The 63007-nt window shown below is 32.9% G+C and overlaps 7 protein-coding genes, 1 non-coding gene and 1 pseudogene across 9 annotated transcripts in view; 3 read left to right on the plus strand and 6 right to left on the minus strand.

Annotated features, from left to right (window-relative positions):
* Positions 1 to 4234: 4234 nt before the first annotated feature.
* Positions 4235 to 7959, minus strand: LOC18052492 (GTP-binding protein BRASSINAZOLE INSENSITIVE PALE GREEN 2, chloroplastic). The gene is made up of 3 exons (XM_006445828.2): positions 6592 to 7959; positions 5915 to 6082; positions 4235 to 5138 (listed from the first exon to the last, which is right to left on the minus strand). Exons 1-3 carry the CDS (start codon positions 7819 to 7821, stop codon positions 4731 to 4733), a joined length of 1806 nt encoding a protein of 601 aa, XP_006445891.1. The 5' UTR covers positions 7822 to 7959; the 3' UTR covers positions 4235 to 4730.
* A 986-nt stretch (positions 7960 to 8945) lies between these two features.
* LOC18052493 (E3 ubiquitin-protein ligase SINAT2) lies at positions 8946 to 12156 on the minus strand. Of its 2 annotated transcripts, none has more exons than XM_006445830.2 (4): positions 11936 to 12156; positions 10866 to 11199; positions 9953 to 10339; positions 8946 to 9445 (listed from the first exon to the last, which is right to left on the minus strand). In XM_006445830.2, the coding sequence occupies exons 2-4, from the start codon at positions 11082 to 11084 to the stop codon at positions 9128 to 9130; spliced, it is 924 nt and encodes a 307-aa protein (XP_006445893.1). In that variant the 5' UTR covers positions 11085 to 11199; positions 11936 to 12156; the 3' UTR covers positions 8946 to 9127. The 2 variants fall into 2 exon arrangements, with proteins under 2 accessions (XP_006445893.1, XP_006445892.1); XM_006445829.2 differs by lacking the exon at positions 11936 to 12156 and adding an exon at positions 11777 to 11913.
* Positions 12157 to 17660: 5504 nt separating this feature from the next.
* Positions 17661 to 17733, plus strand: TRNAA-AGC. The gene has a single exon. It is a non-coding gene; the product is annotated as a tRNA-Ala (tRNA).
* Positions 17734 to 18442: 709 nt separating this feature from the next.
* Positions 18443 to 23696, plus strand: LOC18052495 (formate--tetrahydrofolate ligase). Its single transcript, XM_006445832.2, has 5 exons — positions 18443 to 18898; positions 19156 to 19305; positions 20807 to 21982; positions 22468 to 22614; positions 23084 to 23696. Exons 1-5 carry the CDS (start codon positions 18737 to 18739, stop codon positions 23357 to 23359), a joined length of 1911 nt encoding a protein of 636 aa, XP_006445895.1. The 5' UTR covers positions 18443 to 18736; the 3' UTR covers positions 23360 to 23696.
* An 8561-nt stretch (positions 23697 to 32257) lies between these two features.
* Positions 32258 to 37154, plus strand: LOC18052496 (annotated as a pseudogene).
* Positions 37155 to 41911: 4757 nt separating this feature from the next.
* Positions 41912 to 44839, minus strand: LOC112100791 (peroxidase 15-like). Its single transcript, XM_024190601.1, has 4 exons — positions 44556 to 44839; positions 43414 to 43614; positions 42792 to 42960; positions 41912 to 42523 (listed from the first exon to the last, which is right to left on the minus strand). The coding sequence occupies exons 1-4, from the start codon at positions 44769 to 44771 to the stop codon at positions 42057 to 42059; spliced, it is 1053 nt and encodes a 350-aa protein (XP_024046369.1). The 5' UTR covers positions 44772 to 44839; the 3' UTR covers positions 41912 to 42056.
* Positions 44840 to 49673: 4834 nt separating this feature from the next.
* LOC18052497 (peroxidase 15) lies at positions 49674 to 52699 on the minus strand. Its single transcript, XM_006445834.2, has 4 exons — positions 52409 to 52699; positions 51509 to 51700; positions 50481 to 50649; positions 49674 to 50272 (listed from the first exon to the last, which is right to left on the minus strand). Exons 1-4 carry the CDS (start codon positions 52625 to 52627, stop codon positions 49800 to 49802), a joined length of 1053 nt encoding a protein of 350 aa, XP_006445897.2. The 5' UTR covers positions 52628 to 52699; the 3' UTR covers positions 49674 to 49799.
* Positions 52700 to 53890: 1191 nt separating this feature from the next.
* LOC18052498 (peroxidase E5) lies at positions 53891 to 56965 on the minus strand. The gene is made up of 4 exons (XM_006445835.2): positions 56710 to 56965; positions 55742 to 55933; positions 54812 to 54980; positions 53891 to 54557 (listed from the first exon to the last, which is right to left on the minus strand). Exons 1-4 carry the CDS (start codon positions 56923 to 56925, stop codon positions 54085 to 54087), a joined length of 1050 nt encoding a protein of 349 aa, XP_006445898.2. The 5' UTR covers positions 56926 to 56965; the 3' UTR covers positions 53891 to 54084.
* A 4619-nt stretch (positions 56966 to 61584) lies between these two features.
* LOC112100821 (peroxidase 15-like) overlaps positions 61585 to 63007 on the minus strand; it is a 3614-nt gene continuing 2191 nt past the window's right edge. The window contains exons 3-4 of the mRNA XM_024190660.1: positions 62779 to 62947; positions 61585 to 62265 (exon numbers count right to left, since the gene is read on the minus strand). Of these exons, the coding sequence (XP_024046428.1) occupies positions 61796 to 62265; positions 62779 to 62947 (639 nt within the window). The 3' untranslated portion in view covers positions 61585 to 61795. The remainder of the gene's footprint in view (positions 62266 to 62778; positions 62948 to 63007) is intronic.

The following is a 63007-nucleotide window of genomic DNA, read 5'->3' on the forward strand; positions in this document are numbered from 1 at the left end:
GAGAATATGTCTCAAACCGATCCAAATCGACTTTGCCCACCCCTACAACTTAGCGGGATCCTTATATATGTTATTGCAACATTGGTGTGAAAGTCAAACATTGAGGCTGATTATTTATAAAGAACAGTGTTCAGTGGTTGTTGGGCACTCTCGAAGTTTGGTATAATAACGATTTGGTCTCTTTTTTAAAAAATTATTCTATTTTCAGTCATTACATTATCTATATCTTGTTTGCAATTATTAGAATTACATGCTTATGTTGCAACTAAAGTTTGTTATAATTTTTTTTATTCGTACATTTTTCTTTTCTTTTTTTACAACTTACGTGTTAATTTAAGACATATGCTACATAGGGGTGTTCAGAATCCAATCCGATCCGTTCAATCCGTCTGATCCATGAAAATTCGATCCGTATAAATCCGATCCGTTGATCCGTAGATTGAAAATTTAAAAATCCGCAGTCGATAGATTAGATATGGATTTACTTCTGTAAATTCGTAAAAATCCGTGAATCCGCAAAAAAAAAAAAAAAAAATATATATATATAGTTAAAAAATTATTATAAATTTAATTAAAAAATATTATAAATGTGACATTACATAGTTACATAAGCACTATAACATATCTTAGCCATTACCCAATAATAATATTAAATAATCAAATATAACTTGTAAAAATGATAAAACAAAATAAAAGCAAAGTCACACGCACTAGCAAAAGCAAAGTAACATAACGCCAAGTTACCAACAATTTGCAAAGTCACCCAAAAGTAAAATAACATAACGTCAAGTCACCAACAATTTGCAAACAAAAAACCCTAAGCTTCCCTGCCGTCACACGCACTAGCAACACCCAATACTAGTTCGATACACACTCGATACCGATTTGAAGGACGTCGGCCGCATGATTCCAGCGAGAGCAAGCCATCTTCTTCCTCGAGTCCATCGAGCCACTTCACAATCACCGGTTCCAACCAAACAATTGCACTATCACAAGGCACCCATACTTCTCTTGGTTCCCATCGTTGACGGCTCCATGATCACCACTTTTCGACAAATGCAATAGCCCTGGTGAAGGATCAGACTGTGTTTAGTTTCAGAAACTTCGTCATTTCAATTAATTGTGGCTTTATTTGAACAATTAATTTCAGTGTTATATTAACGTATTATTGTAACTTTATTTGAACAATTAATCTTAGTGTGTTATATTTTGAAACTTTAAACGTATTATTGTAGGTTTATTTGAACAATTAATCTTGATGTGCTATATTTTGAAACTTTAAATGTATTATTTTAGTTTTATTGAAATAATTAATTTGTATAAATTTTATTCAATTTTAAATTTAATTGGTAGTAAAATTATTTTTATATTAGATTTTTTTTTTAATTTCATTAGTTCATGGATTGGGGAGAACTAAAAATTTGTAATTCGGAAACTAATGCGCAAAATGGTGGATTGGATATGGATTAAGTTAAATCCGTATCTGATCTGCAGACGTATGGATTGGATATGAATTGAGTCAAATCTGCATCCGATCCGCAGATGTATGGATTGGATTTTGATTGAGTTTAATCAATCCGTGGATTGGATTGGATTAAAAAAATTATAATCTATAAAATTGTGGATCGAATATGGATTGATATCTAATCCGTAAAATTCGATCCGCGAACACCCTTAATGCTACATAATATTTGAGAAGTGTAATGATAAAAGTCGATGAATTATTTTAGACTTAAACCCATGATTTTATATATCCATTCAAACACATGTTTAAGAGAGAAAGATAAGATTGAGATCAATACTTTAGTTTGCCATGACTGATCCTTATCTGCTGAGCTCTTCTAAAACTACTGCCTTGTGTAGATTCACTGCAAATCACAACTTCAAGCAATAATTTGCACACATACAAGCTACGGAGACAGAGAGAGAAGAAGTTTTGTTTTTAATACTCTTGGCCAAGTATAAAAAATGAGTGAACAGTAACTTTCAATTAGTCGAGGTTCCTTAAATATTGTACTTGAGTATGGGGAACTTTCATGGATAAGTACAAATTTTTTTATTCTATTATGAGTTAGAATAACACAATTTAAAGTTATATTTGTCGATACTATACTTCCTTTTAGGGTGTAATAAAATTAGACTTATTAACATAATATTTGATTACATAATAAAAGAATATGTGAGAATTATTCTTTAGTATTTGCTATTAGTTATGCATTAATATGATAAAAAAATAATTAAAATGATTTATGCTAGCCTATAATATAATATATAAGTAATAAATTTTAACTGTGTAATGATAGCAGTTGATTAAACACAAGAAAGTACTGATCGTTAAAATATGGTTGTTGCCTGCTTGAAATCCTAGATAAATCATAAATGTCCCTCTCGCGGCAATTCTCATTTGTCTCTTTACCCACGTTTGCTTCATCACTCATTTTCTCGGACCATGAGGATTGAAAGTGATATACTGATACTTCAGGGGACTATATTGTTATTATCTTAAATTTAAGGGTAATCAACCGACATTTTCTTCCTCTTCTAAGTTGTAATATACAAATTTCAATTATACTGCTGTCAGCCGTCGGAACCCTAACACGTTATTGAGGTATTTTTAAACAGTTTTATTTAATTAATTTCATTTGTAGTCAAATTAATTCCTCAACATATGTAGTCAAATTAATTAATTAATAACATAGCACAACTAGCTACATGCCTAAAACTTTGGTCAATTTCACTTGTAGATTTTGTACAATATACAAAGTCCTCACACTTCTTTTATTTTTTTCTCCCTCCCCCCTCTTTTCTTTGCTATATATATTTTTATCATTTTCTTTGGAAAAGATACATGACTTAGATAACAATTGCATTGGATGTTCATTGCCTCACATCTGACCCGGAAATGAGTTTCCAAATAATATTATTTTAACTAAACCAATGGGTTTATTTTATTGAAATGGTCATGTTCCAACACATCGAAGTTTTAATGATTCGTTTATTATTTGGTCAACCATAGGAAAGTCCAACTGACCAAAGCAATGAGAAAAATCTGGTAACCAAGCCAAATTTTTATATAATAAGTTAGAACTTAAGATTTATATATTTATTCATCAACATCAAGCCTTAATAATCAAATATTATTGTGTGTAATGATAATAGGAAAAACCAAGTTAGAATATGACATCTCAATTTTTTTTTTCCTTTTGTTTTGGTCTATTTTTTTTTTAATGAATTATTACCGTACACGATGCATTGTACAGTATATCATTAGCCTCCTCCGAGCATAATTTGAAACAAACAAAAATTAAAAGAATTCTTTGAATTGATTTCGTAACGTTTTATTTGTACTATTAAGAGGCCAAACCAATTGAAACTATATATGTATGCTTTAGTAAAATCATCTAATGGTACCATCACAATTACAAAATCACTAAATGAATGATAATTTATCTAAATAAATATATGTGTGAGATGTTGTTGTCTAGGGAAAATGGTGTAACCAATGCAATCTTTCTCCACCAAATGGCAATGTTAATGCATTTGTTGAGACCGACTTCTTATCAGCTATAGCTGTCCATATATATCATATATCCAAATCAATGACGTATTTCATGATGTTACATTTTCTATGAAGCTAACTTTTCTTAATTACCATAAATTGAAAATTGGAGTTTTTTTTTTTTTTGACTTCTTTTTATCAACTACTGGAATCAAGTTGGTGAGAAAGGCAACACATTCCATGCAAAAAAAGCGGAATCTTCACCAACTTATAGGCATTGTTGGCAATTTTTTTGCCCTCTTACTTTTGGAGATTTGAATAAAAGAATCCACCTAGGAACCAGATTTTCATCCAACACAATGTGATTATGATCATTTAATTTGCAGCAAATGGCATGAAGCAGAGATTCCGAGTAAAATAGTTTTTGAATTGTCCTGGTATAAGTTGATGAATACCCAGTAGCAGATAGAATGGAGTCTAATAAGTTTACTTGGGTGGATTAAGGGTAGTAGCTGCTGTGTTTTTTGTTTACTTTTGGAAGCGCAATCGTTGAAATTTCGGTAAACGTGATTCTATCCCAAGACCGCCGATCCGCTATAGCTTATTAAAGTTTGTGATTCTCTCCTACGACAGCTCCAGCTTAAAAATTTGTGATTTTATTCCTTAAAACTCACAGCATCTCAATCCAAAACATATCTAAATGATTTTACCCTTTTTTCTTTTTGTTCTCTTGACCAAATCACGCCTCGTGTGATTACTGGAAAGAAGATTTCAGGGGGTAACAAATTGCAACACAAGAACAGTCCATCACTCTTAAGGAAACCAGAGCAAATAGAATAACTTACCGTGTAGTTTTCTAATAAATGTGGCTACAAAACTGTGAAACTTTTAACTATGAACAGAATAATTTTTAAACTTGTACGCTCAATTGTTTAGTTTATGTTTCTGGGACGGACATAAATACTGCATCTTCTTCAAGCCAAAGCAGTGAACTGATGCATTTTGTTTTCTCAGTGCACAAGAGTCTTTCTTCCAAATATACAACCAGATACTTCTTTGAAGCCGCTTCTTGGGGAAACTGGTAAGAGTCTGGCTGTCTTCAAGCTATCAACCCAGATCTATTGCATTTTCGTTTTCTCAAGGAGCTACTTGCGGCATCAGATACTATCAAAGATCATAATTGTTATTTTGTATCCCTAACCGGATGTCATTCTTACTTATCTTTCTTCTATTACAAAGGCTGAAGGTGTTGGCAAGAACTTGAAACAGAATCAATCGTTGATAATGAAGATTTCGGATGTATTGTTCCTTCTGGTTCCCTTGGTTTCCTCTTGGCTTCATTTAGCCGCTTTGACTTATTAAGAGACTGATCTGCTTTGGAGATGATTTTTGAGACTGTAAATCCTGCAACTTCAAACACCTGAGATCTATAGGGAAGTAAAGCATTGCGAAGGACAATGTCAACTCCTTCGTAGGTCCAAACACCTAATGCTGCCTCTCCTTTAAGTCCGACAGAAAACCAGCCAAGTCCGGCAGCAGCAATATCTACAGAACTTGAATCCCAACTGCTACCAGAGACATGAAATTCCTTTCTCACCCATTTTCCTAGCTCTTCAACTCGTTTCTCTCCAATTGGTGGCTGGATCAACAACCAATGCAGATAGCATCAAATTTATATAAGTTAAAACCATAATGCAACGTGCTTCTCCCAAGATAATAATAATAACAGAAACTATATTTCATTTGAATGCCAAGGATTACAAGCACCAAAACCAGACAGCACAGTATGCAAAAAATAGTTTGTTACCAATTCGCAAAAGTACCTACAGAGCCTTTGGAATTCAATATCCTTTTCTAATCTGTTTATTTCCTTTACATGGCCTCCGAAGTTTGATAACAAGGGTTCCTTTTGGCTTCAAATTAACAGCCCAAATTTCCCAAAGCATATGCTAAGGTCATATACATGTTAATATAGAAGTAAACATTACCAATTGAGGGTGTTTCTTGCATCTTAATTTCTTGATGGATATTAAACCTTCTTATATGGATCAAGCTTCCTTCTTATATGGATCAAGCTTATAATATGAGATCTATTTTTGAAGTTTCTCCAAATGTCATTACTTATCAAAATTTCCTATATGACACCCTTCCTTTTTGCTGTCTCACAACTAAAATAGCATGTTGTTGAAAGAACTTGAATAGGAATAACTAAATCCTATCAGTTTATTCAGAAAAAAAAATGGTAATAAGTTTTTCGGTTGAATTTTGTAGAAAGACTAATTCAACCACATTGCTTCTCAACTGCTCATCAAAATCAAAGCAATGGAGCACTCACTATAATTGCTCCAAATTTTAGACTTTTAGAAAGTGAAAGAAACTGCAGAAATATCATTTGCTAACTAGGGAAAGGCTTACCTGTAGCTGACGACCAAAATGCTTCTCTACCATTGTGCACGCATTTTCGGTTTTCCCCATGTGTAATGGAAGATATGGTGATGCCCACACTGTCACATAGATAGACTCTACAGATGATTCCTCAACATCCATCCTCATGAGCCCGGCAATGTGAATGGAATGACCTGCCTGCAGCAATCGAAGAAGCCCAACTTGAGCTAAACACATAACAAAGCTGCCATAATAATATTAAAAGAACTCTTACATTGCTAAAAGATCAAACACTCAATCTGACTTCAATATGGACGCATAATATCATTGAAGCAATGCTCTTAACACATATTTTTCAGCTACCCTTGTTGATAAAAATCACAACTATTTCAAGCCAGTCCATTACTAAACTAATAAACCGACAATTTTTCAGCTTGATCCTAATATTGCCAACAAAAGTCGAATCTTAAACAAACCTTGATCCTAAAATCCCTGAAGCAATACTCACATTGCTAAAAGATCAAGCACTCAATCTGAATTCCTATGAAGTCATAGTATCCCTGAAGCAATGGGCTTGTTACATATTTTTCAGAAAATCCTTACCGATAGAAATAACAGCATTTTCATGCAAGTCCATTACAACCAAGAAACTCACAATTACTCGGTTTATCCTAATGCTGCCAACAAATATCAAATCATAAACTAACCTTGATCCTATAAGTTCTCGGCTTCAACTCCTTGTTAATATTGACAAGTTTTTGTTCCTCTCTTGTCAACCTAGTGGTAATCTGATTGGGATGTAGCAATCCCGGTGTGTCAAACAACTTAGCCTGAGCAGGCAAAACTCCTTCCACTCTCACGATCCCAAGCGTTGTTCCAGGCACGGGTGCCTCTGTCAAATGACTAACAATATTCTTCTCTTCTCCATCTCCTCCTCTACCAGCATCCACACTCTTAGCAATGGCATTCAATAATGTACTTTTCCCCGCATTTTGTGCTCCTATGGCCCACACATTCCCCCTCTTTCCCGCCAAATCAACAACATCATCTATAAGACTCTTTAAACCCCAGTTCTTAACAGCACTAACGAAATGCAACTTCGTAATCTTACTATTGCCGTCTTCTCTAGCTCGTTGCCTAACCCAATGTTCAAATCTAGTAGGCGACAAAGAACTCGGCAACAAATCAATCTTAGTCACAACTAATACAACTCTAGGAACATTACCCGACTTACCTTCTTTCCACGCCCTCTCATTCTCCTCAGCTGTATCTGATACCATTTTCGCTACTTTCCTAGGAAACGACCCATCAAAATCAGCTGCATCAACCACCATCAAAACAACCGATCTAGCCCCGCTGGCCGACATCAACTTCCTCCCAACCGTATGATCAAAATCAAAATCCGGCAACAAATTCTCCACGGTCACATCCTTCACCTTCCCATAATGCCTTAAAGCATGACACCTGGCACAAACCACCGGCTTTTCGTGTTTTTTAACTTCTGATGTTTCATTTTCAGCTTCAAAAACAACAAGCCCGCCCTTTTTAAGGGAATTTGAAAATTCAGACTCATTAGCTACGTGTACAAGATGGGATTTTCTCACTTTGTTCAAATTCTGCGAAGGTCTGATGAAGTAACCGGGGTGTTTCGGGTTCGTGTCTTGCATGAGGACGCCGCAGCCGGGGCAGACGGTGAGCTTGGGAGTGGCTTCATCGTAATTTCCATCTCTTGTCAGGGCCAAAGATGAAGAAAGTGGTGGTGGTGCTGTGTTAGTGGGTTGTGAAGAGAAGAAGGAGGAGGAGGAGGAGGAGGTGGGTGCTTTTAGTGCTTTTGTGGGGTGTAATTGGAGATAGGGGCTTGTGATTTTGGTTAAAAATGATTCATGAAAGATGGGTTTCAGTTTTGATTGAGAGATATTTCTTGCTCTTGAAAGCATTTCTTCTCTTTGTTTTGACCGAAATTTCGTTTTCTTTTCAGGGTTTAGGGTTCTAGAGAAGCTTTGAAGATCAACAGGCGTATATGGTTGATGCACTGAAACGACGACGTGTAATAGGTAGAGTTGCAATTTGCATTCAAATCCTCACAATGCTGTGACAAAATTTCAAATGAACTATCTCACACTTTTTGGTAGCCAAGTTACTTGCAAATTGTCTATAACTATATCATGATTTCACTTTACATTTTCAGTATTATTTTTTTTTTAAATTTTCTATATCACTCTCATTTTTTTTTTACTTTGAAAACATAATCGTTATACCCTCTTAATTTTATTTATTTTAACAGATATTGATTTTGAAATATGGGAGGAAATTAAAATTTTATTTTTAAGTTGTGTGCAAGTTTTGTATACATTGACCACAAAGATGAAATTAATGCTGATTTTTTTTTTAATTAGATTTTTCAATGTTTTGGCATTGACTCTGAAGAATTACTTCAATTGAACTTTCCTAAATCTTTTTTTCCTTCTCCAGTTACATTAATTTGGTGTATCTATCACCTTGATTATAATAAGAGTCTATGCTTATAAATGTCTCTAAAGCTAAATAAAATTTAATGAATCAATCACCAATTTGCAATAAGAGTATATCTTACAAATGTCTGAGAAGCTGTAATAAAAAGCGTAATAATATAGGCTCAGGCTTCACCTACAAGCCCTGGTCCATCACAAAAGCCCAATAAATAACTAAATAATATATTTTATTTTAATTAAAATACACATTTTAATATTTATTTAACCTATCCATAACATATAATTAAAAATTTAAATCTTTTTAGCTTAATTTTAAATCCTAATCTAATAAAAACTACATTTATATATTAAAAATTTGTAAAATTTAATAAAAAGTTTCTAAAATATATAACACAAAAATTTGGACTTCTCGGCCCAACCGACCTGAAAAGAGACATGCTTGGGCCAGGCCTGGCTAATTTCATCTTCCAAAACACTGGAGTGAAAATTGCTCCAAACAAGACAAAAATTCTACCTTTTTCCAAAAATCAAGTGCTGAATTCTCAACCATGTTAATAAAAATAATGTGGAAAAGACTAAAAAATTTATCAGAACATGAAACTTATTGCAGAAGTTAGATTTACCTGTAAGCAAATAGATAAAAGAAGAAAAAAAGAGATTGCAAGCAATCTATATCTACACATTTACACAGAAGTATTTCGACTACCGCATTCGTATGATGCAGATTCGAAGTAAAATATCTTTGACGGGGTTTCTAGTTATATGTATCTCACTATTCTTTCCATATTCGGCCGGCTACTTTGAGCTTCAACTCCTGTCTATCTCCACCAGAAAAGAAAAGAGCTAAATTCCTTTGAATGATTAATCCATCTTGGCTATCTCTAACCCTTTTATGGCTATCGCGGATGCTTCTAGGTATTCCTTGCCACGTAAGCTTTCTACCATTTCCGCCAACTTCCAGACTGTAACTGAATTGTCTGGCCTCTTCTTCATCACCCATGAATCGGAGGAAGGCCATGTAAACGGGCGCCATTCCGAGGTGAAAAGCCTCAAAATGCAGGCAAAAGTGCCGGCCAAAGCAATTGAAAACCTGCACCAAATAACGAACATTTAAGATGGTTAGGTTGGGGCTGGCGGAAAAATAGAATGCAATTCGAGGAAACAGTACCCTGTCACACAACTATCTGCACTTCGGAAAATGCATAAGCATTCTTGAAATAAATGAGTGTGTTAGTATTTTGATTCCATATCAGGGAATTTTTTAGCTTAGAACCATCATCCAAAACTCAATATTCGTAAGCAAGCATTTAACGTTTTAGTTCACCATTTAGCAACTAGCAAAGCATGCCTTTATCTTTGCCCATAAACCCATAAACGTTAATAGTTAGTCTTATTGGCGAAAAAGATCTAACTAATCCGAAGCTTGCATTCATATGGACCTAAAAAGTTCAGTTCCTTAAAGGGCAAAATGGAAATGGAATTTCTGGAAGAAGTATCTTCTAATACAACTAAGCTGGCATCTGCAAAGTGATGCCAGTCACGATTTACAATTGAGAGAGGTGAGAATCAGTGGAGAAGAAGAGATGAGAGGTCTTACTGTTAACATCCATGTAGCATTTTCAATTTCTAGTGCATTGGCTTTGACATATCTGTGGTTGAAAGTACTCCCATCGTGCATGTCAACTTTGTGATCATTTTTTAGATGCCTAACAAGAAGTGGGATATCACCAGTGACAGAACATTCAGCGCCGGCATAGGGGCAATTGTACGGACGATAGTTACAGTTTTTTTCATGCTTTAGCTTGCTGTAATAGGGGAATATATCTTGACAACCCCAAATCTGGTATCTGCAAGGGAGTTCCAGCGACTCAGCTACTTTCTCCAATGCCAGGCACCTTATATTTCCAAGTTCATGGCGGCAGGTTGGACAACCGGTGCGTACTCTAGCCTTGCAACTTGAGCACAAGGTGTGACCATTTGGACACTGTTCATAGAAAATGAGAGAATTTATCAATACAAGAAGATCAATTTAAATAGTATTGTGTTACAATTATGATGAATGTTCTTAATTCGTTAACTTTGGAAATTGGGCAAGATTGGGAAATGGAACCAATTCGTTCACTATAACACACAATAACAGTAAAAGGAGTATCATCTTTTCAGGAAATGCATCTATATCTACAAGGCTAAATGATGAATCATATTATAAGATGAACAAACATTTCCATAAAATGACTAATGCACTCAAGAATCTCTACAGTCTGATTCACTAACTTCTGACAATTAACTGAAATCAATTTCTTGAATAATTAACATATTTGAATTGTTTCACTTCATATGGCATTGCTTCCTATGTCAATTTAATGCTAAAATCCCTCAAGTCCCAATTTAAGAAGCTTTATTTATTTATCTATTTTGACAAAGAAAAAAGGAAGTAAAAGATGCTTAAACACAAGGAAAACTTCTACTGTTCTTCTCGTTTTGTGTTTCGATACACAGAAAGAAAATACCTGGTAAATTGGAGGGTACATTAAATTCAAGCAAACGGGACACTCAAGTAGCTCGTGCACATCATTATTTGATGTTGTTCCAAGATTTCCACTGAAACCAGTTGTAGCTTTCCTACAAGGGGAACCCCTCAACTCCACACTAGAAGTTGCCATTTCATAATCTGAAAACTCAATGCTAGACTCAATCACCTCCTTGCATATTCCTCCTCCAGGAGCCATGCTGCCTTCCCTTAGAAACTGCTACTACTATATGTCTCTCCGTTCCCAAATCGAAATCAGCATCATAATCTTCACTGCAAATGATACCACTTTCTTTCTTTTTAGCTGGTTTTGCCTGAGAAAAGTTGGAAAAGGACATTATCAAATGACGGAGATACTATGAATGGTGACAATTTTTCATGGTCCAGAAATTTGTCAAACTTGCGTATGGTCCTCTATACAAGTATAGTCACAATCCATACGGCCTCCATGATTTATTGCATAACCGTAAGATATATTATACAATCGACTTGATCAGAAGACAAGCAATTGAATTTGACAAGAAGTGTGGATAGTAAGTACTACGGCATATATTGCCTTTTCACTACAAATATTTGAATCAAAATTCATCTCATACAAAATCTCTATTCAATGAACACCAATTGATATGAAACAAAAATAGTATCAAACATCAGACGAAGCAATAAAGCTTTGACTTATTTATACTCTCACAAGCATCAGTGAAGTGTAGATGCAGCCAAGTCAATAAACAAAAAAAAAAAAAAAAATTACCGAGATGAAAGTTAGAGCCAGTATTCATATTAAGAGCAAAAAATAGTCAAAAAAGAACAAAATTCGGCAAAAGATTCAATACCCAGATGAGAAATCAAGAAAAGAATCAAAGAAAAAGTGGAACAAAGCTTTAAACCCACCTTAAGAAACAAACCCAGATGAGAAATGCAGCTAAGAAACGATTGAAGATTCAATCATTTCAATTAATGAAAACTTTGGGACTCAATTATTTCTCCATTTAGGACCCAAAAATGAAAAAACAAAAAACAAAGACAACAACAAAAAGGAAAGCTACTAACGTGGAGAAATTTCCTGAAAAGCTGGCTCCGCAAATTGCGTGTCCAAGATTGATTGGTAGATGACACAATAACAAAACTACATCACATAACATGAGCAGGAGTCAAAGATTTTGGATATAAAAATTTTAATTTTAATTTAATTTAATTTGTATCACAACTAGTGACAAGTGCTATGTGTTATCTTCTTGTAGCAGCTTGCATGTTTGAGGACTAGTTTTAAGATTCTTTTATTCAATTGTGGGGTTATGTTTGGTTTGGTATTTAATGGTGACTCAGTCATCTTCTGATTTGATTTATTTATTGTCAATTACGCTTTGGGATTTACAATGTGTGAAGGTGACATTTCCAGCACGCAACGTTTTGAAGCGATTCGATTTGATTTGGTTTGATTTCTGGGCTTTGCTGCTAATGGCCAATGTGACCGTTAAAAGTGTTTCAAATTAGAAAAACGAGTCGCTGTCATTAGATGTGGTTGGTGTTCATTGGGAGTTTGAAGAGGAATGAAATCAAACCAAGTTTTGGATTAGCTTTTGGTCCATTTGGGATTGTGGTCACGTGAAAAAAAAAATATAATTATTAAATAAAAATTAATAATATGTAATAAATACAAATTTTAAATAATAATTTTATTAAAATTATTAAATATATAATAAATTTTTTTATTATACAAGTAACAAATTATATCAATATAACTTATAAGCTAAAGTACATATTGTTTACGAAATACTTTAGTGCTGTAACTTTTAAAATACAGCTACTGAACCTCAATTCTAAACACAACATTTATCATCTCATATGTGTTTTGAGATTAAAGGGTTGTAACTTTTGGTTCGTATATACTTTAAATGAAACCATTATTCATAGAGTAATTAAGGATAAGCACAAAATTGAATATAATTAAAGCGTGGTGATGTCCATGTCAATTTGAGGAGGTGCCGAACTTCGCTTCGTTGATGAATCAAATCAAATAAAGTTTTAGCCCAATTCTTGTTGTGTTTGACTATGATTGAAGTGTTGTAAATTTTTTTTGTTTAATTCTCATATGTTTTAAAATGAAATCGCTAACTGTAGAATATAAAAAGAAAAATATAAAATTCAATATTATCAAATGTCTTTGCTATACACTTTGCTTGTTGCACTTTTAAAATTAAGTTGAAATTCAAGGGTCATAAACCAATTCTTAGTGATAGAAATATGATTATTAAGATGTTTTACAAGAACAAATGGTGAAAAATCTTTTCTTCATGTTTCGTGTTAAAAAACAAAAGTAGTTTTTAGCATTTTACACACTCTTTTTACTTCTCTCTCTTTTTTTTTTTTTTTTTTGTCTTTCCTCTCTACAATTATTTTTTTCAGTTTTTAAATTATATATTTAAATACATCTCAGAAGTCAAAACACCAAAATCAAAACACTATTTTTATTTCAAAAAATTGAAATGATAAGTTAAGGTCTGGGCCTTGATGTTGGGCCGGGTTGTAGAGTGTGCGCCTCCGGGCCTGAAGTATCTTCGTGCGAGGTTTTGTTTTTTTGGGGCGCTTTCACTGAACCGGACCGATTGGTGGCTGTGGTTGGTTCACTTCTATTATAAGTTTAAAGAACCGATTGATTTGGTTTGGATTTTCAATTCAATATAAAATCGAGCTGAAAATAAAAATACGTACATTAAGATCGATATTTAAAAAAAAAAAGTCGAGAATTGAATTAGATGGGTTAGTTTTCTAAATTGAATAGATTGGATTCAAAATTTTACAAATAATTAAGTTTAGTTTTTTTTTAAAAATTAAAACTTATTTGTCAAAGTTTTAGTTGAGTTAATTCTAATCATGATAAGCCATATACATAATGCTAAGAGAATTTTAGATGAAATAATATTAAATGAAACTATTTAATAAAATTATACCACATGTTTTGAAAAATTTTTTCTCATTATTATTAATTATTATCACTGTCATAAATTATGATTGATTAATTTCATAATGAATATGTATACGATATTATCTTTATTGGATGTAATTTATTTTTTACAAGTATGACCTCGAAATTGGCTATTGGCAATCCATTAAAGGCTAGTGTATAAAGCAATATTGCTTGAAGATCGATATTACTTCTTCAACTTGTTGAATTTAAAGCTTAAACGCCATGCTAAAGCATGACGAACTGAAGAAGGCGGCAAGAAGCAATCCATTACATTGTCATGGCCAGCTCAGCCTCCCCCAAGCTTTATATCTTGAATTATGTGTCGCAATATTTTACACCTCCCAATAGGATCGAGACACGTTATTTTCACGTGACTAATATACCTAGTCATGCATGGATAAGGCCAATAGGAGCATCGTTGTGATAAATTTTGCCAACTTTGTTGACTGCTAATTAATGACAAGTCAAAATTTTGAACTGATTGGGGTTATGATTTAACTAATGACATAATTTAAGAACCTTCATATAACCCTTTGATTTTTTTTTTTTTCAAAAAAAGGAAGAAATATATCTTCTGCTTATAAATTTGAAAATCGATAAAATAATGTTCAATTAATTTTTTTTTTGGGTTAAATTAACATGACCTAAAACAACTATTAATCAATTATATTTTTTGTTACTGAATAATCCACAACATTTACTCATTTGCTGGCTGCTTTTGACTGGTTTATCAGCTAACTATTTCTATAATCCATTCATCATCCCCATTTGACAATTAATTTATTCTAGAATTTTAAAAACAATAAGCCATGGGAATGTCAAGTGTAACTTCCCAATTTGTTGTTTCTTCCAAGAAACCATCATCAAAGACCTCATTTCTCTTGTCCTATTTGGTCAACAAGTTATGCATGAATAATAAATTAATTATTAAATAGTTTGTTCTAAAAGCTGCTTTTCTCAAAAAAAAAGCTTGTGCATGAAGTCAAAAAACAACTTCTTCAAGTCTGATCCTACAAGTCAAATTCATAAGAAGCTGCTTCTTGAACAACAAGCTCTCTCTCTTTCTCTCTCTATATATATATATTAAGCCCATCTCCCAAGCCTTAGCTTATCATACACATCACACAGATCATTTAATTCCCCTCCGGTTACATACAACTTTCCTATACATTTTCTCAAGAAAACTAATGGAGCCAGAAATGTCACTAGCCGATGCCTTGATTAAGGTTGCAATGTTTGTGCTTGTTCAAGTGCTGGTTTACTTAATTCTTTCGAATTCTTCGGATATTTTTTCGGAGAATAAGAAGAAGAAGATGATGAAATCTTCCAGCTTCAAAACGGCACGTTCTGTTAGCATTCGCCGTATGCTTGCTGCCATCTCCGATTTGCCGTCTGAGGCAGAGGTCTCGTCGCCGTCTCTAAGAGGTTCAAGACTATCAGACGAATTTCCAATTTCTGATGATAAAGAATCTTAAATTATTCGCTTCTATAAATATAGCTAGTTCCTTAATTAATTCTTTTGTTCTTTGAATCTTTGTACCGATATCATTACTGTATTTATTCAATGAAGATTATTATATACAAGTAAGATTTATTGTGCCCCTTGTATAAGTATCTACAAGAATTATATTAATTTCATTTTTGGGGCCTTTTAGGCTTCAAGCTTCTTTGATCACCCAGGGATGCTCATATGCAACATCTAAAGCATCTTTTATTGCATTGTATCTGCATATAGAAGAATCAGTGAAAATATCAGTTGGCTTTCGGTTACAATTCTTAAGTTTTTTTGTTACGTTGAGCTGTGAGTTACATTTCTTGAAGTTAGTAGCAAAATTTGACAAATGTAATAGAAATGGTGATTGTTATTATTAGGCCCTTTTGGGTTTTGTTTGTAATGCATAGGCAACACTAGTTACCTTTTACAGAGAAGAGAAGGCCTTGAAGCAAATCATTTTAGCTTTGGATTAATAGATCAAATGCAGGATATTCACCTTGTCATAGTTTTCTGGCATGCTATCAATAAGAAAAGGAAAACACGTGATATAATTATGTGACTCGTTAAAAATAATGATGTAATTATGGATCAATTAAAAAACAACACGTGATTTCCAAATTACAAAAATTTACTAGAAACTTATTCTTAATTACCAGTGATATTATTTTAAATATTTAGATTCAGTACTGATGTGAGCTTCATGAGGGATCATCTTATTATAAAGTTGTGATCGGATAAAAATAAAAATATAAATAAATCTTAACAGCAATTTTGTACATTGTGTTCACTTTTATAAATGTTCAGGCTTACACGGCTCTCCTTGCCTGTAGTTGCCTAATTACGTCTTCGTCAGGCAGCAGCAGCAATCCTGATGGCTGATGCTGACATATTTCCTAAGAATCCCAATGCGGGAAAGTGTTAATAATCCTGACACTTGGATTAAATCCCCTGGCTGGTCAGCACATGGACCAAAGTGATAATGGTAGAGTTCAAAGTTCAAAGTTCAAACCCCCTCATCCATTTAATTTGTTTTGTATTAATATAAAATATGTGATTTTCAAGTTACAAAAATTATGTTTTCACTGTTATATTTAACGAAAAAAAAAAAGTTGGCTCTTCATATTTTTTTTTTTAAAAAAAGGAACGAAAAAGTTGGCTATTCATATTTTAATGGGTCTAGCTACCGTGCAATTGTTGCACGATATCCCCTATTTTGTCTTCTTGTGTTTTCACTATTATATTTAACGTCAGAGTAAATTCAACGGTGGGAACGGGATGGGATGCTATACTTTAGTAATTAACGCTACATTCCCTGTTGTATACTGAAATTCTAAAAAAATTAAATATTTTAAAGTTATGACACATAAATCCAGATTGTATTAAATTTGTAAATAATTTTAACAATTAAAAATATAGGCAGGTTGTCTCGAGTTAAAAAATTTGACATAAAAATCAAAATCTAACTCTTTTTTTTTTAATTTAAGGAGTGAGATAAGTAATGATTTCACATTAAAATTCAATTAATAAATTAGCTTAAAAAGGAAAACTAACATGGCATTAGGAAAATAAAAATATTAAATAAATAATTATAAAAACTTTATATTTTATCTTCTTTCCTTACACTTTAATTGCCACTTTAAGATATATGCATACTATATTTTAAATAAAAATAACTACAATACAATTTCATTTTAAAGCCATTAGTTATTCACAAATAACAAAACTTAAACTTTATCTATAGATTTAAACCAATATGACATCAATGACTTTATAGTTGATAGATTTGATTTGTTATTTTAATTTATTCAATTGCCATGTCCTCACAATTGTCATCCAAATATTTAAATCAAATTGCTGCATTTTGCCTTAGTTGTGATGTGAAAAATAATTGAGATAATTGATCAATTAATGATATTTTAATTTAAAAAGAGTTGCTGACTAATGATTTATTAATTATCTAAGTGGAGAAAAAAAGGAATAGAATATCTGGATATAGAGAAGAAGAAAAGAAAAAAAATAAATTTATGATAAATTTATAAATAAACTATAAATAAAAAAAAGTAGGAAATCAAAAGATAAAAGACAAAAGTGTGGTACCGTGCAATAGTTGCACCATAGTTTTGTCCCATATTTTAAGGCAATAAATTTAAATGTTGGGAATCTTTCCAAATTCATAATTGTTACATTTATTCTACAAAATACCACCAAATTTCATTTTTACGCTACATTTAGCTCGAATATAGAGGGTTTCATGAGAGTTGCCACTTCATAATTGTTTTGTGATTTTGACTTGATGAATTTGCCATACAAGTGGGGATGTAGCTCAGATGGTAGAGCGCTCGCTTAGCATGCGAGAGGCACGGGGATCGATACCCCGCATCTCCAAATCTATCAAATATTTTATAACTTTTAATGTTTTATTTTACTGCCCGTGCCACATCATGGTCAGGACGGCCGTTGCAGCCGGAGGTGCCCGGCCGCCACATGACTGGTGGCATCATCTACTCGCCGTTGAAGTCAACATCAGAAATTTTTATTTTTTTTTTAAATTAAAAATCACAGCCGACACATACAGGTGGTATTATCGCCTCTCTTGTTGGATAAGGGAAAAAAAAGGACGCGCAGTTCTATGCCACCAACTCTTTCCTCTTTGGAGCTAATAACATCCAAGTCATTCAGTTTTTAAATAATTTCGAATAAGGGAAGAGAGTTTGTTCATTTATATCATATAGGTCCACAACCCCACTCTCTCCTTCACGAGAATCGCATAACTAAAATTTAGATCACTCCATCCATGTGATTGGAATTAAATCCGATATTCATTATATAATCATCTCAAATAATTTGATCAACTAAATTAGTGGATACTTATATACATATTAAAATATAACTCGTAATAAAACAATCAAATAATTTTAATATCACAATTTTTCACTAATATAATGTAATGTTAAAAATTAAGAGTATGTAACTTAGAATTTATTCGATAGTTTTGAAATTAGAACTTTTATAAGTAGCGTTTTAGTAATAAAAATCTATGTCAATTTTTAATTTTTAAAAAGAAGTTTATAAATAACTTAATAGCAAAGTAAAGTAAAATGTTAGAGTAACGAAAATGTACTTTAGAGAAATCATAATAAACGAGCACTTGATAACAAAGGGTACTCCATTGTGGATCGAAATTAGGGTTTTATTTGATACAAATAGAACAACTATGTAATCATGTGAGAAACCATAAAAGATACGGACCTAAGTGCTATTACCCCTTTCCTAGCCGTCAGACTCTGATTCAGATGCAGAGTTATGCCAATCAAGGCTTCAACGTAGTACACACATTCTACAGACTCAACCAAAACTAAAATTGATTTATAAAAAAAAAAAATAATTAATGGCTTCATCAAAAACAGTGAGAAAATTACAGGTGGTATCACCAGTACCAGCAGATATAGACATTGCAAACTCAGTGGAGCCACTTCATATTTCTGAGATTGCCCAAGAACTCAACCTCAAGCCAAACCATTATGATCTCTATGGCAAATACAAAGCCAAGGTGATTGCTTTTTAGCTTTTTATTCATAAATTTATTTATTTTTTTCTTATTGAGTAACTTATATCAGTTGGTCGATTCAGCTTAATGGTTAAAGACATGGTTTTTATGTTTTGATTGGTTTGTTGTGATGAGGGTGTGATTCAAAAACTGCCATGTTCATTTTTATTTTCATTTTTTTTAAAACTTAAGGTGCTTAGTTTTGTTAACATAACAAGTTTGGGTGCGTAAAGTTGAATGCATGTTGTGGATGTTTGTAGGTGTTGCTATCTGTTCTTGACGAGCTTGAAGGATCTGCAGATGGGTATTATGTGGTGGTTGGAGGGATTACTCCAACTCCTCTTGGAGAGGGCAAGTCTACTACAACTGTTGGGCTGTGTCAAGCATTGGGTGCTTTTCTTGATAAAAAGGTAGAGCTTTCAATAGTTACAATTTTAAGGCATTGAAATTGTTTCTCTATTTGCCAATCCATTTAGTCTAGTGTAATATTGAAGTTCCAGTTCTCACACTTAGCTGTACTCCTATATCTGTTCCAAACAATGTACTTTGCAGTTGGGAAGGTTTTGTTATATAACTGTTATTCTGTGTTAAATAAAAACTAAATCTGTATGCTCAAGGAGCATCTACGTATTCATTCCATAAGAAACTGTTTTCTCTAATGATGTTTGAAGATTCCTAATCTCTTCCATTGTATTCTAATCACAGCATCCCTCTACTAGATGTTTTCAATTTCTAGTTTAATAAGTACTTGGTAATGCTGTAAGACCGTAAATTTCTTCTGCAGAAAGGTGAAAAATTGGGTAAATTGTGATTTCAATTGGCCTGGAAATTCTGTGTGTTATGTCTGATGACGACCAATATCAGAGTAGTTAAGAAAGTTGTGTTGAGAAAAACAAGTTTTTGATTTGGAAAACTCAAAAAGTAAAAGATGAAACTCTTTCTGAAGCTAGCTCTCTTTATCTCTCTCTTGCCCAAAGCACCTTGCATTCCTGATGTTCTGCTGGCAACTTTTTTTAATGAACAAATTTTTGTGGGTTGTTCACTATTTCACTCAAATTGTGAGATCACTTCGTATGCATGTGTTCTGCCAATTCAATCTTTGTTATCAGCTGTCCCTTTTATGAGGGGAATTGAACGGACAAATTCACGTGCTTCAATGAGCATGCTCATGGGTCCTTTTATTGTTGTAACAGCACGACTGTCGGCGTTCATTATGCCCTGCTGTTGATAGTAGAGTAAACTACCTGAACAAATTATGTTCTTCTTTCCTAAGTACAAATCTGAATAACCATTTTGTAAATTTCAGACACTAACATACTTGATCATCTGTCTGGATTTCATGCAAAATAAACCAGATTTGGTGGAAGAAACTGTTCACTTTTATTACTATAAGACTTTCCATAAAAAGACACAAGACCCTAACTGTTAGACTAGATAGTGCTCAACAAGTTTAGCACGCGATTCAGCTTTAAAGGAGTTACATGAATGAGCTGCTTGTCAAGTTCCTTAAAATAGGGTATTAATGATTATTAATCTTCAACAGTTAAGACAGAGACTGCCTGTTAGTAATGACCATAGCTTTTTTGTCCATCTAAATCTAATTAATTCAAACAAGTATATTTACTTTGAACTTGCTTTTTCTATCTCAAAAATTATCTTTGTCTGTTTTGTCTGAAAACTAGCTTTTCAGCTCAAAAATAAAAGGAAAAAAGGGAATAAGTTACTATCATGGTTCTGGGTAATTTTAATAGCAGATGAAGCTGTTTTTGTGGTTGTTTCCTCCTTCAACACAGAAGATTGGAATATTTACAGTGATTATCACAGCGCAGAAATTGGAATGTGACTAGTTGCTTTGAATTACTTTGACTGAGTATTTGTTTAGGTGTTATCCTTACCATCTTTATTTGTCAGGTTGTTACATGTCTTCGTCAACCCTCACAAGGACCAACCTTTGGAATCAAAGGAGGTGCAGCCGGTGGTGGTTACAGTCAAGTGATCCCAATGGATGAGTTCAATCTTCATTTAACAGGAGATATTCATGCAATTACAGCTGCAAACAATCTTCTTGCTGCTGCCATTGACACCAGGATATTCCATGAGGCGAGCCAATCCGATAAGGCTTTATTTAACAGGTTATGCCCACCGAACAAAGAAGGAGAACGGAGCTTTAGTAACATCATGTTTAGGCGTCTGAAGAAACTTGGTATCTCCAAAACCAAGCCCGAGGATCTTACGCCAGAAGAAATTAACAGATTTGCTAGGCTTGATATCGACCCAGCTTCTATTACATGGAGGAGAGTTATGGATGTGAATGACCGATTCTTGAGGAAAATTACTATTGGTCAAGGCCCCGAAGAAAAGGGAATGGTGAGAGAAACAGGCTTTGACATTTCAGTTGCTAGTGAGATAATGGCAGTTTTGGCCCTGACAACTTCTCTAGCTGATATGAGAGAGAGGCTTGGGAAAATGGTGATTGGAAATAGCAAGGCAGGTGATCCTATAACTGCCGATGATCTTGGTGTTGGAGGTGCTTTGACTGTGCTAATGAAGGATGCAATCAACCCCACTTTGATGCAGACACTGGAAGGAACCCCTGTTCTTGTTCATGCTGGTCCTTTTGCAAATATTGCTCACGGTAATTCTTCTATTGTGGCTGATAAGATTGCACTGAAATTGGTTGGACCAGGTGGATTTGTCGTCACTGAAGCAGGTTTTGGTGCTGATATTGGAGCTGAGAAGTTCATGAATATTAAATGCCGATATAGTGGTTTAACTCCTCAGTGTGCTGTTATTGTGGCAACAATAAGGGCCTTGAAAATGCATGGTGGTGGGCCACAAGTTGTTGCTGGGAAGCCTCTTGACCATGCCTACTTGAATGAGAACGTGGCTCTGGTTGAAGCTGGCTGTGTGAATCTGGCCAGGCATATTGCAAACACAAAGGCATATGGTGCGAATGTTGTAGTTGCTGTGAACATGTTCGCAACTGATAGCAAAGCAGAACTGAATGCAGTTAGAAATGCAGCTATGGCTGCTGGGGCCTTTGATGCAGTTGTTTGTTCTCACCATGCCCATGGTGGAAAAGGAGCAGTAAGTGACTTACCACCATTAGACCTAACAAACTAAAAGGAAATATTTCTCAATTTTCACCTCTGCAAACTACATAACTGTAAATAAATTATCATTAATCTGCATTGCCCATATTTGGTCTCTACACAGAATTTCTCTGAGGCAATTTGAGCAGGATGAGTTGTTTAACAACATTTACACACCGCCTTTCTGATTCTTGAAATTATTGGCACATCCCACCTATGTCTGAGAATTTCTCATGTTCTGCAGTCTACCTTTGCTTCGACCACTAAGGACTTGTATTATGATTTTTTCTCAGCAAACTAGGAATAGATATTTTCAATCCAAGTGTAATCACATATTTTGAATCTGAAAGACTTCTGTCTATTGTATGACTCCGAGATAGGCTCCTTTCAGGGTGTTCATATTTTATGATAAGACTAAACTGGGAGAATTGGTTGTTGATGTCTTTTGATTAAAAGCTCTATTGATATCATGGTTTTCAGGTGGACCTTGGAATTGCAGTTCAAAGAGCCTGTGAGAATGTTACACAGCCATTGAAGTTCTTATATCCTTTAGATGTCAGTATTAAAGAGAAAATAGATACAATAGCAAGGTCATATGGTGCTAGCGGCGTTGAGTACTCAGAGGAGGTAAATGCTTCACACTTTGTTCCATCAATTCTCCATGGATTGTCAAGTGCATCAGTCTGACTAATTCAATCCTTTCAAAATCTGACAAAAAGCACAAAGTTAAACCAAATATTAAATGTTCCTTTGGGTTGGTGAAAGCAAAATCTAGTTGTAAAATGCGTGTTTTGTCTTTTACTGTGGCATTTCAAATCTATTTTCTTGCCGACGCCTAAAAATAATAGAGGTAGCACTTACCATCCTTTTGAGGAGACAAGGAACTCTTACAGAAAAAAAGCGCATACATATATATGTATGTATGTATGTATGTATTTTGATGAGACCATTATGATAACTTTTGGTCTCCTGCAGAATTTTTGGGATTTACTTTCCTAAACACTTGTCCATTGCCCTTCTTATTGATTTTTGGAACTTGCTTAACTATTCTAGGGCTTAGTTTACTAATTTAAATTATTTCAATCTGTGCAACTAGGCTGAGAAACAGATCGAAATGTACACCGGGCAAGGGTTTTCTGGCTTACCAATTTGCATGGCAAAAACCCAGTATTCATTTTCACACAATGCCGCCGAGAAGGGAGCCCCAACTGGGTTTATCTTACCGATAAGGGATGTAAGAGCTAGCATTGGGGCTGGATTCATTTATCCTTTGGTTGGAACAATGAGTACAATGCCAGGTCTCCCAACAAGGCCATGCTTTTACGAGATTGATGTCGACACTGCAACTGGAAAGGTTGTTGGGCTGTCTTAAGATCCCACAAAGCACTCCCGTGTGGTTCTCAAAGATGCTCTCTTTAGCAGTTCTCGAATGCTCTTGAAGCAACAACTGAGCTGAGGGCTCCCTCCCACCCCATTGCTGTTATTCTAACCTCGATTTGTACACTTTGTGCACCTGTGCTATATGCTGTGTTAATAAGAACCGAACACAAAAGAACCGGGAGAATAAATCTGGTTTCATCTTGCTGCTTTGATTTACCTATGATGTGCATATCCCAACTGATTTGATACCCATCCGAAATTGCCTTTTGTTAGGTTGTTTTTGAATTTTTATTCCATGATCAGTGTGCCGGTTTTGTGTTACCATATCACACAAGTTTGAGGTACAACTTTTTTTTATTCTTCGTATAACCAATACTTAGAAATGTTACATATTTGAGATATCAAAGTTTAAATGCTACCGGGCGGGCCATGCGCGGGCGGTTTGCCATCCTGGGCAAGGATTGACTTGCAAATGTAACATGGAGAGCTTGTCTTGGTAAGCTCGCACATTAAAGGTTGAGTTCAAAGTTCAAACCCCCTCATCCATTTAATTCGTTTTGTATTAATCTAAAATGCCCAAAAAAAAAAAAAAAAAAGAGGGAACGAGATAGTTGGCTATTCATATTTGGCAAATGCTAAGTTACAATAATTGTAACATACATCTCTCATGTAAACCACACAAATTGTGGGTCTTATAATTTTGTGTGGTTCACATGAAAGATGTATGGTACAATTATTGTAACTTAGAGGCTCCCTTCATATTTTAGGGTCTAGGTAACGTGCAACTGTTGCACGGTATCCCCTACTTTGTCTTCTTGTGTTTTTCCTTGTTAAATTTAATGTAAGAGTAGATTCAACGGTGGAATGCTATAGTTTGGTAATTAACGCTACACTCCCTGTCGTATACTGAAATTCTAAACAAAATAAATGTTGCAAAATTTTGACACATAAATTCATATTGTATTAAATTTTTAAATAATTTAAACAATTAAAAAATGGGTAGGCTGTCTTGAATTAAAAAAATTGACATAAAAATAAATATCAATATCTAACTCTTTTTTTTTTTAATTTAAGGAGTGAGATAAGTAATGATTTCACATTAAAATTCAATTAATAAATTAGCTTAAAAATAAAACTAGCATGACATTACTAAAATAAAATATTAAATAAATAATTATAAAAACTTTATGTTTTATCTTCTTTCCTTACACTTTAGTCACCACTTTAAAATATATGCAGATTACACTTTAAATCAAAATAACTACAATACAATTTCATTTCAAAGTGATTAGTTATTCACAAACAACAAAAACTTAAACTTTAGATTTAAACCAATATGTCATCAATGACTTATAGCTAATAGATTTGATTTGTTATTTTAATTTATTCAATTACCATGACCTCACAATTGTCATCCAAATATTCAAATCAAATTGCTGCATTTTGCCTTAGTTGTGATGTGAAAAATAATTGAGATAATTGATTAGTTAATGATATTTTAATTTGAAAGGAGTTACTGACTAATGATTGATTAATTATCTAAGTGGGGAAAAAGGGAATGGAATATCTGAATATAAAGAAGAGGAAAAGAGAAAAAAAAAATTATGATAAATTTATAAATAAACTATGAATAAAAAAGAAAGTAGGGAATCAAAGATAAAAGCAAAATTACGGTACCGTACAACAGTTGCACCACAGTTTTGTCCCATATTTTAAGGCAATAAATTTAAATGTTGGGAATCTTTCCAAACCAAATTCACAATTGTTACATTTATTCTACAAAATACCACCAAATTTCATTTTCATGCTACACATGCATTTAGGCCAAATTAGGGGTTTGATGAGAATTGCCGCTTGATAATTCTTCCCTTGCTTTCATCTGATCAATTTGCCATACAAACGGGGATGTATCTCAGATGGTAGAGCGCTCGCTTAGCATGCGAGGGGTACGTGATCGATACCCCGCATCTCCAAATTTATCTAATATTTTAAAGAGTTACGCTATTGTCATCTCTCCATAATCTATCTCTCTTTTGAAACCCCTCTTGTTTTGAATTTACAAATTTATCCTTTATATTTTAAATTATATTAAAAATAAAATTTATCTAATTTAATCTACCTACGTTTTCTTTGCCTTTTTATCTATAATAAACTCATTGTTGATGCGAGATTCTGGTTACGCTCTTCCTACGACCAGGATATCTGCTCGATCAACCTCACCTCGACTAGGATCTCTCATCGTATGCTTTCTTCTCCAAGTATTCCTGCGTCCACAGAAACAAGTCAGAACACGCCGGTTGTTTTCCCGGCGTAAACCCTCCGACGCTCAAGTCAGATATGAAGGCTCTGGGAACGCTTGCCACAGATCTTATGGCTTTTTGGTAGTTTTCTCTTCTTTAGAATTTCCTTAATCTCTGTTATAATCTCAAAATTGCCAACCCTTTTACCTTCGTTGGCTATCTTTTTATAGGCTACTTCTGAGCTCGGGCCTCCCCTTCATTCGCACTCGTTATCCTCCTACCTCTCGAACGTGGACTCCCCATTTCCGTAGTTGTGGGTGGTTGCGTGGCCTTCGTGCCTAGATTCTTGGATTGGAGAGCATGCCTCGCCAACCGTCATTGACCGGGTCTCCTCAAATCAACACTTAGCAGGAATACAGCATAAATGACTTTATGCTTCTTACAAGAAATTGGCCTCGCGAATGACGTGCTCGTGGATGAGCAGGATATTCCTGCTCCTGCTCCCCCGGATACCAGGCTCTTACGGGACACACCGGTTCGCAGAACTCTGCCACCAGATATCTGCTCATCATGCCTGGTCTCGTCGACGTATTTTCCCCAAACACTCATTAAAATCTACAAAATTTGAAAAAATATTGAATTGTCGTGGAATAAGAATTTGACTAAATATAAACTAAGTTTTTTGTAGAAAAGATAATTTTGTAAAGTTTGTTTACTTGGACCAAATTTTTCTTTCATATATGCATTATTCGTCCTTATATGTAAACTCAAGTTATTAACTGCTAAGAAAATAAAGAGAAATGGAAACAAAAATTAAAAATTCATGAATGCTATAATAAAGAAGAAATTGCAAGTGGTTTGAAATGGGAGAGAGGAGAGAGAGAGAGAGAGCGCCTAACATAATTTTTTTTTCAAGGTAAATTATTATTGTACCACATTTCTTTTGCCTTATGTTCATCTAACAACCACAAAATTTTAACATGTTCTTTGCACCACATTTCTTTTTAAATTTATATCAATTAGCTACTTTTGAACTAACACCGTTAAATAACTTAAATAAAATGACAATTTTACCCCTAAATTTAATAAAAAAATAAATTCCAAAATTAGAATTTTTATTTTTAACAAAAGTATTTAAATAAAAAATTATAATTATAAAAAAAATTACAAAATTTTGGGATTTAATAGAAATCCCCTAAATTATTAAAATTTTGGGATTTATTTTTTAATAAATAAATTCAGTTATTTCAATAAAATTTTACAAAATTATAAATTTTTAATAAATAAATTCAGTTTATTTTTTAATTAAAATTGTGTAAAATTATAAATTTTTAATAAAAATAATTATTAAAATTTTTTAAAATCTAAATTTTATAAAAATAATTGAGCACCTCTATTTTGAATTTATTTTTTGTTAAATTTAGGAGTATTTTTATAATTACAATTTTTTATTTTTCAAAACTTTTATAAGATAAAATAGTCTTTTAATTTACTTAGAGATAAAATTGTCATTTTGTTTACATTATTTAACGATGTAAGTGCAAAAATGACTAATTGATACAAATTTAAAATGAAAGGCAGTGAAAAAAATATGTTAAAATTTTATGGTGGTCAAATGAATATAAAACAAAAGAAATGTGATGCAATGATAATTTCTCTTTTTTTAAACTACTAACATGGGGTTTATTAAGAAAGTACAACAAATGAAGGTTGTTTTAGGAATTAAAAAAAATATGCAGAAAGGGGGTTTGAAAAAAATGTTAGAGGTGCGCCAATAATCCAACTCTATTTTAAAACATTTAGGGTGCGTTTAGTACCATTTTCAATTTGTTGTTTTTCGTTTTATGAAAAGGAAAATGCAGAAAACTTGTTTGGTGAGCTCATTTTGGTAGAAAACTGTACAGTGATTAAAAACAAAAAAATTTCATTTTCCAATGTTTACAAAGAAAACAAGAGAACGCTATAATAGCGTTCTCTATTTTATTTCACTTTTACTCTCTGCCAACTGCCGAGGGCCCCATTATCTTAACTTTTATAACATGGTGTAATAAATTACGTGGGCCCATTTAATAAAGAAATAATCTAATAAATAAACTATTATAACAAATATTTAAAAATAATAGCAAGAGTTTATTCCATACTTTGCAGTTTAATTACTTAATATATTACCCAAATTGTTTAAATAAAAAGTAATATCATATAATTATTATACTAAATTATTACATTGTTCGACCAATATTCAGTTATTTAAAAATTATTAAAGACTTTCATATATTAATGAAAATATATCAATAATAAAGTTACATCTTGACAGCTAATATAAATAAATATATGATAATTATGAAATAATTTAAGATTTTCTCAATTAATATTATCTTATAACTACAATTTATTTACATAATTAATTTATTTAAGAAATTATTAAAATATCTTCATACCTATATGCATTTATAATAATATATAATACATCATAATATAATAGCTAAATAGCTAAATTATTTAATGATATAAAATATATATTTATATTCATTGTATTATATTATTTTTTTCATAATAATTTCATTAAATAATTCTCTACTCTCTCTCTATCTTTGTCTTCATTTTTTCAGACAAGTAACTAAACACCTTTTCACCTTTTTTTTTTATTGTCAAGTACTGTTATTAAAATAAGCTACCAAACATGTTTTTATTTTTAACAAAAAATAATCATTCTTATTTCATAAAACAAATTCAAAAACACCATTTAAAATTTGATACCAAATGCACCCTTAAGTGTTTTATTTTAGGGCTATTTTGAGAAACCTCCCCTGAGGTTTGATATAATTTGAGTTAAATGGTAAGATTGATTGTATTCTCACTTACCTCCCCTACTGTTAGTATACATACGACTTGACCATTAGTTGACTTGAGAAATGACTGAAATATCCAAACCAATTATTCAACCCAAAATTTGGTGCCAACAAAGTAAGAGTACGACAAAAATAGCTTGCCAAACATATACCTTCTCTTCTCTCCAAATTCAACCTAGGTCTTGAGTTTTCCAACGACAAGAGACGGTGGTTGGACGTGCGTTTGACAACAAGTTGATCTTTGGCAGCACGTGGCTCTACTTCCACCATTTTGGCCGCAATATATCACGTTAGTTTTCGGTAATTTTGGCAAGCCTTATATTGTAAATTTTTTTGTTTTTCGTTTGCCTAAATTGATTGATGACAAATGAGTGTATAAATTATTATAGATGATCATTAGGATTGATTAGTGCGTAAATTTTAAAAATGGTTTAATGAAATCGGTAGTTACTAAATGGCACATGAGGTGATTGACAAAATGCCTCTTAGGGTTTGTTTGTCTTGTTTTAGGTAGATTAAGGTGTTGATGGTGCATTCATGCGAAGTCTTGTTTTGTAAGCTCATTATTTAGCACGAAAAGTTTGCAACAATTAGTTTAATAGCGTATTTTGTATTTCTGCAGAATCGCGCGCGCGATAGGGCCTATCGCGATAGGTGCATGTGATTTAGAGCGACGGACACTATCTCCCGGGCAACAGGTGCATGTCTCCCCAAATTACAAAAAGCTTGTTTCTATAATTTCGAATGCTTGTCTCTTGGGAGACAGTGGATGTTTACCTAAATTACATAAAGCTTGATTAACTAACGCTTGAAATAAAAAACCACTAAAAACTCAGCAACAGACTATATTAATATCCAAAATACATTAAGGGATTCCATCACCACCAATATTTTACTTATTTAAATAAATAAGTAACTTCCAAACCATCAAGTTGCATGTCACCAAACCAGCAACGCAAATAACAAATAACAAACATTTAAATTTGTACCGAGAGGAAAAAAAAATATTAGTATGAGTTAATTGAATTGGAAAATAACACTAAGTAGAATGATACCATAATTTAAATTACAGTCACATGTGCATTTCCATAGCTTACAGTTGGTGACAATCACAAATTGACTGAATTTCATCAGCCTATACATTCAACAGTCGCCCATATACACAAAAAGAACAAAAATAACAACTACACTAACAATGTGTAATGATAGTTGAGGTATACTTTATACATGACATTGTCACTATAATGTGAGTTTGTTAGAATCACATTTATACAAAATATACAAAAACTCAATCTTGTGCCTATGACTGAGTACAAAAAGATGATACGACATCTTAATTTGCTGGAATCCTCTCAAGAGATTATTTTATTGTCATCACCTGCTTAATGTGAACCTTATCATTCAAATCATGGAGAGCAAACTCATTCTCGTCTGCTAAGTCAAACCAGTCATTTTCTACTGCAAGTTCCAGTGGAACAACAGACGATTCAACTGGCCTTTTGCCCCATATCATATGTGAATATGCACACATTAATAAGTGAAAACAAAGTAATAATTAAGAATAATAATAATAATAATGACATTACTAAACAACAACAACAATTGCAATAATAAAAAAAATAATGATAATAGTAATACATTTTAATAAAGATATTAATAATAATTGTAATAATAATAATAATAATAATAATAATAACAATAATAATAATGTATATATATGTTTTAATTACATATATATGTGAGTGTGTGTGTGTGTTTACTATTTTTATTTTGAATTAATATTAAGCACAAACTGTGTTTTTCTTGTGACATGCCTGTTGCACAGGCGACAAAATACTGTCGCACGGGAGACATAACATGTCTCCCAAAAACACAAGATGTGTGTGCATGCAACAAGAGTATGTCGCAGCCCAAAACACAAAAATAGTGTTTTTGGGCGATAGGGGTTGTCGTCCGTGTGACAAGATTCTGTCGCTAAAAAATACAGAAATTGAATTTGGGTGACATAAACCCGTCGTACGGGCGACAACCCCAAAAACACAAAAACTGTGTTCGTGTGACGTGAGTCTGTAGCACGGGGAACATGCCTTGTCGCTCAAAAATGCAGGAATTGTGTTTGTGCGAGAGGCGTACAAAAACACTGCAAATTCATTAACAAATCAACTTTAGCAAACTTTGGCCAGAAAAATAAAAATTACAACTAAGATTATTTCTATTTTACATACCCATTTGCATAAGAATAACAAATTATTGGCTTTATATGCCTTATTACACTATGTATGGTGTAAATCACAAACATAAAATAATCAATAACAATTGTTTTCAACTCATGACCACATATGACTGAATCCATTTTCCTTTTAATCAATTTTTTCACCACCAACCTATGAACAAGACAAATCAAACATAACCAACAACTACTTATAAAATCTCCAAAAATAAAAAAAATCAAAGATATTTAAAAATTTTAGACTTTAATAAAATAACTAACCTCTTACAAATTCAAATACCAGTGGCATATCTCGGCCGTCGTCGATCGTCACCGGTCGGTGACCTTGTCCGACCACCTATATTTGTCTTCTTTATGGGTTATATATGCTCTTTATGTTTATTTTCTTTTGTTCCAGCAATTGAGAATATGAGAGTGGAGTGAAAAATGCTTTGATTGTTAATGTGAGAGAAAAAAAAATCTCAATAGCTTTTTTGTACTTAAGAAAGGGAAATTCACTTTTTTACCCAATGAATATTGTGTGTAATCGAATAATACAATTATCCAATAGATTTTAAAGTATTTTTTTATTGTTACTTGATTTTTTTAGATTTTCAGCCTGTCTTTTATATTTTTGCCATCAAATACTAATGTTATACGTGTATGTATACTAACGGTAGAGAAAATAAATGAGAATACAATTAATATCGCCATCTAATTAAAATTATATCAAACCTCATAGGAGGTTTCTAAAAATAACCCTTTTATTTTACTGCGCGTGCCACATCATGCTTAGTACCCACGGCCATTGCAGCCGGAGGTGCCCGGCCGCCACATGACTGGTGGCATAATGGCATTATCTACTCGCCGTCGAAGTCAACATCAGATTCTTTTTTTTTTTTTTTAATTAAAAATCACAGCCGACACATACTGTTGGATGAGGCGGAGCATAATATTATCGCCTCTCTTGTTGGATGAGGCGGGAAAAAAATGGCGCGGCTCTATGCCGCTAACGCTTTCCTCATTGGAGCTAATAACATCCAACTCATTCAGTTTTTAAATATTTACGAATAAAGGAAGAGCGTTTGTTCACTTATATCATATAGGTCCAGAACCCTACTCTCTCCATGAGAATTGCATAACTAACAATCAGCATGTGGTTCGAATTGAATCCTATATTCATTACATCATCATCTTAAATAATTTGATCAACTAAATTAGTGGATACTTATATACATATTAAAACACATCTCGTAATAAAACGATCAAATAATTTCACTATAGTAATTTTTTTACTAATATAATGTAACGCTAAAAATTAAGAGTATGTAACTTAGAATTTTATTTGGTAGTTTCTAAATAAGAGCTTCTATAAGTAACGTTTTAGTAATAAAAATTTACGTTAATTTTTAACTTAAAAAAAAATTATAAATACCTTAATAGAAAAGTAAAGTAAAATGTTAAACTAAGGAAAATATATTTTAGAGAAATCATATTAAACGTGCACCTAAATACCAAAGGGTACTCCGTTGTCGATCGAAATTAGGGTTTTATTTTATACAAATAGAATAACAATGTAATTAGGTGAGAAACCATAAAAGATACGGACCTAAGTGCTATTACCCCTTTCCTAGCCGTCAGACTCCAATTCAGATGCAAGAGTTATGCTAATAAAGGCTTCAACGTAGTACACACATTCTACAGACTCAACCAAAACTAAAATTGATTTATTATAAGAAAAAAATTAATGGCTTCATCAAAAACAGTGAGAAAATTACAGGTGGCATCACCAGTACCAGCAGATATAGACATTGCAAACTCAGTGGAGCCGCTTCATATTTCTGAGATTGCCCAAGAACTCAACCTCAAGCCAAACCATTATGATCTTTATGGCAAGTACAAAGCCAAGGTGATTGCTTTTTAGCTTTTTATTCATAAATTTATTATTATTTTTCCTTATTTGAGTAACTTATATCAGTTGGTCGATTCAGCTTAATGGTTAAAGACATGATTTTTGTGTTTTGATTGGTTTGTTGTGATGAGGGTATGATTCAAAAACTGCCATGTTCATTTTTATTTTTATTTTTTCTTTCAAACTTAAGGTGCTTAGTTTTGTTAACATAACAAATATGGGTGCGTAAAGTTGAATGGATGTTGTGGATTTTTGTAGGTGTTGCTATCTGTTCTTGATGAGCTTGAAGGATCTGCAGATGGGTATTATGTGGTGGTTGGAGAGATTACTCGAACTCCTCTTGGAGAGGGAGAGATTACTCAATATCCTCTTGGAGAGGGAAAGTCTACTACAACTGTTGGGCTGTGTCAAGCATTGGGTGCTTTTCTTGATAAAAAGGTAGAGCTTTCAATAGTTACAATTTTAAGGCATTGAGGTTGTTTCTCTATTTGCCAATCCATTTAGTCTAGTGTAATATTGAAGTTCCAGTTCTCACACTTAGTTGTAATTCTATATCTGTTCCAAACAATGTACTTTGCAGTTGGAAAGGTTTTGTTATATAACTGTTATTCTGTGTTAAATAAAAACTAAATCTGTATGCTCATGGAGCATCTACTTATTCATTCCATAAGAAACTGTTTTCTCTAATGATGTTTGAAGATTCCTAATCTCTTCCATTGTATTCTAATCACAGCATCCCTCTACTAGATGTCTTGCATTTCTAGTTTAACATGTATTTGGTAATGCCGTAAGACCGTAAATTTCTTCTGCAGAAAGGTGAAAAATGGGGTAAATTGTGATTTCAATTGGTCTGGGAGTTCTGTGTGTTATGTCTGATGACGACCAATATCAGAGGAGTTAAGAAAGTTGTGTTGCGAAAAAGAAGTTTTTGATTTGGAAAATTCAAAAGTAAAAGATTATTCAAGTTGAATGGGTCAGGGGAGGCAGTTGTAACTCTTTCTGAAGCTAGCTCTCTTTATCTCTCTCTTGCCCAAAGCACCTTGCAATCCTGATGTTCTGCTAGCAACTTTTTTTATTGAACAAATTTTTGTGGGTTGTTCACTATTTCGCCAAAGATGGTGAGATCACTTCGTATGTATGTGTTCTGCCAATTCAATCTGTGTTATCAGCTGTCCCTTTTATGAGGGGAATTGAACAGACAAATTCATGTGCTTCAATGAGTATGTTCATGGGTCCTTTTATTGTTGTAACAGCACATGACTGTCGGTGTTCATTATGCCCTGCTGTTGATAGTAGAGTAAACTAACTGAACAAATTTTGTTCTTCTTCCCTAAGTACAAATCTGAATAACCATTTTGTAAATTTCAGACATTAACATACTTGATCATCTAACTGGATTTCATGAAAATAGACCAGATTTGGTGGAAGAAACTGTTCACTTTTATTACTATAAGGCCTTCCATAAAAAGACACAAGACCCTAATTTTTAGACTAGATAGTGCTCAACAAGTTTAGCACACGATTCAGCTTTAAAGGAGTTACATGAATGAGCTGCTTGTCAAGTTCCTTAAAATAGGGTATTAATGATTATTAATCTTCAACAGTTAAGACAGAGACTGCCTGTTAGTAATGACCGTAGCTTTTTTGTCCATCTAAATCTTATAAATCCAAACAAGTATATTTACTTTGAACTTTCTTTTTCTATCTCAAAAATTATCTTTGTTTGTTTTGTCTGAAAACTAGCTTTTCAGCTCAAAAATAAAAGGAAAAAAGGGAATAAGTGACTATCATGGTTCTGGGTAATTTTAATAGCGGATGAAGCTGTTTTTGTGGTTGTTTCCTCCTTCAACATAGAAGATTGGAATATTTAGAGTGATTATCACAGTGCAGAAATTGGAATGTGACTAGTTGCTTTGAATTACTTTGACTGAGTATTTGTTTAGGCGTTATCCTTACCAACTTTATTTGTTAGGTTGTTACATGTCTTCGTCAACCCTTACAAGGACCAACCTTTGGAATCAGAGGAGGTGCAGCCGGTGGCGGTTACAGTCAAGTGATCCCAATGGATGAGTTCAATCTTCATTTAACAGGAGATATTCATGCAATTACAGCTGCAAACAATCTTCTTGCTGCTGCCATTGACACCAGGATATTCCATGAGGCGAGCCAATCTGATAAGGCTTTATTTAACAGGTTATGCCCACCAAACAAAGAAGGAGAACGGAGCTTTAGTAACATCATGTTTAGGCGTCTGAGGAAACTTGGTATCTCCAAAACCAAGCCTGAGGATCTTACGCCAGAAGAAATTAACAGATTTGCTAGGCTTGATATCGACCCAGCTTCTATTACATGGAGGAGAGTTATGGATGTGAATGACCGATTCTTGAGGAAAATTACTATTGGTCAAGGCCCCGAAGAAAAGGGAATGGTGAGAGAAACAGGCTTTGATATTTCAGTTGCTAGTGAGATAATGGCAGTTTTGGCCCTGACAACTTCTCTAGCTGATACGAGAGAAAGGGTTGGGAAAATGGTGATTGGAAATAGCAAGGCTGGTGATCCTATAACTGCCGATGATCTTGGTGTTGGAGGTGCTTTGACTGTGCTAATGAAGGATGCAATCAACCCCACTTTGATGCAGACACTGGAAGGAACCCCTGTTCTTGTTCATGCTGGTCCTTTTGCAAATATTGCTCACGGTAATTCTTCTATTGTGGCTGATAAGATTGCACTGAAATTGGTTGGACCAGGTGGAATTGTCGTCACTGAAGCAGGTTTTGGTGCTGATATTGGAGCTGAGAAGTTCATGAATATTAAATGCCGATATAGTGGTTGAACTCCTCAGTGTGCTGTTATTGTGGCAACAGTAAGGGCCTTGAAAATGCATGGTGGTGGGCCACAAGTTGTTGCTGGGAAGCCTCTTGACCATGCCTACTTGAATGAGAACGTGGCTCTGGTTGAAGCTGGCTGTGTGAATCTGGCCAGGCATATTGCAAACACAAAGGCATATGGTGTGAATGTTGTAGTTGCTGTGAACATGTTCGCAACTGATAGCGAAGCAGAACTGAATGCAGTTAGAATTGCAGCAATGGCTGCTGGGGCCTTTGATGCAGTTGTTTGTTCTCACCATGCCCATGGTGGAAAAGGAGCGGTAAGTGACTTATCACCATTAGACCTAACAAACAAAAAGGAAATATTTCTCAATTTTCACCTCTGCAAACTACATAACTGTAAATAAATTATCATTAATCTGCATTGCCCATATTTGGTCTCTACACAGAATTTCTCTAAGGCAATTTGAGCAGGATGAATTGTTTAACAACTTTTACACACCGCCTTTCTGATTCTGGAAATTATTGACACATCCCGCCTATATCTGAGAATTTCTCATGTTCTGCAGTCCACCTTTGCTTCGACCACTAAGGACTTGTATTATGATTTTTTCTCAGCAAACTAGGAATAGATATTTTCAATCCAAGTGTAATCACATATTTTGAATCTGAAAGACTTGTGCCTTTTCTGTCTATTGTATGACTCCGAGATAGGCTCCTTTCAGGGTGTTCATATTTTATGATAAGACTAAACTGGGAGAATTGGTTATTGATGTCTTTTGATTAAAAGCTCTATTGATATCATGGTTTTCAGGTGGACCTTGGAATTGCAGTTCAAAGAGCCTGTGAGAATGTCACACAGCCATTGAAGTTCTTATATCCTTCAGATGTCAGTATTAAAGAGAAAATAGATACAATAGCAAGGTCATATGGTGCTAGCGGCGTTGAGTACTCAGAGGAGGTAAATGCTTCACACTTTGTTCCATCAATTCTCCATGGATTGTCAAGTGCATCAGTCTGACTAATTCAATCCTTTCACAATCTGACAAAAAGCACAAAGTTAAACCAAATATTAAATGTTCCTTTGGGTTGGTGAAAGCAAAATCTAGTTGTAAAATGCGTGTTTTGTCTTTTACTGTGGCATTTCAAATCTATTTTCTTGCCGACGCCTAAAAATAATAGAGTTAGCACTTACCATCTTGTTGCGGAAGCAACTCTTACAGAAAAAAGCGCATATATATACGTGTGTGTATGTGTGTGTGTGTGTGTGTGTTTTGCTGAGACCATTATGATAACTTTTGGTCTCCTGCAGAATGTTTGGGTTTTACTCTGTCTTGTTGATTTTTGGAACTTGGTTAACTATTCTAGGGCTTAGTTTACTAATTTAAATTATTTCAATCTGTGCAACTAGGCTGAGAAACAGATCAAAATGTACACCAGGCAAGGGTTTTCTGGCTTACCATTTTGCATGGCAAAAACCCAGCATTCATTTTCACACAATGCCCCAACTGGGTTTATCTTACCGATAAGGGATGTAAGAGCTAGCATTGGGGCTGGATTCATTTATCCTTTGGTTGGAACAATAAGTACAATGCTAGGTCTCCCAACAAGGCCATGCTTTTATGCGATTGATGGCGACACTGCAACTGGAAGGGTTCTTGGGCTCTCTTAAGATCCCACAAAGCACTCCCGTGACCGTGTGGTTCTCAAAGATGCTCTCTTTAGTAGTTCTCGAATGCTCTTGAAGCAACAACTGAGCTGAGGGCTGTTGCGAAAATATGATGTTTAAAAGCATATGTGTTTATTTAATTATAATAAATAATTTTTTGATTAATAAAATAAATGATATATTTTATTCAAGTATCTTAATTGCATTAATATTTTGAGTAAAATTCATTTAATCATATTTTATGTGTTTATGTGATTACTATGTGGATTCACAAAAAATATAAATATAAGTTATCTTATGATTAAATAAATTAATTTCGCAGTTGATAAATAAAGCTGGACACTTTATTTAGGTATAGACTGTAATAAATTCATTGAACGATTTATTTTGATCATGTGTGAATTTATTGATGTAGTGCGATTACATTGAACAAAATCACATATGAGATTTCATTAACTTTGTAATAACCGTCAGACTTATTAAATCTCATATGCATTGATTTTACTGTAATCTTAATCTTGAGTTAGTTATAATTTTATGATTGTAATTGTTATTCAATTTGAGTTACCAATGGACACAACATACACTTATAGTCAATATTACCCAGTATCTTTGTGGGAGCAATTATGAGTATTAGAGGCATAGATTAACAATATAGAATTTGTACAACATATCTCTTGATGGGTTTTCGGCACTTGATCATATAATTCTCTGGGCAGAGTGTGTCAACATATTTAGTATGTTGAAAATGATCATTAGAGAAAATCAATAAGTATCAAGGAACAAGATGCAATTAAATTGATTGGACAGTTGAGATATCGATTTAATTAACGATGTAGTACAGAAGATTATGCAGTAAAGAAATCAATGTGGCATGGATCAAATTATTATTCGAAAACACTATCCTATATAGCATACAATTATGGAGGTCAATTCCAATTTTTTAGTGGAGTAGATTTAGAATTAAATAATTAGGCTAATTTAATTACAAGCCTAATTATTATAGCCACTATTGTATTTACCTAAATAATCCCCGGGTTAGCTCATTTAATTGACTGTGCCGCTACTGGATTAATAAGAAAGATAACTAGTCATTTGAGTTAAAAGTCTAAATATATTATTTAGTGGGAGACTCCATTTAATTTGCTTGTATGTAAGAAGTCTTGTGCTATTTTATAAGTTGGCCCCTTATAACTTAAGAACAAGTAACGCCACTTTTGGTTTTATTATTTTTTAATTTAAATCAAATGTTATTTAATAGAATTAAAAAATATATAAATATGGAGTCTTATTTTCCACCAAATAGAGATATAAAAGTGCTTGTTTTTTTTTAAAAAAGAAAAGAGACAGCCACATTATACAGATTAGAGAAAAAAAAAATTTCTCTCTAATTTTGAGAGGAATATTCTCTTGCTAGTTGCTTTTAGTGGTGATAAAGGCACTCACACGTCAAGTGCAAATCAAACTTGAATCATAACCTGAAAGATCATTGGTGACATATCGTGATCTAATAGGAGTGGTGGTGACGGATCGTGATATGAGAGCCTAAATTAATTCAGTAAAAAAGTCAAATTAAATTATCAAGGTATGATTTTCTAAATTACGAATTCTTATGTATGGTATGAATTGATCCTAAAATTTTTTATAAAAATTAAAAAAAAAAATTGATTTTTCTCCGATAAGGGCTTCCTCCCACCCCATTGCTGTTATTTTTACCTCGATTTGTACACTTCGTGCACCTGTGCTATATGCTGTGTCAATAAGAATCGAACACAAAAGAACCGAGAGAATAAATCTGGTTTCATCTTTGCTGCTTTGATTTACCAATGATGCCCGCATCCCAACTGATTTGATACCCATCCATAATTGCCTTATGTTAGGTCGTCTTGAATTTTTATTCCTTGATTAGTGTGCAGGTTTTGTGTTTACCATGTCAGCGAAATAACACGTTAAATATCACAGAAGTTGAGATACAAATTTTTTATATTCTTCATATAGGCAATACTTGAATTGTTGCATATTTAAGATATCAAAGATCAAATGCTACCAGCCGGACCATGCGCGGGCATTTTGCCATCCTTGACGAGGATTGATGTTCTTTTTTATCATGTAATGTGAAGAGCTTGTCTTGGTAAGCTCACACCTTAAAGGTTAAGCTTAATAAGACTCGAGAATGACTACAGTATTATTTACAAAAAAATTAAATACTTTTATATTATAAAACAATTACAAAAATAACATCTGAAAATCTGAAAGGGCAGTGGTGGACCTACGGCCGGGCTTGAGGACAGTGAGTGTCGGCCAAACATAACATACAAATTTGAGTCCAAAAAAGCAGCAGGTCGTCTTACTTCTAAATTAAAGCATCCTGATTTTGAGGGCAGGGACCAAGGACAACAGCCACTCGACAGTCGGGTGGTTGGCATAATTCAAAGCACCTTAAATCTAAATGGTCATGTAACAGGTGAATAATAATAATAATAATAAAGTTCCAATCTCGGTGTTTGGTAGATTAGGTATTGAAACAGGAGTCATGGTCCCCCTTGGCTTGCACAGACCACACTCCAATGAAAATGACTTTATGTTACTTTCCTATCCCATTGACTAATAAATAACGCATCTAGAATTTGCGCACAGCAAATTAAAGTTGATGCGTGCAAATGAATAGGCCTTTGGTTCAATGGGAGAAGCCTTATATTTACAACGTTGAGTGTAAGGGTTCAAGTCTCTATAAGAGTATTATGGAGGTTAGTTTCAGTTCTTCATAAATTATCAATTAATTGAGTGAAGACAGTATCTCCCTTATGAAATGTGAGTGGAGCAAGCACCCCTCGAATATTAGAGATAATTTAAAATATCTGGACATATACTTCAGTGTGTCAATGTATGGTGGTGGTCCCAATTATATAGTATGATTGTAAATATTAATTCTAATGTCTGATGCAATGTCAGTAATATCTGTGTATAACAGACTTAAAAAAAAAAAAAAAAGGTTGATGCGTGCACTTCGGACTTCAACTAGTTGCCGGTGTCTAGTTACAAAACCATTAATAAGTAATAAATTCCGATACAATATTTTTAGCTTCATAGTATATAACAAGTTCATGAATTTTTTTTATTTTTTATTTTTATTTTTGTAGTTATCAGCTACGTACTGCTTAAAGTCCGTACTTTCTTTATAGTTGATGCTAACGTTTTTCTAAGTTGTGTTATGTGGCGAAGATCGTCCACTTATTTTTCTTTGTACTCTTTACTGATACCAGGCTCATTACGCCTTTTGATTAGAGTAATCAGAAGAATTGTTATTCAAAATCTTGGTAGGGCCCGATAGTATTTGAAATTGAATTTAACTGGTCCCTTTCGGTAAAACGTGTAGTTCAAGGATATTGATAAGTTATAGAATTTAATACTGATTGTGACAAAGGTACAGTATGTTTGGAATTATATTTGGATAGTTGTAATTTAAAAATTATAATGTTAAAATATTTGATAAATAATTATTATTGTGGTTTGAAAGCTTAGTTAATTTTATCACAAATTTTTTTAATGAGAAAGATATGATATTTTTATTATTTTTATTAAAATTATTATTTAAAATTCACATTACATTACCGATTTTTATTACATAATTCTGATTTTTTATTCCAACAGCTTAAAACATTAATACCAAAAAAGCCCTTAATTAATTTGAAATTGATAGATTGAGACAATTCAATTCACTTGACGAAGAGACCAAGGGAAAACTATCCTGTGTGTAAGGCCACAAGTTTTACGGGAATGACTACAAGTGATCTGCTCGCCACTAGTGTTTTAATAATTTTAGAAATATAATGAAAAACTTGTGATCAAAGACAAGAAAATTTTTGACAAGTAAAACGTATAACAATTGTAAGGCTGACTGAAACTAATTTTGATGTCATGCTTTCCTTCTGTATAGTTCCTTTAAGGTCTGGGAATCAAAGGTACTGATGTTGTATGTGGGCATCGTGCTTATATGTCTTGGTTATGAGATGAGGATTGATTCCAACGATACACCATCATAAGTTTTTGATCGAACTGAAGGAATTGTTGGTTGCATTTCACAAGTCACGGGTTGAACTCACAACTCTTTCATCTCATGTCTTACAAGAAAAACTTGTAAGTGTACATGACAAAAATACTTGTGAAGTATAGTGAAAAGCTTATAAATGCAACTTATAATTTATAACGGTGTAACGTGAGTCAACCAAAAAAATAAAATATACAGTGTGACTACGCATGTCAATACACGCTATAGGTCCATTTGAGATTGCTTTTGGGAGGTTTAAAAGTAATTTTAAAAATTTAAAAGCTAATTTTAGTATTTGGTAAAAAAAAAAAAAAGCAAAATCACTTTTGTCAACCCCTCCAACAACTAATTTTAAAAAACAAGAAAAGAGTAGTTTTTAAATTTTGATTTTGAGAATTATTTTGATCCTTTAATACAATTCCATGAATATTCTTAAAATTATCACACAAACCCAAAATTATCCTTATTCAATTTGGAAACAAAATTAATATTTTAATAAATTTTTATTATAATTCATTAATATCAATTTGTGGTCGAATTATTATTAAATTCGTTTCACTATATTATAAATTTAATTATCAATTATTTTAAGATAAAAAATAAAAAATAATATATTATCCTACATTATGTACATTTTAGTCATTTATTTTCTTTCAGTAGTTTAACAATAATATTAAACTGTTTTTAAAACTCGCAGTACTTTTGAAAACAAAATTTACTAAATACTTAATTGATTTTCTTCACAGCTGATTATTTTTACAACATAGCTAATAACAATTACTTTAAAAGTTACCATTTCCAAACGGGCTCATAATTTTATTCAGATTCTGAAAATATTGTTAGGACAAACACGAGACAAGGTACATGAGTTTGTTACCCACAAACTCTCAACAGCAAAACTACTTCACACAGTTTTATTTTATGCTTTCATGATTTAGATAGAGCTGACCAAACCGCCATCTGATGATGATCTGGTTGATAAATTGTTTGCATTAACCCTTCTGCAGTTTGACCTGATCTCTCCTTGAGTCCCTGTTAGAAGGCTTAAATTCCCCATTCTGATCATAGAAACCGCAAAGCTTTCAAAGAAAGCAGTTTCGTTGCTGCTAAAGTTGTTGACAATGGGAATGGTATCGGCGCCGGGTGTCGAAAACAGCTCTTGATCACTCTGTAAAAGGCCATTGTTAGCTTGAAGATTGGAGAAATAATCGTTGTCAAAACCATCCGGTGTTGAGAGATCAAGATTCGTTAGGACGCTGCCATTGCCACCTTGCGGGCACAGCTGCTGCAGTTGTGCTAAGAGAGTTGCGTTCAGCGTTGGGTCTGGATTGCCAGTTCCATTGAAATTGAATAATCTTTGGCTGAAAAATTGACACTGTGCCCTTCCAAAAGTGTGAGCGCCTGAAAAACATATTCATACAAATGATTTACACGAATTAGACTTTGGTTTTAGTATAATTTTTCAAATAGACTTTCTGTCTTTAATCTAATTTTAAAAGCACAATAAATGATGAAATGGTTGGTAAACTTTTATACATATACTATAACTAATTATTTCAAGTACTTTTAGTTGACAGCTTGTGATTTCATAAGCTCCCAACGAACCGCAGATTTAATTAAAAGACGCGAATCATTAGCATTTAGGAAGAACAGGATAATAGTATATTACCGGAGAGTGCAACCAGATCAGTATTGTCGTTGAGACCGACATTTGTAAATCTGCCTTTGAGCAAATCAAGAGTCTGAAATGGTGTTGGAAGATTCTGATCTGCAAGGCTCCTGTTCGCTGTCCTGCCGTCTCTTCTTCCCAGTGGAACTGTCCATGAAGGACCACCTGACTGTAATCAAAACCATTCAATTCATTACTCAAAATCAGCAATAGATTTACTTGTTTTATTTATTAACTTACTATTATTATAATTTTTTGTTTCCAAAATTACAAATCTACTAACATATACAAGAATTTAGTTTTACGCCGGGATTCTATCTTAATAAAATATATTATGCAGTAGTCCAAATATGTGGGCTCAAAAAATTTTAGAAAGCAATCTTTTTAACTTTTTACTATTCAACTAATTGTTGGTTCCAGACCCTGTTTCTCTTAATGAATAATCCTTAAAATTGCATGAATACAGTTTGGAATTAACTAGACTGCAATAATTAGCTATGGTTAGCTAGCAAGGTCTCTAATTATAATCAATTATACGATTCAGAACGAGTCTGTAGTCTTAAAAAGTACGATTGTTCGCAGCGGATGAATGAATTATGTTGGCTAGCAGTAGAATGCATACCAAATTGACGGATTGTTCAGAAGCAATGGCAAGAATATCAGCACAGGAAACAATGCCAGGACAGGCACTCTCAAGGGCTGCTTTCATGGCATCAACAACTTCGAAACCTCTTGCTGAATTATTATTTGCCATCGAAAATTTCTCGCTGTCTATGCTCGTATCATTGGCAACGTTGTCCAGCAAGATTGACCCATCACAGCCCTACAAAAAATTATTAATAAATAATTGTAATGCCGACAGAAAAAAAGAATTACAAACTCACTAATGAGGGGATATCATGTGTCGTTGTTTTGGGTCCCAAAAACTGCAAAGACTTTGTTAGCTATATTGATAGCTTCCTAACTTAAAGACCACAAAGAACTTACACGTTTTTTTTATTTTTAAATTTTCCTTTGTCCAATATATGACATTTGACTTTTCTTCCATGATGTGCCAAAAGCTCCGATACTAAAGATTAGTATTTTTGAAAAAAGATAAAGTATTTTTGAAATAGGTTGTAGGTTTTAATTCCTTTAATCCCACACATTTTATGTTACAAAAGTCAAGAATGAAAATGTGCGAGTGAATACTATCAAGACACTCAATATGCGGTTCGGTGTACGTAGGCAAAACTTCTCAGCTCAACGACAGTAAATTTAATCTAAGTGATAAATAAAAAAATTTGGAGCCTGGCATAAATAATTAAAAAAATTAATAAAATCAACAAAATTTGGCCATTCAACGGTGCCAAATTTGTAGACTACAATACTTTTGGGATACTTGTAATCACGGCCTGTTAGGAAATCAATTTCTAATCAAATCCGATATCTTGATATTTTTCTTTCCAAAGAATTGTTCTGCATACTAAGATGAAAGAACATAGAAAATACAAGGCCTTGTTTCCATTGAAAGCTGGTCTAGAACTCGATCTACTTTGCTCTAAAAACCGAGTAAAAATTTATCAGTCATAAAAGGAATATGAAGGAAAATGAGTAATTAAACTCATAAGCCGAGTAAACTACCAAAGAAAAGTTTATTTCTCATGGGGTTCTTAAAAAAAATTAAAAAAAAAAGCCTTCAATTAATTTTTAAATGCCACAAAAAAAAAGCCCAAAAAAAAAGTAAGTTCATTTTATGCCAGTAGAAAATGAAAGAGCAAGTACGTTGACAAAGCAGTCATGAAAATGAAGCCTGATGAGGCTGGCAGTGATTCGGATATCGGAATTGAAAGCATTCTGAAGAACACCCAGAATGATGTTTGATGCATTAGGGCATGTGGTGTTGTAAAAATCTGGCGTAAGCTGAGCTTGAGATGATGATTCGTCAAGCACAAACGCGGAAAGGACAGCTGCTGCAAGAAGATAACGAAGAGGAGACATTTTCCTTTTGAAGAGAAATTAGTGAGTGTTGTCTAAGGAGTACTCTTGCATGGCTGGTGGCTCTTTATTTATATAACTTGAGTACTTCACAAAAGTCTAATATGAAGATTAGGAAAGATTGAGCTGTACGATTGAATCCGCTAGTTAATGTTAATTCAATTAGGTGGAAAAAGTTACGCAAGACTTCAAAAGTTTGTCCCTGTTGACAACAGGATCTCCACCGTTTAGAAGTTGACATTTAAACCTTCTTCCATATATGTAAATTTCATCTAATGGCTGGATGGAAATAAGCACCTCGTTGTATATTAATTCGCTTCTCTCTATATAAATAGATAATATTAATTTCACTGATGAAAAGGGACTTGGAAGTTTATTTCTAAAATGCCAACGTGCATAAATGCGGACCCAGTCAGTTTGATTTTGAATGGGGGGTGGGGAGGCTTGATTCAAAAAAATTAATTCAATTTGGAGGAATTTGATTTTTTTCACTGTTTATTTAACTCAATTTATTTATTTATATATTTTTTTATAGTTGTAGAAATTTGAACCAAAGACTTTAAAATTATAAAAAAAAGTTCTTATCACTAAACTATACACATTTTATTAAATATAAATATAGTCAAATTCTTTTTATTATCGTTTTTACAAAGAACTTCAAATATATTTATAAAAAAAAAAAAAGCCCAAAACGGACTAAATGTCTAACCACGCCAAAATGTCTATTTATGATATATCAATAGTTTTGTTGTCTATAAAGATAAATATATAAGGTCATGAATTATTTGATGGTGATATAAATATATAATGATAAGATAGAATATGTGGCCAGTAGTAACTTTGGAAGATGTGGGCGTGTTGATTCCACATTCCAATCTTATCAATTCAAACTTGGAGAATTGTAGTTTTTTTTTCTTTTTTTCCCCCCTAGTTGAATTAAGGACATCATTTGGAAATGGTAAAATAGTTTTTTTGACCCTTCTTTATTATTATTATTTTTAAATGCAAGAAGCCTTTCTTTAAGCTCCTTAAATTAATTGATCACCGTTCTTTATCTGATATTGTCTTTTTGCAGGAATGTGGATATATTGTGAGAAAATTCATTTACTCCAGTTTTAGCAAAGGAGAAAATCAGAAAACCATGTGCACGGTATCCGGACCGTTGGCAAAACTTGAATTTAGAGTCTACAAGCTTATTTGTTAGCTTTCAAAATGGAAATTATAAAATACCAACTTGAAAATTTCATAAGTAAAGCTATTTAAAAATAAATCTATATAGCTTTTACTTATGAAAGCTTTTTTTTTAATACTAATCATTTTTTTCCTCAAAATAAACTTATGTACGTTTTTTTGTTAGAGAAGGCTTTTCAAAAAGCTTAGCTAGTGTTTGCTATTTTTTCTTTTTTCTTTTCTAACTTTCTCCGCGCAGTAGTAGGAAAAAGTCTTGGCATGGAACGCACGTTTTTTCCATTCATTTCTTATCACATGTATATTTCAATTAATTATAATAATATAGATACACTTAATAAATAATAAATAAATATAATATAATATTTAAAGATCTTTTGGATAGGCCGCTTGCCCTTAAACTGAGTGATGGATTGCTTACTCTCATACTTATGAATATTTGTGAAAGTATCAGTTTGAGTCTTTTAAGGATTCTCCCTTAATTAAATTTGATTCATTGAAATTAATTATAATTTTTTTCTTTTATAAAATGTGAATGGAATAAATAATCATCGAATATCTCTCGAATATTTGTGAAGTTAGATAATTTGGTAGAGCGAACAACTTTCGAATATATATGAGAATAGATAATCTGAATAAATATTTAATAAAATTTAATGTATGTAAATTTATAATTTTAATATGTAATTATAATATCTGATTGTATTATTAGCATAAAAAGAAAAAAAACTATTCTGGGTAAACCTTTTAAAACCTTTACATACCAAATAAAGCGTGAACTGATTTGAGCTCTTGTCCGGTGAATAAAGTGACGAAATAAGAAACAAATGCAACTTTGAACATAGAGTGATCACGTGCCTTGGGTCCTTGGCTGCTAATTTACAGATGTATAATGTCAGGCAACTTCAAAGTTTAAACTTTCCATCAAGTCAAGTCAATTGCCGGGACAGGACGTTAGCTTAATTAATTAATTATGAAGCAACACTTTTCTTTCTCCGGTCCAGATGATCATACACAGGCAAGTGGAAACTTATATTAACGACAACTTACGTCAATCACTAGTATAAACAATAAATAAATTTTACATCATTCATTATTTATGTGAATATGTATAAGTTCCATTATATATAACTTAAGGACTCTCATCATATAATCGTTATATGTTATAATAATATAATTTTTTATTTTTAAATTTTTTTGTCACACATTATTTTTTTATTACATAAACTAATTGTAATTAAGATGTAATCCCAAAAAAATAAGAATGATGATACAGTTACAAACTCTTATATATATTTATCTTGTACAAACTGACGTGATATTGATTCATTAGTTAAATAAAAATATAAAATAATAAAAACAAATCATGTGGGATAAGTAATATTTAATTCAACCAATCTTATTATGCCACATAAATTTATACAAAATAAATTTATATAAAAATTTGTGGCTCTCTCGTTATTAAAAAAATAAAAAATTAAAACATGGGACCAAAGACTTGGAATTTGTAACAAATAATTTAGGAAGTGTAAGCCGAAAGATACAGTGTTGCCGTGACATAGAATTTTTATAAACTTAGTCTTAACCTTGATTTTATTTAGTAATTTGAAGATAATAAGGCCTAACGGTACTCTTCACCGACAATTATTTTTAATACGAAATTATTTTTAAGATAATTAGGCCTAACGGTACCCTTCACCGACAATTATTTAAAAAAAAGAAAAAAAAAAGAAGAAAACGACGTCTTCTGCACGTCTTGAAATTTATCTAATTGCATTAATTATTTGCTACGTATCAAAAGGGCATTTTAAAAACAATTATTTAATCATCAATTATAAGTAAATTAATGTTTTTGGGTGCAGTGACGAGGGTACCTTAATTTAAGGATCTTATTCTAAATAATATGCACATGTAACTGAGATATTGCAATGCCATGTGGAGTGATGTGTTGTTAATTTTTTATAATTTTGTTTTATTTATTTATTTGGTTTATTATGCTACCCATTCAACCTCAGAGAACGACCCAAATTAAAATGATTCTTTAAAAAGAAAAATACAATAAAGAAAAAGTTTGTATCTGAGAGTGGTTCGATTCCCACTCCTTGTTTTCGCCATAAAAGCCTAACCAAATGAGCCCTTGCGTATGGAATGAAGCACATGTCTTAACTTAAAGTTGCCCTGTTTTTATTGACTATGAACATATATCTAGGAGTAGAGAACTTGCATATAACAAAGTCAATGAATGCATAAACTCTGATGAATTATTTATTCAAGGTTCATTGTTAGTGTTTCTTAGATAAGAGACACATACCTTGTCTATAGACTCCTATGAATATTTGAGACTTTTTCTTAGGCCATTGAATAATTTTTGTCCATTTGTCCAAAAATAATGAATTAATGTAAGAACTATAGAGAGATTTCTTTTTTGAATTCCAAAATATTTGACTAATTAATCTTAATATACTTCTCTTATATACGCATAGTTTTAGTCTTTGATAGCAACTTTAATATTGCCATATATGATTTCTTTTTTCTTTTTTTTTTCCCCGTGGATTAGCTATCATTACTCTGTATTAAATTGTTATCAATTAATTTGAATTTTAAAAATCACATTTATCGTCCAATAATGTGCTTTTCCTCCTATTATTTTAACAGCAATACAGGTTAAGGGGACTCAAGTGACAAAAAGAAGCTTTTAAGATTAATGAAATCACCGGTCTAAGAAAAGGTTAGCCTGGCTTTTGGTAAATGTTCACATTGGTCGTTGGCAAAATTTTTATAATATCAACAAAATTAGTAATATTCGTATTAGTCGCTAAAAAATTTCATATATACAACTAAAATGATTCGTATTAGTCTCAGTCAATAATATTAATTGAAAAATTATTTTATTTTAACATGGATTAAAATAATAGATTAAAATCTTTTTTTAAATTTTTAAAAATTGTGTTATATATATTTTAGAGATAATGTTTAAATAAATTTTAATTTATTTTTATTTTCACTGTTTATTAATTAACTACTAATTATCTACATATATTTTCCTCAACAATAAATCAGACCATAAGAATCCTTATCCTAAAATAGGAGCCCCCTAAGTTGAGTTTAACGTAACTTATGCCACACACAACAACAGTAAGTGCCTGTTTGGTATGACTTATTTAAGAGCCATAAGTGTTTATTTAATCGTATAAGCACTTTTTAAAAATTTTTATGGTATTTGGTTATTTTTTTAGTAGAGTTTTTTTAGCTTAAATAAGCTAATTTACCTCTATTAGCAAAAGCCCAAAATTTGAGCTTTTGAGAGTAGAGGTTATAGAGTTTTTTCTAAAAATATATAATATAAAAAATATCACACAGTTTAATGGTTTAAAAGTACTTTTTTTATTGACAATCAAATACCCAATGACTTTTTGTCAAAAAACTCTATTGGTATAAGCTCTACTGCTATAAACTCTAGTATTATAAACTCTATTTAATAAGCTGTACCAAACAGAGCCTAACACATTAATGAAACTCACGTATTTTTTGTGTGGGGGCATAAATTAGGTTAAACGTAATAACTTTGGCACGGACTCCGATTTATATATTGATTAATTCTTAGCTTCTCGTCTATGCCAGAGGCCACATACATTTTTTTAATTGGCTATAATGTAATCGATGGCGTTTGAAGCAAAAAACAAAAAAAAAAAACTAACAAACAAATAAATTGTGAGGCTTTTATTATTCATTTATGAAAGCAGGATGCGAACAAACAAACACAAGTTTAGTTAATTTATTGGGAATACATAACACGTTCCCTTCAAGAAACAAAACAAAAAACAAAAGAGTAAACAAGCATATTTAGAAAGAGCTGATCGTATCACCCTCTGACGATGATGATCTTGTTACGATATTGCTGTTTCCATTGACCCTCCTGCAGTTCAATCTAATCTCCCCTTCATTTCCCGTCAGTGGCTTCAAATTCCCCATTCTTATCATTGAAGTCACAAAGCTTTTAAAGAAAGCAGCCTGGTTCTTGCGAAAGACATTGACAATGTCAATGGTATCGGCACCGGGAGTCGAAAACAGCTCTTGATCACTCTGCAGAAGGCCTTTGCGGTTTCTGAGATTGGAGAAGTATTTGTTGTCGAAAACATTAGGTGTTGTGACGTCTAAATTTGTTAGAACGCTGCCGTTTCCACCTTGTGGGCATAGTTGCCTCAGTTGTTGTAAGAAGGTTGCGTCTAGGGTTGGGTCTGGATTGCCAGTGTTGTTGAAATTGAATAATCTTACGCTGAAAAATCGGCACTGAGCCCTTCCAAATGTGTGAGCTCCTGAAAATTATACATGCACGGCAAATCCTTGTAATCTTGCTCTATTCATACAAGGAATAATATTATAATTCGCTTAGTGATAATAACATAATTTGCTGTAGCATGACCACCTTTATTTAGATGACCGCTCCACGTGGAATCCTGGACCTCTAAAAATTTACTCTCATAACTTTACTTAAAATTAAAGGGCGAGAAGCAAAATAATTACCGGAGAGTGCAACAAGATCAAAATTATCGTTGAGGCCGACATTTCTAAAACTAGCTTTGAGCCTGTCAAGAGTATCAAACGGTGATGGAAGATTCTGATTTGCAAGAGTTCTGTTTGCTGTTCTGCTGTCTCTTCTTCCCAATAGATTTGTCCACGAAGGACCCCCTGACTGTAACCAAAACCATTCAGTTCATTACTCACGATCAGCAATAAACTTAAGAGATGTATAATAAGCAAATTTTATCAAAATCAGAAATAGACAATTAATCTTTCGGGCTTTCAATTTGTGTGTGTTTGGGTCGGATCATTTGGCTAATAATGTGGTAGTCTTATCACGTCGCCATAAAATTTTGGATCAAGCTTTGTCGTGTAATGAAATCCAACGTCATAGTTGAAAACGATGGGATCTTAAAAGTGATCGGTTCCATGACGAATCCCATCACAACTTTTAAATCAATTACCACGTGGTAGGACAATGACATCTTAGACTTTTGTAGTTTTCTCGTTGAAATGCACATGCAAAAATGCAAGAATAAAAACGTGGATTCAAAATTTTTCCATTTTTCCGTGAGAATTATTTTTTGAGTAATTATCCACGTATCACTTATTTTTTTAATTTGTTAAAAAATATTTTTTTTAGAATTTTTTTAATATCATAAAGGTAAAATTATCATTTCACGACGAAAAAACAAAAGTGGACGTGCAAAATAATATAACTTTAAGTAGAGTTCAGCAAAAAAAAAAAAAATATATATATATATATTTTTCAAAAAAATGTGAAAAAAAAGTAGTCGATGAATAATTGTTATTTTACATTTGGGGATAAAAAGTCATTTATACAATATTCCATGAGTTCTCTTAACAATTTGGAGACGGAAGTGTATATGTGCAAAATAATATAATTCGAATAGAATTCAGCAAAAAAAATTAAATATTTTTTAAATAATATAAAAGAACAAGTGGTTGATGGATAATTACCCTAATTATTTTATTATTAAAGAAGTGGAGTTGTTAATAAAAATTCGTACCAAAGCAACAGATTGTTCAGCTGCAATAGTAAGAATATCAGCACAGGAAACAACCCTTGGACAGGCCTTTTCAACGGCAGCTTTCATCTGATCAATAACTTCAAAACCCCTCGCCGAATTATTATTTGGCGCAGCAAATTTCTCACTGTCTATGGTTGTAGTGTTGTCCAACAAAACTGATGCATCACAGCCCTGAAATGATATTGTTAATTAATAATTTGTCATGTTAAGTGTCGTTGTATCGTTAATTTAATAAGTTGATGGATTCCTTCTTATCTCATGACAAATAAATAAAAAGTAACGCAAACTCTTCTTATTGTAATTGTCTTATCGTCAAATATGTTTTCAAGACTAGGATTTACTCCCGACTTAAGCTTTTCAGTTGGAGTAGTTAAATTTTAAACTATATTAATAATAGACTCAAGGCATCATCAAAAGCACTCAACAAGAAATAGATCACTAGAGGATTTTAATCCTTGATTTAGGCTAAGTCTTTATTTGATTTTAATTTCTAATGTATGAAAATCACATATATAAGTGTCTTTTTGAAAAATTACACGGCCTTCGGTGCATCGAAATTAGAAAGGAAAAAATCGTCCTATGAATTGAAAAAATCAGATCTTTTAGGGGGAAAAAGTCTCTTTAAATTTATGAATATGCGGGCAGAACAAGGATGCACAAGCAGCATACAAGTAAAAGCAATTAAAACAAAAGATATATAAAAAGGGTTTTGGATTTTTAAAAATGACATATTCAAACTGTTCTTTAGGTTTTAAGTAAAACTATATTTTGTTTAAAGCCACTAAAGAGAATATATATATATATATATATATATATACTATATATGTTATATCAATATATAGTAAATAGAAGAAAAAAACAAAGATTAGAGATTGATACATTAACAAAACAGTCATGGAAATGAAGCCTGATAAGGCTGGCACCGATACGAATATCGGACAAGAAAGCTTTCTGAAGCACCCCTCGAATTATGTTGGTTACATTAGGGCATGTGGAAGAATAAAAAAAGGGAGACAGTTGAGCTTGAGATGGTGATGATCCCTCAAGAGCAATAGCAACTACAAGAGCAGCTGCAAGAAGATAACGCAGAGTGGCCATTTGAAGAGGTTAGTGAGAGTGAGAGCTATCCATAACTCTCCTGCATGACTATTTATAATCTGAAGCAAACAGGATTAGAACTTGCCAACAACCAAGAAGTTTCACATTGTATATTGTAAAAGTCAACTGTTTTAAAATAAAGTATAGTAGCTTATTGTGGGTGTTTTTGTACTTCTATTTTAATATAGAAATAAATTGTTTTTGGTAAATTTCAAAATAAGTTGGGTAACTAATTTTAAAATAATTATGTTTTAAATAAAAATAGTAATGTATTTGATAGTTTGTTTGAAAGAATTTAGTAAAATTAAAGATTTGTGAGGCCCATCTATTTTTTAAAATTATTAGTTGAGTTTTAAACGTGAACTTATTTGGTGGCTGCAAATTATGAACCCATTTTTGATTTCGGTGAAAAAGAAAATGTAAAATGCAAAACAGAAAACGTAAAATGGTATGATGAAATAATTACACGATTAATTTTTTCCCAACGTTTTAGTGAAAGCATATTTTTCTCCACATATTTTTGAAGTCGTACCGATCCTCCCTGCTGTTTTATTTATTTATTTATAGTATTTACAGAAACGAAACCAAAACTCTCCTCAGTCCTCACCCACGTGAGTGGTTGAATCTAAGCCACTTAAAGTTAATAATTCATGAAATGGTGCCTTTGTTTGGTGGCGGCCGTGGCCGGGGCCGTGGCCGGGGCCGTGGCCGGGGCCGTGGCCGGGGCCTTGGCCTCTGATTAATATTATTTCTTTTAGCGTGTGGATTCCACAAATCGAAACCCTTCGGAATTTTAATTATTATTTACTGAAATATCATTTTGCCTATGACTTCTATATATTATGCCTATAGCTAGTGATTGTTACGTAATTCATATTAAAAATTAATTTCAGAGTTGTAACTATTTTAATTAACTGATGTAAGGTAAATTCCTTAACAGACAAATTCATCTTTGTTCTCTTAGATTATAAAAGATAAAAGGCACGTAATTAAGTTTAAGAGAAAACTGATTTAAATGTCATGGATGAAACGAAAAAATAATAAGAGACTCGAATGATGAAAAAAATTTCTAAGAGAACGAAAGTATCATTCGACAAATAAATTTAGATTCATAGACTTTTCTGTCCGATCTAATATTAATTCTTAGCGGTGAGCCTACGGCAGAAGCCACATGTATACATAATTTTTATTGGTTAAAACGTGACATTGATGATGTTGAAAAAAAACAAATAATAAACAAAATTACGTGTAGAAAGCAGGATGTGAACACACAAACAAAAGTTTAATTAATCTATTTGAAAATACATAACATCTTTCAGACAAGACCATTAGATTAAACTCAAGTTTGATCGTTAATTTATTTGAAAGTACATAACATGTTTCAGGCAAAACGATCAGATTAAATTTGAGTTTGTTAAGCACAAAAACTCTCGCGCATATGCTGCAAGCTAGCTTATTTAGAAAGAGCTGACCAAATCACCCTCTGATGATGATGATCTTGTTGCAATATTACTGTTTCCATTGACCCTCCTGCAGTTCAATCTAATCTCCCCTTGATTTCCTGTCAGTGGTTTCAAATTTCCCATTCTTATCATTGAGGTCACAAAGTTTTTAAAGAAAGCATTCTGGTTCCTCCCAAAGTCCTCGACAATGGCAGCGGTATCGGCACCAGGAGTCGAAAATAACTCTTGATCACTCTGCAGAAGGCCTTTGCGGCCTCTAAGATTGGAGAAGTATTTGTTGTCGAAAACATCAGGTGTCGTGACATCAAAATTAGCAAGAACGCCGCCGTTTCCACCTTGTGGGCATAGTTTCCTCAGTTGTTGTAAGAAGGTTGCGTCTAGGGTTGGGTCTGGCTTGCCAGTGTTGTTAAAATCGTATAATCTGCCCCTGAAAAATTGGCACTGAGCCCTTCCGAACGTGTGTGCTCCTGAAAAACATGCATGACCAAATCTTTGTTATTTTTACTGAATTCACATACGAGGAACAATAATGATAATTTTATTGTTAGGGATATTATTTAAATTTGGAGTTAAGTAAATATAAATTTAAGGCACCAACACTCATTTCGTGAATTAACTTTTGAGTATGAGTTACTAGTAGCAGGCAGTTTTGACTCCTAAAAGTTTACTCTCATAACTTTACTCAAGTAACTAAAAGGATGTAGAAGCAATTAATAATTACCGGAGAGTGCAACAAGATCAAGCTTGTCATTGAGGCCAACATTTCTAAAACTAGATTTGAGCTCATCAAGAGTATCAAATGGTCCTGGAAGATTCTGATTTGCAAGAGCTCTGTTTGCCGTTCTGCTGTCTCTTCTTCCCAATGGAACTGCCCATGACGGACCCCCTGACTGTAACCAAGAGCCATTCACTCAAAATCAGCAATAATCTTAAGAGATGTGCGTTTGGGGCGGACTATTTAATTTGCTAGCCGTTGAATCAAAACTTTGTCGTATAACAAAAGAAGAAAACTTTTAAGTTTAAAACTAAGGCCTTGCTACTACGATGCACCAGCGCAGTAAAAAGTGTCTCGCTGTCGGTAACAATTTATCCGTCAATATTCACTATATTGCCATACGTGTAGCAATTTTGGTACCATACAGTGTAGCTAATGCACCATAGTCAATAAATCACCCCTTTTAAATAATGGAGTCCACCACATCGTCCGAATTTAAAAATGATGGGTCCAAGGATGAATCCCTTCACTTAAATCAACTTCCACATGGTGGGACAATTTTGTCGTTGAATAGCAGATGCAATAACTAGCAAAGGCTAGTAAAGGCTAAACATAGACAATTTTGTCAAAAAAACTAGCAAAGGCTAAACATGTGGACCCAGATCTTGCACATTGTTCTATGTAAATAATTATTTAATTAATGTATTCTTCTAAGGGTAAAGTTGAACTCACGGGTTATTTAATTAACTGAAAAAATAATATAAAAACACGTTAAATTTATAGGGGTTATTATTAATTGAAAAAAATAGTTAAAAATTACATTAATACTGCAAAGGTTTACCATTATTCTCTTAACTTATTCTGATACCCATATTAATTTACTTCTAAGCGTAAAATATTAACCAGGAAGAGGAGTTGGTAATAGAAATTCATTACCAAAGCAACGGATCGTTCAGCCGCAATAGTAAGAATATCAGCGCAGGAAACAACCCTTGGACATGCCCTTTCAACGGCAGCTTTCATGTTATCAATAACTTCAAAACCCCTCGCCGAATTGTTATTTGGCGCAGCAAATTTCTCGCTGTCTATGGTGTTAGTGCTGTCCAGCAAAATCGATGCATCACACCCCTGAAAAAATAATATTAATTAACAACTTGCTATGTTAACAGTCCATTGTATTGTTAGTTTTACAAGTAGATAGATTCCTTCTTATCTTATGGACAGGAATTCAAAAAAATTATATAAATAATGCAAACTCTTCTTGTTTAAATTGTCTTATTATTACATATGTTTTTATGACTAGGATTTCCTGTTGATTTAAATTTTCGGCTGGAAGAATATAAAACAAGTGTGATTTATTTTCAACCATACACCATTAATATTGGACCCATGATCATTAAAAGCACTCAGCAGGGGTGAGGCCATGAGATGGATTTTAATTCCTGTTTTGGACCAAATCTTTACTAGATTAAAATTTTTAGTGCATGAAAACCCCATATTAAAATTTATTTATAAAAAAAGAATTACATGGTCTTCGGTACATCCAAATTAGAGAGGAAAGTTTTGTTGTACGGCTGAAGCGAAAAAATCAGATCTTTTAGCTTGGGGTTGGGGGTGAGGATCTCTACGTGCATGAATATGCGGTCAGAAGAAGAATGCAATGAGTAGCAGACAGATAAAAGAGAAAATATATATAAATGGTTTTGGAAGTTGTTGAACATAAAATGATATATTCAAACTCTTCCTTAGGCTTTATGAAAACTCTATATTTTGTTTAATGCCATAAAAAATTATAAAGATACTGTTCATTGACATACTTGAAACTATGTTATATCAGTAAGTACATGGACAGAGAGCTTGATAAAGTAAAGAATATGAAAAATGAGAGAGCAGAGATTGCTTACATCAACAAAACAGTCATGGAAATGAAGCCTGATGAGGCTGGCACCGATCCGGATATCGGACGAGAAAGCTTTCTTAAGCACATCCTCGATAGTGTTCAATACATTAGGGCATGTGGAAGAATAAAAAGATGGAGAAAGTTGAGCTTGAGATGGTGATCCCTCAAGCACAAAAGCAACAAGAAGAGCTGCTGCGAGAAGATAACGAAGTGAAGCCATTTTGTCTAAGAGTTACTAGAGAAAGGCCTCTTTATTTATAACCAAACAAACCAGATTAGTATTAGAACTTTGCAGCAACCTCGAAGTTCCTCGTTTCACTGTTTGAATAGGTTAGTTACGTTATTAATTCTCTTAATTAGGTTTATGTGATTTTTTTCTTTTTGAAACTAACGTGGCCCATGTGACCATCTAAGTAAACTATATGGATGTAGATGTCTTTTTTTTTTTTATTAGTAAAATAAAATAACTAGTTAATTTTCTTTTTTAAATTTCATTCAATTTTTTCTTTCATGTTTAAAAGCTTAAGTCTTCAATTAGATTCTTCAATTTTAATTTTTTTTCAAATACAATATACTAATTACGGTGCATTTAAAATTATATTTCTTATTTTCATAATGATCTTGAAATTTACAAATAACCTTCGTTTTTGCGGAGAGAATATAAGAAAGAGGAATATTTGTTTGTAAAATTTTATTAAAAAAAAGTATAAATGAACGTATTAGAAATGCATGTATATCAAACTTATTTGAGAATAAAAACTTATTAAAATGAAATCCAAAATCCTGAGTAATTATTCATGAAAAGAGGGACTAAGTTGATAATTCTTGAAATGGTGCCTTTATTAGGTAGGGGCGGCGACGCCTTGAGTCGCTTTTGTTTAATGCCGGCTTACCTGTCTCTTTTATCGTATGTGTGAATGCGGAGCATGTGGCGTGTGGATTCCACGTATTCGAAATCCTTCATTTCAACCTTTTGGAACTTTTCATTTGTTTACCGAAATGTCAAATATCATTTTGTCAGCTTATACATATTTAGATGCGAGATCGAGGCTTTTTATGTGGAAATGGTCTTGTATCAATAATTATGATTTTACGTATGGATAATTTTGTTAGAGTGTAATTTATGTATTAATTTTAAATTTTTTTTTTAATATTGATATTTTATACTTAATAATAGTGATTTACTTGTGTTTTATTTTTACAGGTGCAATTCTATTGATTGGTGCTAAAATTTAGTTACAAGATGATGTTTAAGGATGATTGTTCTCTTAGAGAAATTATGAGCGTCAGAAGAACTTTGTTGATAAGACGTGGGCGCGTACTGTCAACTACGGACTGCAGTTTTTAGTTTAACGTGTTTTGTATTTTTGGTTTTTTTGTAATTACGAATTTAATATTTCAGATATTAGTATTTTATTTTAAATAGAACTCTAAAGGAGAAGAAAGAGAGAGTGTTTAAGGGAGGAATCTATTGTGAACCAGGGGAGATTGGGGACAAAAAGGAAGAAATCCTAGATCTAAACTTTTTTCTTCTCTCTATGAAGAACTAAAACTATTTTTCTGGTTGAAGGATAATGAAACTTTGATTCATCACTACTGTGAGATCTTTCTTATACTTTAATTGTTTTATTACTTTTTGGGTATTTGTTTATTCTCTAAATTATTCTCATGATTATGTTTGTTAATTAGGTAATTGGCCACTATTTAATTATCAACTTAATATATTGTCAATTAAAGGATTTATCGTATGAAGATTTTAATGTTTGTGACAAATAACGTAGCAGTGAGTTGTGTTATGAGAATAAACAATCTAATTTAAATGAACAATCATATGTATTTGTTGATTATGATTTGGGTCTCTCTGGTTTTTCAGGCTGTCAATTGATTAAATCCTATGATCGTATCTAGGGTTGTCTATTGATTAGGGAAATAGCCAACAGTCGTACCTTGGTTATCAACTAGTTAAGGAGAGATTGACTATTAGAGGGTCTCGGTAGCTATAACTGGTCTATTTATAAGTAGTAATAATTTATATTTAAATCAATGATCAGTAGTCGAATCAAGCTGAGTTAATTCCTTCAACCAGAGCTTTCTCCAATTTGAATTACAACTTTAATTTGCATTCTTGTTATTTTAATTTAATTTTTATTATTGTCAACAAAACCCCCATTTTATGTTTTACGTTTCAAAAGGATTTAAATAATTACCGATCTCTGTGGACACGATCCTGCTCAATCACTATCCACAATTTATTCATTCGCAACAAAATATTTTCTTTGTGCGGCGGTAAAAAAAAAATGATTTTTTGGAGAGAGACTATTTCACCAATCGAGTCACAGGTATCTAACATTTAAGTCATAGTTATTATGGACTTGCCTATCGTGCAACAGTGGCACCATGCCACCGCTTTTGTCTTTTTTTGTGTAAAATTTCATAAAGTCCTTTCACTTATTCTTATTTGAACTTTCCTTCACAAATATTAAGTTCATTTCTATCAAACCCGTGAATCCTTCAACGGCCGATCAACGGCAAATCGGCTCCTCCGGTGGCTGTGGTTGGTCAGAAAAGACAGAGGGAACTGTGGAGAACAAAGCCCAAGTAGTGGCGTCACCGAAAACCGGAGAAACCGCGGCGAATTGAAGCAGGATTTTGTGACTTTTCACGGCTTCGATCGGCAGCTTTCCGAATGTTTTACGGCGACAAGGATGACATGGAGATTACCGGCGTCGCACAAGCTTCCGATCGATACCAACCTTGGCTGGTGGAGTAGCCGGAAACGGAAACAAAATCCGGGTCAGTTTCGCGAGTCGGGTTGACCCAGTTATTTTTGCTACAAGGATGGCGTGGAGATAACCGGCGTCGCACGATCTTCCGATCGGTACCAACCTTGGCCGGTGGCGTGGATAAAAATGGAAACGAAATTCGAGTCGGGTTCACTGGTATTTGTGATAAAGAGAGGGGTATTGTAATAAAGGTGCAATATAGAAGAAAAATGTATAAATTGCAAATAGTATAAGGTGCTATTTATAATGTTTATATGGATGCAATAGAAATTAATTTAATATTTATGAGGTAAAGTTTAAATAAAAATGAATGAAAGGGGTTCAGAGACATTTTACAACACTGTTGACACAAAAGATAACTATGATTGTACCGTAGGATCCAGTTATTATAGTCAAAAAAATAATTTATTAAATAAAAATTAATAATATAATATTTAAATAATAATTTTGCTAAAAGTAGTAAAGATATTAGAAAATTTTCATCGTGAGTTTAGATCATCTCAGTTTTTAAAGTACAGAAATAAGCGGTGGTTCTCTCACGCGGACACCCGTAGCTTAAAAAATATGCGGACACTCACGTTTTGACCGTTGGATCCCATCAACGGCTGAATTAAGTTGTGACGTAAAGACAACTACTGACATTTTCGGCATGTAGGCCCGGTCTTCAAAACTTTGAAAAAAAAAAAAAACCAGTTCTTTTATTCAATGGCACCATGTGAGTATAAAAGCACAATAATTTCTTTCCTTTTTTTCCCCCAAAACTAACTTGTTGATTTTTATTTGGGAAATTTTTAAACTAACCTCAAATAAATTGATATCTTGCACGGCGCATCTAAAAAAATAACGTGTTGCACCGCGTCCTCAATTCTATTAATTTTTTAGTTATTTTTAATGACTCTGTTTAACTTTTGATTGAATGATAAAAATACCTCTCTATATGAAAAAAAATTTTTTTAGCTCATTTAATTTTTTTTAAGTTTTTATTTCAATTGCAATAAAAAAATTTCTTGTTACATGTACATTGTTACCACTATTATTTTTCCTTTAATTTTTTAAAAATTTTTATTTCAATTACAATAAAGAGAATTCCTATTAAAATTAATTTAAGAAATAAATTTCTCATTTTACCCCACCACTATTAAATTTAACTGAGAAAATAACAAAATTAAAAGCACATGCAACAAGTCAAATTTTTTAAGAACGCAGTGCAAAATATCCAATTATTTGGGGTAGGTTAAAAATTTTCCTTTTTATTTTTCAATTTTCAAAGATCAATTTACAGTCATCATCATCACCTTTTTTGCTTCTCCATCTTTCCATCATCAAAATTATCCTTCCGATCGAAGAAGATGAAAGAAAGAAGAAAAACACACTTCGGTAAGTCACCCAAAAAAAAAAAAAAAAAACTTAACGACCCATCTAAATAATCAAGCTGAAAGGTATCTCTAACAGAAGATTTTCTCAAAAAAAAAAAAATTGAAGAAGAAAAACACAGGCCAGGACATTCTTAAGAAACTTGAAAGTTCATGAAAGAAAACAAAATGAAGCATTTAAGCCACAGGTAAGGAATATTAGAAGATTAACATGTTGGACACTAAATTATTTAAATTATTTATTAAATAATTTAGTGTTATATTTTAAAAGGTACAGCGGTCTTACTTTAATTGAAACCACAAGTAGGAGTTAAATAATTAAGAAACGACAGGATGACTTTTTGAAATGGGTAAAAAATGATTTTATTAATGATCATGAAAAAGGTAACTGTGGCTACTGGCTACAAGTGTTTTCTTTTCTGGGGAAAAAGGATCATAATAATTGCGAAATGGTTTAGTGAAATAGTACGGAGATTTTATTGGTTTTAGAAATTATATAGGCTCTTTTTTGGTACACACAGACCCCAAAAATTGTAAAATAGATTTTTAAAATTTGTCCAAAAATAAGTTTTGTTATCCCATAAAAAAGGTATGTATTGAGTATTTCTGAAAATAAAAGATTCTTCCCTACTATTTTGTCAAACTACGCATGTTTGACAAAAAGTACAAAGAAATTTGTAAGAATAAGGTGTTTTTCCGGTTAGTATTTTAAAGCTAGAGGATAAAATGGACCACTAAAAACAGAAAAATGACTCAAATGACAATGTGTATCGATGACATAGGAGAAAAAAATACACATGACAAGGATTTCTGATACAAAGAAAGCAAGGATGTGAATACACAAACACAACCTTAGTTTATTGAAAATAAAAAGCATGTTTCAGGCAAAACATAGGAGTAAATTCACGAGTTTGTTACCCACAAACTAGCTTATTTAGAAAGAGCTGATCAGATCACCCTCTGACGATGATCTGGTTTCTATATTACTGTTTCCATTGACCCTCCTGCAGTTCAATCTAATCTCCCCTTGATTGCCTGTCAATGGTCTCAAATTCCCCATTCTTATCATTGAAATCACAAAGCTTTGAAAGAAAGCAGCCTGGTTGCTACTAAAGACATTGACAATGGCAGCGGTATCGGCACCGGGAGTCGAAAACAATTCTTGATCACTCTGCAGAAGGCCCTTGCGGATTTGAAGATTGAAGAAGTATTTGTTGTCAAACAAATCAGGTGTTGTGACATCCAGATTAGTTAGAACGCTGCCGTTTCCACCTTGTGGGCATAGTTGCCTAAGTTGTTGTAAGAGGGTTGTGTTAAGTGTTGGGTCTGGATTGCCAGTGTTGTTGAAATTGAATAACCTATCGCTAAAAGTTCGGCACTGAGCCCTTCCAAATGTGTGAGCTCCTGAAAAACATGCATAGCCAATCTTTGTTATTTTTACTCAAATTCATACAAATTAAGGATAATAATTGAGTTTCATTATGGTGGTTCTCTTGGGAAGCAATTCAAATTTCATGATGTGATTAAGGGGAGTAAATTTGTCAAACGTTTTAACATATTCCTAATCACCAATGTCAAACTTTAAAACACAGTTTCTTCGCATCATTAGGATATTCAGTCAAGCCTCCTAGGTGCTGTAGAGTATGAATGTGCTTTGTGTCGGTGGTCGTCTTAGTAAGAGTAATAATGAGAAAAAAATTGATATTTAGTGGATGAGACATCCTTATCAAAATTTATTTTTTTCTTTTTAAATAAGATATTCAACATTTAAACTATCTCTAAGATTTCAAGACTCAGTATTGGCATTAAAAAATTTTCCACCTCCAGATTTCTAATTCTGGCTCCAATACTGCTTTATCCCAAAAGACTCCAAGGTCTGTTTGTACTCAAGTCAAAGGGCGTAAAAGCAAATATTACCGGAGAGTGCAACAAGATCAAAATTATCGTTGAGGCCAACATTTCTGAATCTATCTTTGAGCCTCGTAAGAGTATTGTTCGGTCCTGGAAGATTTTCATTTGCAAGAGTCCTGTTTGCGGTTCTGCTGTCTCTTCTTCCCAATAGATTTGTCCATGAAGGACCCCCTGACTGTTACCAAAACGACGATCATTAGTCAAAAGCATCACTTGAGAGATGCATAATAAGCAA

The sequence above is a fragment of the Citrus clementina genome, unplaced genomic scaffold, assembly GCF_000493195.1.
Source record: "Citrus clementina cultivar Clemenules unplaced genomic scaffold, Citrus_clementina_v1.0 scaffold_2, whole genome shotgun sequence".
Classification (NCBI taxonomy): Eukaryota; Viridiplantae; Streptophyta; class Magnoliopsida; order Sapindales; family Rutaceae; genus Citrus; species Citrus x clementina.

Excerpts from the sequence above, each read along its gene's own strand:
- LOC18052492 (XM_006445828.2), bottom strand. The coding sequence starts at position 7,821 with ATGCTTTCAAGAGCAAGAAATATCTCTCAATCAAAACTGAAACCCATC. Across the intron at positions 6,083-6,591 it reads CGAGAACTTATAGGATCAAG|GCAGGTCATTCCATTCACAT; the intron begins GTTAGTTTATGA and ends CGATTGCTGCAG. Across the intron at positions 5,139-5,914 it reads ATTTTGGTCGTCAGCTACAG|CCACCAATTGGAGAGAAACG; the intron begins GTAAGCCTTTCC and ends TTGTTGATCCAG.
- LOC18052493 (XM_006445830.2), bottom strand. The coding sequence starts at position 11,084 with ATGGCTCCTGGAGGAGGAATATGCAAGGAGGTGATTGAGTCTAGCATT. Across the intron at positions 10,340-10,865 it reads TGTACCCTCCAATTTACCAG|TGTCCAAATGGTCACACCTT; the intron begins GTATTTTCTTTC and ends TTCTATGAACAG. Across the intron at positions 9,446-9,952 it reads ATGCTACATGGATGTTAACA|GTTTTCAATTGCTTTGGCCG; the intron begins GTAAGACCTCTC and ends TATTTGGTGCAG.
- LOC18052495 (XM_006445832.2), top strand. The coding sequence starts at position 18,737 with ATGGCTTCATCAAAAACAGTGAGAAAATTACAGGTGGTATCACCAGTA. Across the intron at positions 21,983-22,467 it reads CCCATGGTGGAAAAGGAGCA|GTGGACCTTGGAATTGCAGT; the intron begins GTAAGTGACTTA and ends CATGGTTTTCAG. Across the intron at positions 22,615-23,083 it reads GCGTTGAGTACTCAGAGGAG|GCTGAGAAACAGATCGAAAT; the intron begins GTAAATGCTTCA and ends CTGTGCAACTAG.
- LOC112100791 (XM_024190601.1), bottom strand. The coding sequence starts at position 44,771 with ATGTCTCCTCTTCGTTATCTTCTTGCAGCAGCTGTCCTTTCCGCGTTT. Across the intron at positions 42,961-43,413 it reads CTGAACAATCCGTCAATTTG|TCAGGTGGTCCTTCATGGAC; the intron begins GTATGCATTCTA and ends TTTTGATTACAG. Across the intron at positions 42,524-42,791 it reads TGATCTGGTTGCACTCTCCG|GCGCTCACACTTTTGGAAGG; the intron begins GTAATATACTAT and ends TATGTTTTTCAG.
- LOC18052497 (XM_006445834.2), bottom strand. The coding sequence starts at position 52,627 with ATGGCCACTCTGCGTTATCTTCTTGCAGCTGCTCTTGTAGTTGCTATT. Across the intron at positions 51,701-52,408 it reads TCCATGACTGTTTTGTTAAT|GGCTGTGATGCATCAGTTTT; the intron begins GTATCAATCTCT and ends ATATCATTTCAG. Across the intron at positions 50,273-50,480 it reads TGATCTTGTTGCACTCTCCG|GAGCTCACACATTTGGAAGG; the intron begins GTAATTATTTTG and ends TATAATTTTCAG.
- LOC18052498 (XM_006445835.2), bottom strand. The coding sequence starts at position 56,925 with ATGGCTTCACTTCGTTATCTTCTCGCAGCAGCTCTTCTTGTTGCTTTT. Across the intron at positions 55,934-56,709 it reads TCCATGACTGTTTTGTTGAT|GGGTGTGATGCATCGATTTT; the intron begins GTAAGCAATCTC and ends TTATTTTTTCAG. Across the intron at positions 54,558-54,811 it reads TGATCTTGTTGCACTCTCCG|GAGCACACACGTTCGGAAGG; the intron begins GTAATTATTAAT and ends CATGTTTTTCAG.